At 51.1% G+C, this 70,176-nt stretch overlaps 2 protein-coding genes across 3 annotated transcripts in view; one reads left to right on the top strand and one right to left on the bottom strand.

Annotated features, from left to right (window-relative positions):
• VPS37C (VPS37C subunit of ESCRT-I) overlaps positions 1-21,048 on the top strand; it is a 28,500-nt gene extending 7,452 nt beyond the window's left edge. Inside the window, exons 2-6 of one of the 2 annotated variants that reach the window (XM_065937439.1) lie at positions 12,666-12,742; positions 13,371-13,468; positions 16,822-16,993; positions 17,695-17,777; positions 18,723-21,048. In XM_065937439.1, the coding sequence (XP_065793511.1) occupies positions 13,376-13,468; positions 16,822-16,993; positions 17,695-17,777; positions 18,723-19,430 (1,056 nt within the window). In that variant the 5' untranslated portion in view covers positions 12,666-12,742; positions 13,371-13,375 and the 3' untranslated portion in view covers positions 19,431-21,048. The remainder of the gene's footprint in view (positions 1-12,665; positions 12,743-13,370; positions 13,469-16,821; positions 16,994-17,694; positions 17,778-18,722) is intronic. The other variant, XM_065937438.1, reaches the window with a different exon arrangement.
• A 6,256-nt stretch (positions 21,049-27,304) lies between these two features.
• Positions 27,305-48,816, bottom strand: CD5 (CD5 molecule). Its single transcript, XM_065936688.1, has 11 exons — positions 48,688-48,816; positions 37,336-37,374; positions 35,558-35,869; positions 35,057-35,119; positions 34,472-34,804; positions 31,935-32,228; positions 31,142-31,267; positions 30,387-30,440; positions 29,205-29,324; positions 28,556-28,647; positions 27,305-27,683 (listed from the first exon to the last, which is right to left on the bottom strand). The coding sequence occupies exons 1-10, from the start codon at positions 48,737-48,739 to the stop codon at positions 28,559-28,561; spliced, it is 1,482 nt and encodes a 493-aa protein (XP_065792760.1). The 5' UTR covers positions 48,740-48,816; the 3' UTR covers positions 27,305-27,683; positions 28,556-28,558.
• Positions 48,817-70,176: the final 21,360 nt, after the last annotated feature.

Genomic DNA, 70,176 nt, shown 5'->3' with positions numbered 1-70,176 from the left:
TGATCCTTAGGATGGTTGAACCTGTTTGCTCAGCCTCATCTGCACATGAGAAAGTGTGGGGTGGGGTGGAGGACTGCCAGCTGCAGAGCAAGATCCTTTCTGAGTCATCTCAGCAGTTGGGATGGAATAAAAAGAAATGAAAGTTCAGTGTGAAGTAGCTTAGGATGTTTTTATTTTCACGTCAGAGCCACAGGGCAGACAAGCAGGAGGCTTCTCTTAAGTGGCTGGGCTGTTTTACTGTCGGGAAGTTTCCAGAATGGACTACTTGTTAGATGACCTATTTTTTTTTTTTTTTTTTGGCCATCGTATTGACTGAAGCTGAATGCTATTGATCTGAGTTCCATCCAGCCATCTGAGTTCTGTCATTCTGTTGACTGATGTCGTCTCTGGAGGAATCTGAGGTTTCCTTTCCTTAGTATCCATGTGAGAAGGGCTTGAGTTGCAAACATCAGAATGGGCTGAATGTGGGAACTCAGCCATGGTAAGAATCATGACCCTTTATTGAACCCGGCCTGAGAACAGGGCAATTAGTTTTCCCTGGGACCAACTCATTTGTCCTTGTAAAACTCCTGTGTTACAGATGAGACCGAGGTGTAGGGGGATGAAGTAAGCCTCCTCTGCCCCTCCTTACTGCTTCTCCCAAAGACCACTCCAGTTTTCCCATGTGCTCTGTGAGAACCATGTACCATTTACTGTGCAGAGCCCTCCCTCCCTCCCTCCCTCTGTGCCCTGCAGGTGAGGCATCCCCAGCTGGAGGATGGGGAATAAGGCAGGTGGTGGAGGGGATGGTGGGGATCAACAGGAGTGAGGGGTTAGGGGTATGCTTTTCCAACTGCCTACCTGGACGGTGCCTTGGGGACCCCCATGCTGTCAGTGGAAAGACCGAGCTGGAAGAGTGGGGCTCTTCCCCTTCCCCTTCGCACAGAGTGTGGCCTCTGTGATGTGTCCTGAGTACTGGGGGGTTGATAAAGTTTTGGAAAGCATCAGGAGTCGCTCAGGAGGCACATGGGGAAAGAGGATGGAGGCGCAGGTCCTGACAACATGTCAGGCTGTGTTTAGACTCTTCCCAGCCAAGGTGTTGGGGAGATAAACAGAAGAGGGAAGGAGAAACCAAATAGATGGTGAGCTTCAAGGAAGGTTGGATGGAGTTAGAAGCAGTGTTTAAAAAACATTAATCCTTAGGTGCCTGGCAATTTGGAGGTAGGAAGTCCCATTTTGGAGTTTGTGGAAGGGTAGCAATGGATGCACGTAAACATTTGAACAAGGACTAGATCAAACCTGGTGGTGACCTCAGAGATGAGGGAACTAGCCTGGAGGGGAGAAGTGAGGATGGAAGGCTGCTGGAAGTGGAGGTCAGGAGGGGAATCTAGTTTGGGGAGAATAAAGGTGATAAGGGTGCTTTCCTGCTCTTGGCGCAATAAATGGCTCATCATCCCCGGGTCTTCTCACTTGGAACCTATCTCTGGGGAAAGAGGCATCGATGGAGTTATTCAGGGACCTGAGGAGCATCTGGTCATGTAAATATTAATGTACTGATGATAATGTCCTCCAAAAGCCTTGTCCTGAGAGACCATACATCCCCCATAGATGTATGGGCCCCCTTATGTTTGTGGACCTTTGTTCAGATTGGTCTGGAGTCTGTTTCAGAAAGCCATATCCCTTGCTGCCTTCTGGAGCCTGTTCTTTCAGAGTTCTCCCACATGGGCCTAGCTGGGAACCTGGCAGGGTTGTCAGATAGCACTTTACAACAATAAGTTTTGAAAAAGTGTGAGAGTGCATGAGTTAATGCTACCTAGCGCTGGCTCGATGGTTTTCCTAGCACCTCCAGAAGTTTTCGTGTTTATTTCTTGCTAAACTCATAACCACCTCGTGAAGTTGGTAGAGTTACTCCTGTGTTACCAGTAAGAAACAGAATTAGGAGGCTGAATAATTTGCCCAAGGTCACATAACTAGTAAAAGGTCAAGTTGTTGTGTTAGTTGCTCAGTCATGTCTGAGTCTCTGCAGCCCCATGCACTATGTCCTGCCAGGCTCCTCTGCCAGTCCGTGGAATTCTCCAGACAAGAATACTGGAGAGGGGAGCCATTCCAGTCTTCTCCAGGGTATCTTCCCAACCCAGGGATCAAACCTGGGTCTCCTGCATTGCAGGCAGATTCTTTACTGTCTAAAGCACAGTAAAAGGTCAACCTGGGATTTAAATCCAGAATATTGGACTCTCAAGCCTTGAACTCTTTCCACTGCCTTTCACACTGTTTTAACTATTTAGCACGGGGAAGTATGGAGGGATCTCTGACCCCAATCCCAACTCCAGAAATTCCTTAGAAAGAAAGAAAACAAAAGAAGTCTCCCTTCTGGAAGACTTCCTGGTACATACCACCTTTTCAGATTGTCAAGGCAGGTCAGTTTGACGGTGTTTTGGGGCAAGTGAGAAGTGCATGATGGGTGGTTTGCTTTTGTCAAGTCCTGTGGGAAGTTAGGTGACTGAATGTCTGCTTACTTGATTTAACAGTTGAAATTGTCTTGGGAAAAGAAAACTTAATCAGGTCAGAACATATTTCCTCATTAAGCAGCAGGCTTAGAAAGGTTTCTAAGGCAGCCACAGGTGTTTTTGTCACAAGGGGAGAAATGGGGCCATTTCCAGATAACACGCGGAGATTGAACTATGCAGGTTGCCTTGGTAACAGCTTTTTGTGCTGCCCTAGGGAGATGTGAGAAAGTGACAAGAAAAGCCAAGGCTTTTACAAGTCTCCTTGCAGTGTGATTTCAGGTTTGAAGTAGTTGGCAAGGAAAGGTTGACTGGTAAGGGTGAGGAGGAGAGTAATCAGAGCCAGTGCTTTAGCTCCTGGTGGAGCCGGGAAAACAGAAGCACTGGATCAGTCAGAGTTATGGGTTATGGTTCAGAAATAGCAGTTATTTCCTTAACTCAGTATTGAGCCCTGGAGAGTCAGGAGTCACCTCGAATCATCGGATTGTGCCCCAGGAGGCAAAATAATTAATATTTATTCTGGACTCGGGAGATGACAAAGCACTCTCAGGGCTGCTTGCTCATCCCAGGCACACATGCAGCCCCCAAGGTGGGATTATCATCATGCTGCCCATTTTACAGATGAGGAAACTGAGGTTAAGGGACGGGTTCGAGGTCACACAGCTGAGGAGCCAAAGCGCAAACCTAGGACCTCAGTCCCCAGATTCTGTTTCTGTTCTGCACCCAGCAGGAAGAGACCTAGCTCTAATAGCTTATGCAGAAGCAAGGGGTGAGGGGCACCGCCAGCCATCTCTAGGGCTGCACACCGTACTCTGATCTGAACACCCTTCTGCTTAGAAAATGCTGAGTTTTGCTTTCGGTCTTTCCTTCCTGTCCCCTGCCCTCCCCTCCCCCCGGCGAGTTTATCCTTTCACAGGATCTAATATCAGTTGAAAGTATTTGTTGTTGAACTGAACAGTCCCAGGATAGGTCCTCATTGAGCGGGAGCCATCAATACCTTGCTGTTTTCCCGCTTGAGGTCAGATCTGGAGGGCTGCCCCGAGCTGAGGCCTGGCAGGCGTCCCACCAGGACATTCTGCAGCTGCTGTCTCGGGGAGTGGTGACCAAGGGCAGCGCTCTGGCCCTCATCCACCGGGAGTTGTGTAGTCACTTTGGGGCCTCATTATCTCCCACTCAATCGTGTTTCCCGTGTTCAAGGTATGTGAGCTCGATTTCATGAAGATAGTAGCGGAAAGAAGATGAGGGCAAGACTGCAAGCAGTAGAACCAGTGGCCAGAGAGTTCATGGCCCCTTCCCACGCTGTGAGGTTTAGCAAGGCCCAGGGGCGCACCTGGAGAGTGCCTCCTTATCTCTGGCTGGCGCTGCTCCGGCTCGGTCAGCCCCTACACCAGGGCAGAAGCTGGGCTCCAGGACGCCTGAGAAATGTCTGTCTCCCCACCCGTCTCACACGCGCCTTCCTTCTTCTGTGGATTCTGGCCTCCTTGCATGTGTCTCTCTTGGAGGGTACGGTGTTGATGTCAGGTGACAAACCACAGCACACCCCGTGGTCGTTTCAACTCTGAACTGGTTACTGAAATGTAAAAACGGGGAGATGCCACAGCGTTGTGGGTTTCTAGCCTCCCTTGGAGACCAGGCAGGTCTGCTCATGCTGGGCCCGCCCTCCTCAGGCGGTGCCTGAGCTGGGATGGAGCTTTCAGGGGAGACGGTCTCAGACACGCCTGCCTGGCTTGTGTAGGTATCTGGGTTTGTGAGCTCTGTGGGGATGAAAGCTCAGAGGAGAAAAAGGAAAGACAGGAAGGAAGGAAAGGAAAAGAAAAGAGAAAGTTTCGGGTAGTGAGCAGTCGGTGATGCATTGTGTCTTATCCGTGGAGGGAGCACAGGTCAGCACCTGTTCCTCTCCCGCCTCCGTCCCAGTCTGATCTCTGCCTCTGTCCCAATCTGATCTCCTTAGGGTGGGAGGTGGCACCCCCCAAAGCGCTGTCGTCTCGGTACCTGTGGATGCTGTGTGAGCGGCTCCCATGGCGGCCTTGCTGTTGTCTGCCCCCGACCCTCTGAGTCCTGTTCCAACACCAGCCTCCCCTACAGGGAGGCCCCCTGGGCTCCCAGCACCCGCACCCCTCAGAGCTGACCCTCTACCAGCTCCTCCCTCCACTCTCACCTGTGTTCACTCTGCTTCACGGTGAAGGGTTTCTTTTTAAAAAACCGAACCGAGTTCCTAGAGAGCATCAGTTTTAACCTAAGTCTGTGTCTGGTACTAATCAGAAGTCAGTAAACATTTATTCCCCTCCCTCTGCTCCCACTTACCCTTCCTGCTTTCATCTGGAGCCCTGTTCTGTCCTTGCCTCATAGTAGCTGTTCCTTAAATGTTCATTCAGAGAAGCAGGAATAAATGAATGAGGCTGAAAATAGAAAAAGCCCCATCCTCATAGCCCCGTGCCCCGTGTGACTTGCCCGCCAGCCAGCTCCCTGCCGCCGGCTGTTTTTCTTAGCATTCCCTGCACTGTGTCCTGCATCCTCTGCCGGGCCCCGGGGATACAGCGGCTGACGAGAACTCTCCTTGCCATCAAGGGGCTTGCCTCTCCTCACCTCACCTCTTCTCTCTCGGCCCCTCCCCTGGGCAGTCCGCAGGCACTGCCCAAGAAGTGCCCAGCCTCCTTCTGGGCACCGTGGTAAGTGGGAGGGGGTCCAGTCCAGGCCACAGTGCCAAGGGGTGAGGTCACTGGAGTTGTGAGGCCTCCAGAGGCAAAAGCAGATGGCCCATGTATCCCCAAAGGGCTTCTCCGTAACCCTTTCCCCCACCCCGTCCTCTACTTGATGGTTTCACTGGGGGTTGTGGCCACTTTGAGAAGCACTGGTCTGGATTCCTCTGCCACTTTGGATGATCCAGAGGCAGTACATTGACGGCAGCAGATGGGTACCCCCAGACTTTGGTGGTACCTGCTTTGTGGGCCTGGGCAGAATACGCCCCCATCCCCAACCCCTTCTACAGATTATGAGAAATACTTGTTGCTCTCAGCCTCCCTGGTGTCTTGGGATCAGGCAGTGTCTGTGGACTTCTGAAGCAAAGGCATCAGAAGTTAACTTGCAGGGGTGGGCGATGCCTCGGTAAATCTTGTAAGATGGAACTCGCCCACTCCTCAGGCCAGCGGGCATCTTTATGAGTCACCTCTACCCGGGAGGCAGGGACCGGGGAGGGCCAAGGTGATCAGCGGCTTGCCTAGGCTTGTAATCTCTGCAGCTTGATAGAGTTACAACTAAATGCTACCCTCATCTCTCCCCTGTGTCGTTTGTGAAGTCAGAATACCAGGATAGGACGGGCCTCTGGCCTGCGGTAACATTTTGTAGGAACTTGGGCAATACAGGACCTTGCACAGTACCCTGTTTGTCTCTGGCTTTCATCTCTGAAATAGGGGAATTATGCCCTGAGTTCACTTTACTTACTAGACAGTTTATATAAATTAATGGGAGAGTTTGCAAAGGGCTTTGATATCAGAAGAAGGGCGCCATGGAACCATTAGGGTCCCTTTGACAAGGAAGGAAAATTGAGTGGGACACATCTGGTCGTGGGATCCTGAGCAGACTTCTTCCAGAGGACATGGGATATGTGGCTCTTACACCGGCCAGCGGTGCCTTGGGCAGTGAGCAGAGGCGACTGGGAGGGCAGAGCCTGGTGTAAGGAGCAGCCAGCCAGGTCAGGACTTCTAGGTCTGGCATCCCCTCTCTTGTCTCCAAAGGGCTTCCCTGGTGGCTCAGGGAAATAATCCACCTGCAATACTGGAGACCTGGGTTTGATCCCTGGATCAGGAATATCCCCTGGAGGAGAAAATGGCTACCCACTCCAGTATTCTTGCCTGGAGAATTCCATGGACAGAGGAGCCTGGTGGACTATAGTGCATCAGGTCACAAAGTTACATGCCATTCTACCTCAGTTTCACCACCTGTGAAATGGGCATGATAGAATTGAGAGGGATGTTGAGTTAGAAACCAGAGAAGGTGGATTAGGAAGAAAAGCACTGTAGCCCACATCCCACTGTGGCCAAGTACATTTCACCTGAAAACTTGCTACATGAAAGAGATCTACTTCTGGTAGTATCGAGCACATCAGAATTGCAGGCTGACCTTGAGGGTTCATTTTCATAACCTGCATGAAATGGAGCTGTTTCATACCTGAAGTTCTTGAGGCATTCCAAACATGCATGCTTTGAAGTCTACAATGAAAGGGAATTGACACAAGAGAGGCTTTGTATGACCGTGGGACTGAGATGGTTCTTTCTCCTGTCTTTGAGAGTAGCCATCTTTCCCTATCCTGAATATTCTTTGGAAGGACTGTTGCTGAAACTCCACCTGATGTGAAGAACTGACTCATTGGAAAAGACCCTAATATGCTGGGAAGGATTGAAGGCAAAAGGAGAAGGGGATGGCAGAGGCTGAGATGGTTAGATAGCATCACTGACTCAGTGGATTTGAATTTGAGCAAACTCTGGGAGGTAGTGGAAGACAGGAGCCTGGCCTTCTGCAGTTCATGGGGTCGAAAAGAGTCGGACACGACTTAGCTACTGAACAATAGCAACAACGACAAATCCTTCCCAATCAGGGAATGGCAGAGAGTCATCACGGGGGGGTGGATGAATGCCAGGTTGAGCACATACCAGCATGTTCCCCACGCAGAATGGAATCCTCTTCCCCAGCCAGGGGACCTGATCCAGGGAGAGACGGTTTAATTAGGAGAGCTGTATGTTTCATTCCTTGCCCACTTTGGGGGTCAGTTCTCACTGCCTAAAAGACATGTGATTGTCCAGGTCACCAAGTAGATAGATGTGTCAGAGGTTTTTGCCACAGGAGTTTAAAGCCATCAAACAGAGCCAGGTGTGGGACTTCAGACGGCAGAGGAAGGTCCTCGTTTGGAGGGCGGTTGGAGGGGGAGGCGACTCTGGGGAGGCCGTGTGTAGTGGCAAAGGTGGATACACCCTGGAATCCCCTGGGATGCTCACTTGTTTTTTTTCTAGATTGGCCGCCATTCTTTTTTTTTTTTTTTCTTTTTAGTTTTATATGCTTTTATTTAAAAAAAATTTTTTTAATTGGAGGATAATTGCTTTACAATATTGTATTGGTTTCTGCCATACGTCAACTTGAATCAGCCATAGATATTCATACATCAAGATAAATAACCCCTCCCTCTTGAACCTCCCTCCCATTTTCCACCTTACCCCATCCCATCCCTCTGGGTCGTCACAGACCACCTGATTTGAGCTTCCTGCAGCATACAGCAAGTTTCCACTGGCTGTCTATTTTACATATGGTAATTTGTATGTTTTCATGCTACTCTCTCAGTTCATCCCACTCTCTCCTTCCCTCCACTGTATTCACAAGTCTGCTCTCTGTGTCTGCATCTCCACTGCTACCCTGCTAGTAGGGTTCATCTTTCTAGATTCCATCTATATGCATTAATATATGATACTGGTTTTTCTGACTTACTTCACTCTGTGTAACATGTGTAACATGTTACACTCTGTGTAACATGTGTAACATGCTTCATCCATCTCATTAGGGCTGACTCAAATGTGTTCTTTTGTATGACTGAGTAATATTCTATTATATATATATGTACCATAATTTCTTTATCCATCCGTCAGTGGATATCTAAGTCGTTGCATGTCCTAGCTATTGTAAATAGTGCTGCAACAAACACTGGGATGCATACGTCTCTTTCAGTTATGGTTTTCTCAGGGTATATGCCCAGTAGTGGAATTGTTGGGTCATATGGGCTTCCAGGTGGCGCTGGTGGTAAAGAACCACCACCCCTGGGTTGGGAAGCTCCCCTGGAGGAGGAAATGGCAACCCACTGCAGTATTCTTGTCTAGAGAATCCCATGGACAGAGGAGCCTGGCGGACTACAGTCCATAGGGTCACAAAGAGTCCAGTATCACTGAAGTGACTTAGCTCAGCACAGCATGGTAATTCTATTCCTAGGATTTTTTTTTTTTTCTTTATTTAACACAGGAAAGTCTTCTTTCTTGCTCAATATCTGCAGTGACTTATTACCAAACTTTGATGACAAGTTACATACTTGGCGCTGTCCCTCTTCCTAGTGGAAGCAGCAGCCTCATACAGGTTTTAGCAACATCAGGCCCCCTTTGTGTGACCTTGGACTTTCAAGCCCAGGGGGAAGACTTGGCCACTTTGCTGTCACAGACTCACCCACGAACACCCACATACACTGCAAATTCACAAAGGATGAATGTGCACACCTGATGCACAGAGGCGTCCATACTGCTCTTTGGGCAGCCCCAGTAGAAAAAGAGATGAGAATGTTGTAAAATAACTTGAAAGTTTTAGAAAGATTTTGTTTTAGTGACTTTCTTCTAATCAAAACATTTCCCTTTTGGAGAGGAGGGTGACGGAGGGAAAGTGGCTGGTGAAGGCCAGCCCATCAGGGAAGCCAGCCCTCGCGGGGGGCTGCAGGGGTGTCCAGCGTCAGCGCCTCTTGCTCGTGATGAGCCCCCAGGACCCCCCTCCTGACAGCCTGCCTGCTTGCAGGGTGACTCTCCTGGCCTGCTCAAAGCCTGGCGGCATGGCAGGTGTGCCCGTCACATGGGTCTCCCTGCGGCGGCCGCAGCACTGGGGCTGTCCTCTCCAGACCGTACACCCACATTCTGCTGGTTGGTCTGGACACTGCAGTGGCCTCACTCAGTGATGCTCGATGTCACGGGGCTGCACACCCAGAGTTAAATCCCGGAGGGAAAGACCCCTGTTCTCATGTGCCAGACCCCCTGCCATGCCTGCATGAGCCAGGCCGTCATCACCTGGAAGGCAGTGCTTGTGGAGGCTTGATAGACACTCAGCAGATACATCACAGGGAGATTGAGCCCCCTGAAAACGTCATTAAAATTAAATTAGCCATTTATGCTAAGTGAAGGAAGTCAAGACTGGAAAACCAAATGCTCTACGATTTCACTTGTATGTAGAATCTAAAAAATAAATGAACAAGCATAGCATAACAGAAAGAGTCATAGATATAGAGAACAGACAGAGGCAGGGGTGCAGTGGGGTGAGGGAAAACCAAGAGGTACAAACTTGCAGCTGCAAAATAAATGAGTCACGCGTATCAGATGTACAGTATGGGGAATACAGTCAATAACTAATATCTTTGTAGGGTGACTGAGCGTAACCAGATTTATCCTGGTGGTCATTTTGAAATGTATGGAAGCAAATCACTGTGTTGTATACTAGGAACTAACAAGGTTGTAAGTCAATCACACTTCAAAACAAACAAACAAATATACAAATAAACTCATAGTAAAAGAGATCAGGTTCATGGTTACTAGAGACGGGGGGTAGGGAAGGGAGCTTGAGGAGGACCATCAAAAGGTACAAACTTCCATTATAGTGTAGATAATCGATAGGGATGATAAAGATACCATAATAAACATAATTTATAACTTTATAAATTTTACTTTAAAAATGCAATTTATAGAGACAACGTAAATGTAATTAATACCATATGTTATATTTGAAAGGCGTTAAGAAGGAAAATCCTGAGAGTTCTCATCACACACACAAAGGTTTTTTCCTGTCTCTTTAATTTTGTTACCGGTAGAAAATGATGGATGTTCCCTAAAATTATTGTCATCATTTCATTATGTGAGTAAAATCATTATGTTCTATACCTTAAACTTACACAGTGCTATATGTCAGTTATATCTCAGTAAAACTGGAAAGAAGGGAAAGAAGGAAGAGAGAGAAAGGAAGGGAGGGAGGAAGAAAAACAAAGAATGAATGAATCGTGGAGATCCTGAAGTACTGGGTCTGTGGAACTTGGGACTCCGGCTTTCAGCAGGGACCCCTGGCGATGCTGCTGCAGATAGTGAGAAGAGTCCTGGACTGGTTCAGGCACTGCCCCCTCCGGGCCTGGTGACCCTGGACACCCCTCTGAGCCTCGTCTCTGAGGTTGGATAACAGTGAGACTCACTGTGTGATGAGGTTATGGGCATCATGGTGACAACAAAGACTTATGTAGTGCTTATGGCGTGCCAGGCACTGCTGTTTTACAGCTGGAGAAACTGAGGCACAGCGAGATTAAATACCACACCTAGTAAGTGGCAGAAATGAGCTTCAAACCTGGACAGTCTGGCTCCTGAGTCTGTGCCCCTAACATCTAAGGCTAGGGGTTCTCAAAGTGTGTTCGGGGGATCTCTGAGAACCCTGTCAGGCTGTCCATGAGGTCAGAGTGATTTTCGTAACCTAGGGCATTTTTTTCCTTTTTCCTTTCTTTCTCGAATGAGTACACAGGGAGGTTTTCAGAGGGTTCACGACACAACATCCTTCTGACGGCAAGTGTGTGTGTGCTTTCGTGTTCTTGTGTTTTAAGAATCCCTCACTTTTAATTTTGGTGTTTATCAATAGCTAAGATCCACGTAAATGAGAACTCTTTGAGGTCTCCAGTGTTAGGGGTGACAGGTGTCCTGAGACCAAAAGGTGTGCCATCAGCTCTTGAGGCTGTGCCGCCTTGAATGTGGTCTCACTGTGCGTGGTTGGGGCTGCCTCCCGTGGTAAGTGGTCAGGGGAGAGTGGGGGCCCATCCCGGGGCGGGTGCATGGTGAGAATGTCTGGACCTGCTGGGGCCCTCTTAGGTGGCACTGCGGAAACTGCACTTTTGTCTGCAGCCAGCCAGCTGCCCACACTGGAGCATCCATCCTCAGTCTAGGGGTGTCTCTGTACCCAGCCCTAACTTTGAAAAGGAGCAAACACCCTTGTGTGGCAGGTCCCTCCCCTGGTGGGTGGAGCCAGGCCAGCTGCCACTGAGGCCCAGCAAGTCTGGGCTGTGTTGGAGGCTTTAGTAACCAATAAGTAACTTCTGCAGCGTTGGAGCCTTCTGTCAGCATTTGTCTTAGGCCAGGCCTCACACTGAGCCAGCACTTTGCCTGTGTTGACCACTGCACTGAAGAGCCCAAGGCTCAGGGTGAGTTCACTGAGCCACTTATAGCAGTGACAAGTGGCAGGGCCTGGGACTCAGACATGATCAGTCTGACGGAGCCCAGGCCCCTGACATTCCAGGTCTTCAGAATGTTGCTCAGTTCCCCTTGCTCGTCTCGCTCATGGCGAGTGCCTGGGAAATCCCATGGACAGAAGAGAATGGCAGACTGCAGTGCGTGGGGTCATGAAAAAATCGGACACGACTTAGTGACTAAACAACAACAAGGGCGGGGGGCCTCCCCAGTTCTGCTCCTTCCCCAGACCCTCACCGTCAACCTTTAGACCAAGCTTGTCGGGAGTCTCAGAGGGACGTGTAGACAGAGTGCAGAATTCTGACTCTGCCCCTTGTAACCTTTCTGGTCCCCACCCACCAGTGGGACAATTGCCCCCACCTCGCAGGAGTAGGAGAGGCAGTGCGTTGTAAAACACACCACGGTGCTCAGTCCCTAGTGGCCTCCATTGCACACGACCAGCAGTGAGCTGTTGTCTTTCTCGGAATCCGGCCTCAGACCAGCTGCGTCCGCATCTCCGGGAGATGTCTGGGCCCCACCCTGGCCTACGATGCAGGGCTCTGAGGGTGCGGCTATGGCTCCCACATTCTCAGCAAGCGTCCCCCCAGGTTTCAGGTGCTCAACAAAGCTTGGCATCCGTGTCGTGGAGGTTGGGGGTGACATTCAGCCCTCAGTAGGTAACAGAAAGTGGGGGTGGCCCTGTAGAGGTCTATCGGTCAGGTGACCATAGAATTGGTTATCTAAACCAGGACACTTTGGAGCATGAAAAGGGGGGGGCACCTTAAATAAACACTGAAGCTTGAAGGCTGAACCCAGGACTTCCTGGCAGAGGCATCACGTGGCCTCCGTTGATGGGTTTCTCCTTCGTCTTTTTGCTGTCCTGGAGATGCCTTCCCCTCCTGGTCCAGATGAGGAAGCAAGCCTGGAGGTCACCTCTGGCCACACAGCCTTAACCCTGGGCCTGGACTCCGTGGCGCCCCCTCAGCCCAGGCATCATTCCCGCCGAGCCATGGCACAGAGGGGCTCTGGGGGACCCCGGGCTTCTGTAGCATCAGGATTCTTGGAAAACCCGCAGAGCCTTTGTAGTGAAAACTCCGGGCTGTAAAACCCGTGTCTGAGAATGGATGAGAACGGAGGATGCTGTCAGCAGGAGGGAAGTGAGCCCTGAGCGTGTTAGTGCTTCCTCTTCTCCCTGCAGCTCCGTCCTCCAGGGCAGAGTGACGGGGAGAGGGCCGCCGGAACCAGCTCTTCCGCCGAAGCAGGCGTCCTGTTCAGGTCGGTTGATTTCCTTTCCTTCTGGTACCCGCAGGGGCCAGTTTGGTGGCGATTTCTGGTTCTTTCCTGACGAGGAGACACATGTGACAGTTCGTTTTTGTGCACATGAGGGTTTTGTGGCACGTGGAGCTGCAGAGAATGCTTGTGGCAAACCCAAGGTGGTTGGCGTGCTAAACATGACAGGCAGGGAGGCACCCAAACCCAGCAAAGCCCCATGTGAAGAGTAGATGTATTTCAGGTTCAGACAGAAATAGACTCCTCCTAGGGTGTGTGCTGGCATCAGGGCTCGCAGGCGGCCTTGGGCCAAGTTTAGTCTCCATCCCAGGCTGTCCGCCTCCCTCCTCCTGCTTTTTCTGTCTGCTTCTTGGGGAGCTTCATCTAGCACCTCCAGGAATCGTGGTTTTGCCTCTGGCTGCCTCATGGTTTGGGTAAAGAAGCAGCTTCTTGGTCTCCCTGGGAACAGGAGATGGGCAGGGTGGCCGGACTGTTCCCTCCTTGGGCCTCCCTGTGGACTGGCAGCACCACTGGGAAACTCCAGTTGGTCTTTGACAGATTAATAATATGGACTCAGGGGTCTCTTCCACCTGAGCCGCTCCTTTCTCACTTGAGTGTCCTTCTGTGATCCCAGGAAAGATGGAAACGCTAAAAGACAAGACCCTGGAGGAGCTGGAGGAGATGCAGAACGACCCGGAGGCCATCGACCGGCTGGCCCAGGACTCCCCGGAGGTAGGGGAGGCTGTCATGGGGCCAGAGATGGCGGATGGGACTGGGGCCCTCTTCAGGGATGCTGGCTTGTTGGGAGTTTGGGCCAGGTCTCTTTCCCTTTTCTGTGGCCTGCACCCTGGTTTGGACCCAGCCAGAGGAGCCCCTGGGATCTCAGTCCAGTTCCTGGGCCCTCTAGGAGTTCTGGGGAGGGAGGAAGGACAGGGCCAGGGAGTCCAGGGCCCCCAGCCAACTCTGGCTCCTGGTGTCTTCAGGGACCTGCGTGCCCCCGGAGCCCCTACCCTGTTGCTCCAGCCTGGGTTTGGAGGCGTTTCTAAAAGCACTGGTTCCATCGTGTAACTGCCTTTCACCAACAGCCCTGAATCTCTAGGAGAGATTCTGAGACTGGGATTAGACTCATCTCCTGTTTAATCCCTTTCAATTATAACTGACACCTAATCACCTACAGCTCCTAGTCACCATCCTCACGGGAATAAGCCACCTTCTGAAAGGACAGAGCTTTGCATTTTATAAAGGGCGCTCCCTGCCCTTCCCATCACCTTGACCCTGTGACTACCCTGCAAGGTCAAAGAGGTCAGTTGACCAGATGTGGCTGCGGAGCTGGCCATGTCCCCGGCCATGCCTTGAGTGCCTGCAGCCTGTCCTCAGCTCTGCACGCCGCCGCCTCCTGCCCCTGATGGTCGGGAGACACGGACACAAATAATGGCGAGGTCACTGATTGGCCTTTGGCATGTGCGTCTGTCTTTGCTGATGAACAGTGCTGTTTGTCTCTTCTGTATATTCACAGTGTCTGACCCCAGAAAAGGGAAGCCTAGCCACCCAACTTCTACCTCTGCCTCTGCAGACCTCTTTCCTCTCTGTGAGGGGCTGTGCAGCCAGACCTGGTCCTGGCTCCTTCCTTGCCAGTGCTCCGGCTGCCCCCACCACCCCGCTCCCTGCAGGAGCAGCCTTCGCCAGGACTGGAGGGCACAGGGTGCGGGGCAGGGTGTGATGGGAGGCTCGGGGCCCAGATGTGGTGCGTCCTGCCACCCAGAACGAGGCTGGTCTTGGTTAAACTCCAGGGCTGCCTCCTAGAGTGAGTGAGGCTCTGAGCTCAGCCAGGGCCCGGCTCCAAGCTGACTCGATGCCAGCCTTCATCCCCTCGCCTTCACATGTTAAACACCAAGTGCTCCTCCAGTCTGCCGCGAGCAGTGTGATGGGAACACCAAGGCCTGTTCCCAAGGGCACAGAACTTTGTAGAAACACGCCAAATTACATAATTAGAATTCATTGACCTCCAAGCTCGGCAGGCCCATGGGAGGTGTGGCGAAGCACAGAATCATGGAAAATGTCAGCAGAAACAACCTCATGGGCAAAAGGCAAGTTGAGTTTTGTGACATGCAGCTGTGCCTGACTAATTGATTTGAATTCTCAGAAGGGAAGAACACTCACGGGATCGCGGGGAAGTGAAGAATGAGTTCTGTAGACTCATGAGACCCTGTGGACAGGGTTCCTCCCATGGGCTTTGAGACATGATCATCGCTGTGGGATTCGAGGAGGGATGGGAGCTCACTGAGTTTGGGGTGTGGGCGTTGCTCAGAGAAAAGAGGAGGGGACCACTCTCCCTGTGGAACTGTGTGCGCTCTGGGGTCTTCTGGGGCGAGTGCTTGAACTGTCTTATTGACCTCTTATAATGGGGGTCAAGGGCTTCATTGTGAATTCCTGATGGAGAAAGATTTGGGGGAGGCTCTGGGGAGAGGGGGCAGAAACAGGTAGGACCAGGTTTAGGGGAAAGTGTCCGGCATAGATTTACTGGCTAAAACCCAGGGAAAAGGCAGTGGAGATACAAAGAGGACACGTGCACTGGGGATCTGGGGCCCTTTAAGGGGCAGCTGAGCAGGGCACTTCAGGCGCCCCTCTGGGTCTGCCACATAAGAGAAGGAAAGCTTTCACGGCCGATGAAAATGAGATTGGGACCCCACAGTGCAGGCGCCCCCGAGTCAGAGCCCTTGCTGAGTGGCTCCAGAGGGTGTTTGTGACAGCCAGGTGTGGGGGCAGACCCGGGAGGCTGTGGCCAGACCCCACAATTTCTGGTAACAATTTCTGGTAACCATGCCAGTCCTGTTTCCAGTCTGGAGCCTGCAGGGCAGGCTCCCAGCCCAGCCCAGAGCACAGGGTTCCAGGCCCTCTGAAACCCCCTCCTCTAGGACGCCCATGGCTTCCTGCGTCTGCTCGGGGTCGAGCCAGTCCGGCGGGGCTCGCCATGTGCTCACCATGGTGAAGAAGCTGCTCAGTGGTTCCTGGCAGAAGTTGGTCTTGCGGAGCTGCACCCTGAGCCCAGCTGGGGGTGCTGGTGGCCCCTGGTGACATGCTGGCGTGTAGTCCCCGCTCCCGCAGGGGTGTGGGTCTGTTTCTCCGCCCTCCTCTCCCTGATAAATGGACGGGGCTTCAGGTCAGAGCAGGTCTGGCAAGGGTTTCTGAGGCTGTCACCTCACGGGCTGGCGACCACGAAGGACCTCGCCGAGGGGAAGAGCACCGCTCAGCCTGGGGACATGGTCTTAGCCAGGCTTGTGCAGGGGCTCACCTGAGGACTCCCCTCCAGTTCTCCAGGGGGCCCCCTGTTAGCTCATCTGCCTAGCTTCTCTGCAGGACACACACGTGGAGGAGGCAGGGCAGGTCCGTCTGGAATCGGTGTCTCAGGCTGGCCGTGGCTTTCCCACTCCTCAGGCTGACTTTATTTGGGGGCCCCCTGGTGTGTCCAGCCTGTGTTCTGGCCTTACGTCAGTGCACCTTAGAGGAGGTCTCTTGCCTCTGAACTCTGGGGATGAGCGGTTGGTTCTTTTGGTCCCTTCCTTCCTAGGAAGCCTCTGACCCTCCCCGCTCCCTCCCGGAGCGCCACACAGCCCACAGTGCGCTCTTCCCGCTCGTCACGTGTCCCTTTAGTGCCAGCTCCCCACCTGCCTCCACCAGAGGCTCTTGGGTTAAGGTTTCGTGAGGCATCTGGATCAGACTCTGGGCTTTCCAGGTGGCATTAGTTAGTGGTAAAGACTCTGCCTCCCAATGCAGGAGACTTAAGAGACACGGGTTCAATCCCTGGGTTGAGAAGATCACCTGGAGAAGGGCATGGCAACCCACTTTAGTATTCTGGCCTGGAGAATCCCATGGACAGAGGAGCCTGGCCAGCTACAGTCCAGGGTGTCACACAGAGTGGGACATGACTGAAGCGACTTAGCATGCACTTAACACGCCATCTGACTCTGATTGGGGACTGAGTGTTGCCTGGCTTCCCCTCGGTAAGCAACAGGTTCCAGGAGCCCCTGGCCCAGCCCACCAGGAGCTGAGTGGCGGGTCTCATGGTCAGGTGTCTTGCCCTGTAGGTCCAGGATCTGCAGCTGGAGCGGGAGATGGCGCTGGCCACCAACCGGAGCCTGGCCGAGCGGAACCTGGAGTTCCAGGGTCCGCTGGAGATCAGCCGCTCAAACCTCTCGGACAAGTACCAGGAGCTCCGGACGCTGGTGGAGCGGTGCCAGGAGCAGAAGGCGAAGCTGGGTAGGCGGCCAGCCTCAGGAATGTGCACGGGGGTGCCTCTCTTCACTCAGGGTTCCCCATGGGACTGGGGGAGCTGCTGGACTCTCCTGGAAGAACAGAGTCCCTCTCCTTCCCCAGGACAAGAAGGGACCAGCAGTTACTGCAGGTCACCACGTCCCCAGGCTGGCTAAGTGCTTTAGCAGCCATCTCAGTGTAGGTCCTACAGTAGTTCTCGTGTCGTAGATGAGAGGAGTGAGGCTCAGAGAGACACAGGAGCTTGGCCAGGCTCCTTGGCTACATAGGGGCAGAGTTGGGATTTGCATCTGGAGAGCCTGGTCTGGGCTTTCTGTGTCCCAGCCTGCTGTCTGAGGAGGTGAGGGGCATCTGGTCCTCAAGGTGGAGAACTTGACACTCAGACAGAGGAAGTAACCCCATGGGCAGCAGAACCAGATTAGGGTGGGTGGGCGGAACCTAAGGCCTCCTGCTTTCCCAGCCAGCATGGGGAGCCGGGGAGCCGGGGAGCCAGGGTCTGTTCACTGAGCTCCTGTCAGCTCAGGAAGCTGACCAGAGGGAACCGACCGAAGGGGGTTCTGCTGAGACCCCAGGGCGATGGCAGGGCCCCTGGCACATAGGACTCTCCAGGACCGTTGCAGAAACCTCAGCCTCTACCACAGCATCAAGAGGCACTTTTGAAATGTCAACCTTTCTACCCTCCCTTCCAGAGAAGTTCTCCTCAGCACTGCAGCTAGGGACCTTGTTGGACCTTCTGCAGATCGAAAGCATGAAGATTGAAGAAGAGTCCGAGGTGAGACAGCAGTTGACACCTGGTCTTCCTTGCAGAGTCAGCCCCTGGAGCAGATGAACACTGGCCAGGTGAACACTGGCTCCACGGTCACTAGCACGGCCCGGCCCAGGGGCTGTGGGGCCTGGCAGCGTCTTCCACCCAGAGCCGGTCTGCGCGCAGAGAGCGAAGAGAGGCCAGAGGGCAGCAGAAGAGACCAGGCAGCCCCAGGAGAGGGGAGAAGCCAGGGGTCCGGCTCATCGGGAACAGGGGCTCTTACCCTGAGTACCCGCGTCTGCCGGGCGCAGGACCCAGGCTCTGTTAGATGGCAGAGGTGAATGGTCGCTCCACCTGCAGTCCCCGTGGAGGCCCTTTTGGATGCAGAACAGAAACCCAGTCTAACTAGTTGAAGCGGAAATGAACGATGGATGGCACAGCTGTGGGGCAGCTGCAGGCCTTGGGGGGAGGGCTGAAGCCAGGCTGCCAACCCCTCCCTCTCCTGGCAGCTCTCTCCTGCTTCCCTCTGGGCCCATCTTTACTCTCCGTGGGCAGACTGGCTCTCTCCACACCTCACTGCTCTCTGCCAGGCCCCTCAGCCCCTGGGCTGGGCTGTGCTAGTGACCAGGGAGCCAGTGTTCATCTGGTCAGTCGACACCCAGTTCAACATCTGCCATGAGCCTGGCTTGATGCCGGGGTGGGGAACAGTGGTGGCCATGACAGGTGGTCCCCACCATCCGGAAGCTGACATCCTGGTGGGGGAGATAGGATAAATTAAACGCGTGCTTGTGTAATAATATATCACCAGTGAGAAGAGCCGTAGAGAGAAATTCCCAAAGCGGGGGACGAAGAAGGCAGCTCCTGCAGCCTGGCTGGGGTGGGGGTGGGGGCTGCAGCTGACCTCTGACCTGGCGGTATTCAGGTGGCCTCAATCCCGGCAGACCCAATGCCACTGGAGCTTGTGTCTTCCAGGCCATGGCTGAGAAGTTCCTGGAGGGCGAGGTGCCCCTGGACACGTTCCTAGAGAATTTCTCCTCCATGAGAACACTGTCCCATCTGCGCCGGGTTCGCGTGGAGAAGCTCCAGGATGTGATGAGAAAGCCCAGGGCCTCCCTGGAGCCGGCCGGGGACGCCCCACCTCCCCGCCCGCCCCCGCCACTGCGCCCCGACCCCCAGGCGACGCCCCCGCCAGCCGAAGACGCTCAGCCACAGCCGCCGCCGCAGCCTTCAGTGGTCCCTCCCTACCCTTTGCCCTATAGCCCCTCTCCAGGCATGCCCGTGGGCCCCACCGCCCAAGGAGCGCTCCAGCCGGCCCCCTTCCCCGTGGTGTCCCAGCCCTCCTTTTCCTACAGTGGGCCTTTGGGGCCCCCCTACCCCACAGCCCAGCCGGGAGTCAGGGCCCCTTCGGGCTACTCCTGGTCCCCACAAAGGAGCCTGCCGCCCCGGCCGGGCTATCCCGTGGCCCCCACTGGTGCCTCTGGGCCTGGGTACCCTGTGATGGGGGGCCGGGCCCCCAGTCCTGGTTATCCGCAGCAGCCCCCCTACCTCTCAACAGGAGGAAAACCTCCGTACCCCACACAGCCCCAGCCCTCAGGCCCCCTGCAGCCCCCCTACCCCCCCGGGCCCGCTCCTCCCTATGGGTTCCCCCCACCTCAGGGCCCCACCTGGCCTGGCTATTAGGTACAGTCCTGGCCCTCGGCCCTTGCCTGCTCCCACCTGTACAACCTTCAGCCCACCCCTTGCTGAGACTCGAGGCCAATGGGAAGTGGAGTTGGCTGCCCGCAGACTTGGGTCGCGCCCAGGAGCCTGAGGGGCCCGGCTGGGAGCGCACAGGCCTGGGGGGGCTGGCCGGCAGTGTGACTGGCTCGGCTGCACCGGTGGCCCCAGGGCCTGCGGGCCTCCCAGGGGAAGGAGCGCCCAGCTCCCGTGGCTGGCTCTCGCTTCCCTGGTGCGTGCCAAGCGGGGCGTTCAGTCCTCCCCGTGGGTGCCCGCGCCTGTGGACGTCTCCTCGTGACTGCACTCACTCACGGACTCACGGACACCGGAACCCAGTGAGGAGTTATCTCAGCGAGGGGCTGGCCGGCCCCTGCTCACCCCCTCCCTCTTCTCTGGGATTTAGCAAGTGCAACCACGGTGCCCACGCCGAGAGAGGCAGCTCCCTGTTTCTCTTGGTGCGTTCAAGGATGGCCCACCGCACGCTCCATGGCAGAGTTGGATCAGGGGGAGAGAACAGAGTTAGGCAAAACAATGAGTGATTTTTACGTCACATAAAGCCATAACAGGACTCTGACAGACTGATGTCAGGTCAGCTTGTCCTGTGTGCTGCCGTTTGAACAACAGCAGCAGTGCCTGTGCAGGGAGCAGGCCGAGGATTGCGGAGGCGGATCCCAGACCTTGCTGGCTCTGGTTGGAGAATCCAGGGGCTGTCTTGGACCCTCTGGCTGGAGGAGAGGAGGCAGTTCTGGTCCAGAAGACTGTGGTCACATCAGGGGCTCATTTAGGAGCGGAAGGCCAGGTTGCCTCCCCGGCCACCTCTTGTCTGGGGTCTCCCTGCTTCTGGTTGACTTCTTTGGCTCACCCCCATCCCGTCCACTCCTTTAGTGCCTTGAATCTCATCCACGGCAGCCCCCTCCCTCCTTTGACTCCCTCCTGTAACTCTTCACGAGCCCCTAAAACCCTCCTAAGAGACATCAAAATATGCCCTAACAGTTACTTCCCTGTGGTGCTTTGTAAAACACCATCACTATGTCGGAGTCATTTCTTTGCATCTCTCTTATCTTCAGAATGTAAAGGGCAGAGACTGTGACTCTGAGCCACACACAGCCCCCACCACGCTGGGGGCTTTTAGCACCCAGTTCAGTAATAAAAATGACAATAGCCCAAAGGGGGTTGTGATGAATGGAGCATTACCTTGGTTGGTACCAGGTGTGAACCAGGTCTCAAGGGCAGACTCTGGAGCTGCTATCTGTTAGGAAGTCATATGTGCCTTGAATTGTCCATTACCCAAGCACCCAGCACCTGGTGGGCCTGGGGTGCTGGGGGCCAAAGAGGAAACTCGACCTTCTGGTGCCTGCCCCGCCCGCCCTGCCCCGCTCCGCCCGGCCTGCGTGCCGTCAGCGGGTGTGCGATGAGATGCTCAGTCAGCCCTGTTGGTCTCTGACCAGCTGTGCTTGCTCCTCATAAGTTATTTATACAGAGAAATCACTAATGGACTCTACTGGTTCGAGTACTCCTGTACTGGGCGAGCGATCGCTGGTATGTTTGTGCAATTAATTGCCATAATAAACCTTGATGAGTTACGAGTAGCACTGCTAGTGTTAGTCGCTCAGTCGTGTCCGCCTCTTTGCAACCCCATGGACTGTAGCCCGCCAGGCTCTTCTGTCCATGAAGCTGCAGTGAATTTGAGAAGTGACTGCCTGTGGGGGACATCGATTTTGTCAACTGAAAGGAAAACGCACAGCGTAAGGCTTGTGGATTTCAGTTTTACTTGGAGACCTTATGGCAGATTATAGTCTGAGGAACAAACCCTCAGTACCTCTGAAAAGCTGCCCCAAAGAGGTAGGGCAGAAGCCAGTACGTGTACTTTGACTCGGGAATAGGTGCTAGCAAGCACCTCTAGGTGTCACCCTACGGCCGTTTTAGCTCCTTTATATGTCTCCGTCTCTCCCTCTAGCAGTCTAAAACCACTGTGGGCATGCAGATCCCTGGATGGCCAGTCTTCATGTGAGGGTCAATGGACTAGCTAGTTTTTAAAAGGAACAAGTGGATTTCCCTATGGGACTGCTGGATATTATGAGGATTCGCCTTCGCCAGTTCTGTTCATTTCTCAGTTGCCTTAGAAAGTCATGACTAGGTGGTGAGAGCTATGTCCCTTATCTTTGGAGCTGAAAGCCCTTGTATGGTATCTTCACTTTTGTCCTGACAAAACCCATTAAGCTGCCAATTTGATGAAAGATGGCAGGCCAACTGCCTGCCTAATCACCCCATCCAAGCCTCAGTGTCTCTCAACTGGACGATTTTCTCAGTGTTTTCAGCTGAGCCCTTTCTTTGTATCTTTCAACTGAGAAATCAGGTAACTTTTTATCTGCTACCAAATTGAACACAGGATTGTCAGCCAAGATGAGAACTCTGAGACTCAGGAGAGAGTCACCCAGTATTCTGGACTAGTGAGGCAGACAGGCTTAAAGGGCCCTTGGTGGTACCAGGGCTGCAGATCCTTGGAGAATATCGGGTGAAGGAGACAAGTCTGCTGTGGGTCCCTTTGTGGTCACCAAAACTGTCAACTGAAAGAAAAATGCACAGTGTAAGAACTGTGGGTTTGTTTTATTGAGGGACCTTACTATAGGACTGTTACTCAGGAAACAGCCTCTCAGTAGCTCAGAGAAGCCAGTATAGATATGGTTTTGGCTTGGGAATGTATGCAGCCAGACACATATCTTGGTTAAAAAGAAAAAATGTGAGTGTTAGTTGTGATGATCAGATAGCTCAGTTAATGATTTTAGTGTTTTTCTATACATAAAAAGTGAAAGTGAAAGTCACTCAGTCGTGTCCGACTCTGCAACCTCATGGACTGTACTGTCCATGGAATTCTCCAGGCCAGAATACTGGAGTGGGTGTAGCCTTTCCCTTCTCCAGGGGATCTTGCCCACCCAGGGATCAAACCCAGGTTTCCTGCATTGCAGGGGGATTCTTTTTTTTTTTTAATTTGTTTATTTTAATTGGAGGCTAATTACTTTACAATATTGTAGTGGTTTTGTCATTCATTGACATGAATCAGCTATGGGTGTACATGTTCCCCATCCTGAACCTCCCTCCCACCTCCCTCCCCATCCCATCCCTCAGGGTCATCCCAGTGCACCAGCCCTGAGCACCCTGTCTCATGCATCGAACCTGGACTGGCGATCTGTTTCACGTATGATAATATACATGTTTCAATGCTATTCTCTCAAATCATCCCACCCTTGCCTTCTCCCACAGAGTCCAAAAGACTGTTCTCTACATCTGTGTCTCTTTTGCTGTCTCACATATAGGGTTATCGTTACCATCTTTCTAAATTCCATATATATGCATTAGTATACTGTATTGGTGTTTTTCTTTCTGACTTAACTTCACTCTGTATAATAGGCTCCAGTTTCATCCACCTCATTAGAACTGAATCAAATGTATTCTTTTTAATGGCTGAGTAATATTCCATTGTGTATATGTACCACAGCTTTCTTATCCATTTGTCTGCTGATGGACATCTTGCAGGGGGATTCTTTACCAGCTGAGCCACCAGGGAAACCCAAGAATACTGGAGTGGGTATTTCCCTTCTCCAGCAGATCTTCCTGACCCAGGAATCGAACTGGGGTCTCCTGCATTGCAGGCAGATTCTTTACCAACTGAGCTAAGGTGCAAGAATCTGGGTTCATTAAAATTTTTTTCTGATGCCGGGGACACAGGTTAGAGCCTAGGTCCAGAAAATAAGATCCCACATGCCTCAGGGCAACTAAGCCCACTTACCACAACTACCGAGCCCTCACACCCTAGAGTCCAAGCTGCACAAGAGAGGCCACTGCAATGAGAAGCATGGATACTGCAACTAAAGAGGAGCCCCCACTCACCAAAAATAGAGAAAGCCTGCACCAGCAATGAAGAGTCTGTGTGCCGCAATGAAGACCCAGTACAGCCAAAAATGAATGGACAAACAAAGCTATGGTTTGAAAAGAAAAAACCTCAGCCTGATTTCCCAAAGTATGGAGTACCTTATCCTGTTTTTCATCCTGAATGCCTTTCAGGACGCACTGGCTAATGACTTAATCCTTGTAGAACTGGCCAGTGTTCTTTTGCCATTTCTTCCACAGCCTTCAGGGTCATGCTCTGCTGAAAGGCCTGTTTGATTCACGTTCACAGAGCCCCATCTTTCTGCATATCGCCTCTTGAGCCGCTGCCCTCCTCTATTCCTTCACTCCGGGGGGGGCCTGGCTCTTCCAGTGTTTCCCTTTCCGGCTTTTGCACTTTGGCTTTGTTTCCTTACATCCGAGGCATTTTCGCGCTGGAGCCTGCACGCTTGCGTTGTCCTGGGTGCAGAGCTTGGGCGGTGCAAGGCCACAGATGCCCACTAGGTGGTGCGAGAGCCTCATTGGTGCACAGGAGGGGCCTCATTACTGCCACCTGCTGGGCTGACCAGGACAGTCAGCCTGTCCGCCTGTCCAAGATCCCCAGCAGGGGTCCGAGTCTTCGCATCCCATTTCTAAACGGGGATCGAGGGGCAGCAGTCTGCTAAACTGGCTATGGAGTCAAGCTGTCTTCTGCCACCACCCAGCCTGCCTCCCTCTCCAGCTGACCCTGAGCTCAGCTCAGTCATCGTGAGCCCTGGGAAGGCATGTTCTGCCTTTCAGCCAGAAGAGCAGCTTTGGTGGAGTCAGGAGACCAGGCTTCTGATGGACCCTTGAATCATCCCTTATGTTTTTCCTTCCCTGCAAGGTGTTATCAGGACAGGCTGCCTGTGGGTGATGCCCAGAGATGCTGAGAGTCATCAGTCTTGAATACTCAACAGGGCCACACCTTGTATTAACCTTTGATGTGCAGTTATCTCATGGGCTCCTCTCAGCAGCCCTTTGGCCCCCAAGTTTAAACAAAGGGAGGAGACTGCAGGGTGGGTAGTTCAGTGACCAGGTCACTCACCTGGGGGCGTCAGGATGAGACTTGCACCCAGCTCTGATCTGGCTGCTGAGATACCTTTGTGGTTCCAGAAGTCATCAGGCCTCCTCGAGACACCACAGTCTTGAGAAAAGCTTGGGGAACCTAAGCTGCGAACCCACCTACACTCTGGTCAGAGGGTTACTGTCCCTTCGCCCCCTCTCAAATGCTGACCTTGCCTTGAAAGTGTGTTGGGGCCTGGGGATGTCAGAGCACCAGGGAGAGCTAGGAGACCCCTGGGCTGTGTAGGAAGAAGCTGAGAATCTCACAGGGTGGGGTGGGGGCACAATCAAGTCAGGGTCTTGGGTTGGTCCCAAAGTGATGGCCAGGGGCTGGAGAGAGGAAGCGCCGCTTTCTAAGTGGCTTGATGGAGAGTGAGGCTGGTCACTTGGGCGGGCTGCCCCCACTGCTCTTCACTCTGGCTCTCAGGCCCTCCCCCCACCCCCACCCCGCCCTGCATCCACCACATGAAATCACTGGGCGTCCTCTGCCAGACCGCAGTGGGCCTCTCACTGTGTGTGGGCTGCACAGGGCCAGACCGTAAGTGTCAAGTTCAGAGCCTCACAGAGATTCCTCGCTCGGTGAGAAGGACGCTTAGCTCTGTTAGCTGCCACAAGGCCATCTGAAATGTCCTTTTAGGGTAGTCCCACCCAGCACTCCAGACCCTAGAGGCATGACCGGTTTGGGCCTAGACCCGGTTCTTGCTTGTTGGAGTGAGCTGGTCTTTTAGGGTCCCCAGTGTCCTGGATGTAGCATGAGGAGAATGTGCTAGAATCTGGTTGCCCATGAGAGTCAGGTGGGTGATATGATTCAGGGGAGTGGGCCGGGGTCGGGGGGTTACACAGGTGGGTGCCACCCTCTCTGGCCGATGTAGAAGGGTGAGGGATGGGGGTGGGGGCTGCAATGTGGACCCAGGGTTGGGCCCGGGTCGCAGCGGGGCATCCTCCAAGTCTGAGGGAGACCCCGTGAGCTTCTCATCACAGGAGCAGCACTGACCAGCAGCCTGTGGGCTGTGTCTGCCCACCACAGCTGGACATGGACAGAAGCACCTCCAAGGCCCGGATAGCTCCCACTCAGTTGCTTAACCAAATGTTCCTTCTGGAGATGTATCACCCGACCCCCTTTCTGCTCAAAGGCAGCTTTTTGGGGGGAAGTGTGTTTTTAAAGTAGGCCGAGATAGCTATGAGGCCAGTGAATGGGGGCCACGCTAGAGATTCAAGAGCTTTTGCCCAGAAAGGGGCTGGTAAGAGACATTTGGTGCCCCAGGCCCTTTGCACCCCAGTTCCCTTTGGAGGATCCTCCCTTCTGAGGAGGGTCTCCAGGTCAGGAGTCTCTGCAGGTGACTTGTAGCCCCCAGGTGACTGGGTGTTCCTGTTTCCGAATTCCTGGCATGGGCAGAGGTAGGGCCATGCCCTGGGATCTCCCATGATGGAGTCCTCAGTAGGGGGTGGGCGGGAGGTCTGCTCGGAGGGTGTCGGTGGGGACAGGGGGCTGGCCTGGCTCTCTGGCATACTCATGCCAGAGCTCATGCCAGAGCTCCCTCATTCTGTGAGCACACCCCTCACCCCCGCCATGTCCTTCTAGAAACTTCCTTTTGCTCTTCCAGAGTTGGCTTTTGCGACTTGGACCATTGATATCTGTTGCTCCCAGTGGTCATGGGGCCAAATCATGTGGAGAAAGGCCCCAGGCCCAAAATGTCTTCTCAGGTCACTGTCTGATTCCCAGGGGGCAAAGAAACCTGAGCCAGCCTCTCCCTTCACTAGACCCTTAAGTTCCAGGTCAGATATTCTCCTCTGGCACATCATTAAGAAAACCTGGGCACTGCAGGGTTAAGTATGTCTAGGCTCTTTGGGCCCATATAGTCAAAGCTATGGTTTTTCTAGTAGTCATTTATGGATGTGAGAGTTGGATGATAAAGAAGGCTGAGCACTGAAGAATTGATGCTTTCGAATTGTGGTGCTAGAGAAGACTCCTGAGAGTCCCTTGGACAGCAAGAAGATCAAACCAGTCAAATCCTAAAGAAAATCAATCCTGAATATTCATTGGAAGGACTGATGCTGAAGCTGAAGCTCCAGTACTTTGGCCACCTGACGCAAAGAGCCGACTCATTGGAAAAGACCCTGATGCTGGGAAAGACTGAAGGCAGGAGGAGAAGGGACTGTAGGGGATAAGATGGTTGGAAAGCATCATCGACTCAATGGACATGAGTTTCAGCAAGCTCCGGGAGATAGTGAAGGACAGGGAAGCCTGGTGTGCTGCAGTCTGTGGGGTCACAAAGAGTTGGATACAACCAAGCAACTGAACAACAAAGGCTCTCTGCAGGGTGGAGGGGACCATTTAAGCTAAGGGAATGATTTAGCCCAAGGAAATGTTCAGTCCTGGTCTCTGACTCTCAGGTTAGGAGGTTACCTAATTGGCAGAAACCACTTTGCACTTTTAATAACTGTGTGAACCCAAACCCCACATTGGCTAGAATTTACTAGGTGCCCGCTCTGTGCAGGGCCCTGAGTGCCCTTCAGGCTGGACAGCCAGTGTCCCTGCTCTCTGTCACGCGAGGGCCCAGATGGAGGGCTGGTGATAGGCTCTGGGTCAGGCGGCCACAGGCAGCCAGGGTGCCAACACGCGTGCTGGCTGGCAGCTGCTGTGCCGTGCTAGGCGATCCTGTGTCAGGAATGAAGCCCTCCAACCACGAGGCTGCAGAGCCCCCTGCCCCCGGGAGGTGCCCCTTCCCACTGGCACCCCCAGGGGGATCCACAGGGGTAGATTGAGCAGGCTGGGCAGGCTTTTCCAGGAAGCAGAAAAAAGCATTATTTACAAAAAAACATATTAAAAATACATGAGAGAAATCAGCCCTCCCTCCCACCATCCCCCTCCAGGTGCAGGCTTCCCGTGGGTCCTCGTGGGGTCAGAGTCTGAAGAGGGAGCCGATGTCCACAGACGAGGGAGGGAGCTGCCCAGGCCTGGACCCTGTGTGTCTTTGCTTGGGAAGGCTGCTTGCTTCTAGACTCTGCCCTTTCACAGCTTCCACCCGTGGAAGGGCCAGCTGAGCCATGCTGGGGTCCTCCCGGGGGCTGGTGAAGATGTGAGGAGATGTCAGAGCGAACCTGCCTCTGCAGGGCAGTGAGATGTGTTGGGAAGTCCCATCCGTGGTCCTGCCGGGCATGAAGTGGGACGCGACATCCAAGTGGTGACTGCAGAGGATTCTCAGGATGAAAAGTCTGGCCCTTAATATTTGTTCCCGGGTCCCAGATCTGTGGGGTGAGAAGGAAGTGTGTTGGTGGAGGGCACCTCATACTCTGGGGATGGTTCAAGGAGTTGGGGGACAGGCCCAGAACCCTCAACCCAACATCAGGGACAGTGGTTTTGCCCTCCTTCTGGGGTAAGTCAAGCAGGACATCTTCAGAGGTGCTTTTTTAAAACCTCAGGTATATTGATTTACCACATTATATTTGCTTCAGGTGTACAACATCATGATTCAGAAAGTTTATAGATTTTAAGGAAATCAACCCTGAACAGTCATTGGAACAACTGACTGCTGAAGCTGAAGCTCCAATACTTTGGCCACCCGATGCAAAAAGTTGACTCATTGGAAAAGATCCTCATGCTGGGAAAGATTGAAGGCAGGAGGAGAAGGGGACAACAGAGGATGAGATGGTTGGATGGCATCACCAACTCGATGGACATGAGTTTGAGCAAGCTCCGTGAGTTGGTGATGGACAGGGAAGCCTGGCGTGCTATAGTCCATGGGGTCACAAAGAGTCGGACACAACTTAGCGACTGAACAGCAACATGATTGTTATAAAATATTGGCTCTCTTGCTGTGCTGTACAATACACCCTCGTAGCTTATTTCTTTTATGCATAGTAGCTTGTGCCTCTTAACATTCCTCTACCCTGAGGGGCTCTTTCATGTGGTCTTCCCAGGTAGAGTTTAAGGTTCATGACCCCGCTGGCTCAGAGGGTCAAATCGGCTCCCACCACCTGAATTGCTGGTGCTTATGTTTCCTTTACAATAGCCCCGGGGCTCAGCACTTGTCCCCCTACCCCGTTCCTGGATAGGCAGCGTGAGCAGACCCAGGGGGACTTGCGCTTATGCCCAGGGCTCTGCCGGGGGCCAGGCTCACCTCTTACAGCCTCTGGGCCCCGTGTAGATCATAGTCACTGTCGGAGGAGTTATCAGGCTGTGTGGAGATGCGGTGCAGGGCCCCTTCCAGAGCTGCGGAAAGAAAGCAGGCCGCGTGAGCAGGCTTATCTCTTCAGGACACACAAAGACAGCCCCTCAGAGCCGAGGGCCTTTCAGGGCTCGGAAGATCACAGAGGCTTCCTGAGCTGGTGGCTCAAGAGCCCGGCAGGTGTTGTGATCAAATCGGCTAGTGTCCCCAAACGATGCTGAGCGCCAGGCTCCCTGCGGCTTAATTGTCAGTACCAGCCGGGAAGCATTCAATACAGGGCCCTGTGGGCCACTGGTGGATGGCTCTGTTCTGCCGAGGGGGCTGGTGGATGGCTCTGTTCTGCCGAGGGGGCTCATTTATTGAGAAACAGGTCCTTTGGGTCACAGCGGAGCTGGGGTTTAATGACATCCTGGCACGTTCTTCTCTCCAGCTGAGGGGCCCGTTAAGGATGTATGCCTTCCGTTACCTGCCGTGACCAGCCGTCAAAGGGGCAGTTTGATCCTCCGCCCCGCCCCGCTCGGCCTCCCTTCTCCCTCTGGGCAACCACGTGGCCCTCTGTTCGGCCCTGGCGTCATTCCTAGGAGCGCCAGCTGGTGCTCACCTGGATAAGCTGAGATCTGGGAGTTCCTGGGAGGCTGACTGTATTCGTTCTCCACGTGGGAGGCCGTGGCGTTCTCAACCTGGGACCGGACAGTCACCGTGTGGTTGCGATGGAAAGACACTGAGTAGGTGCAGGAGACGGTGTGGTTAGATGTGTTGTTCTGTTCTCCTCCTCCCCGACTGGGGCCTAGAACTCCAGTTTCCTCTTCCCATTGTGTAACATGGGGACGGGGAGAGGGGGCAAGGACACCCAGAAATCCTTCGGTACATACTTCTTTTTCCTTTCTTCCTAGGGATGCTCATTCTAGCAGGGCTCAAACTTTCATTTCTATTATTTTTTTACAAAATTTTTGGCCACACCCCATGGCATGTGGGCCCCCGACCAGGGATGGAACATATGTCGGAAGGCGGAGGCTTAACCACTGGACCAACGGGGATGTCCCAGCGCTCAGACTTTCAGAGCAGCTTTGGGTCGGCCAGCAAGCTGATTGGTGGGCAGGCCTTCAGTCGGTCAGTCCTCAATCATTGATCAATCAGGGATTTGGGACATGAGTGATAGGGCAAATACGGTCCCTGCCCTCCTGGAGCTGAGCGTTTTTACCTTGTAAGAAAGACTTGACAACACAGTTGAAGGATTTGGCCTTCGACGTGTGAAAGGGGAGGATGTGGGGTGGAGACAGGAGGAAGGCTGTGGTTCTACCCACAAAAGTGCTCCGACTGTGGCCAGAAAGAAAGACGATGGGGACCAGGGGTGGGGGTTGTGTTGGCTGCATCCTAACGTCTTAAAACTGGCCTTGTAAAGTCTGCCCGTGATAAAGACACTCCATGAAAAATCTAGCTTGGACCACCCTTCTTCACATATGCCCGTTTTGGAAAGATGAACCACCCAAAAAGGCCTGTGAAGGTTCTCTGACAGTTCTGAAGTTAAGAATTATGTCTAGCTTTGCTTAATTCACTGATTCCCAAGTCTCTTTGATCATGGCTTCCTCTTTTCTGAGTACCACCTGCTAGCCCGCGGCCACAGGCACATCTTAGACGAACACAGTGGAGTTGGAGGCCACTGGCCTCCACTGGCTCCATCTGCGGTCAGCAGTGACCCATGGCCCTGTTCCACCCCCTCCTTCCGGAGCCCCGAGGACGCTGGCCCCGGCCCGGGAGGACCCTGCCTCCAGGGGATACTTACTGTTCTGGTTCATTCCCGTCGGGCCAATCCACTGGCGCTGCTTCTTCTGGCGGACTGGGTGACAGATGGCAAAAGGCACATCAGGATGCGGGTGGAGGAGTTGAGGGAAGGCGTAGGGGAGGGGGACAGGGAAGGAGGGAGGAGGCAGCAGGTGCATGCCAAGCGGCTGATTTTCCAGGAGAAACAGCACAAGGTGGGTAGAACTAGAATTCAGACCTGGGAGGGCCGCCAGGGACCCAGCCGACACTGCCCACCTCTGGGCTTTCTCCCACCCGCCTCTCTAATCTCACAGCCTCGTCTCCAAAAGATTGTCTTCCGAGCTCTGCAAGGCCAAGATGACACCTACTGCATTTACCGGGTCTGCCCTTGCCCATTCCTTGGATGGGAAAACATGCAGAGCTCCGGCAGGAAGTGGCTCCATCAGCTGCAAAGTGGTGGAGTCGACCTGGGACACCTGTCTTCTGAAGTCAGACCCTCTGGACCCATCACAGTCTAAAGAATACCCACACCCTCCCTTGGGCCTGGAGTGGGGTCCCTCTCTGGGCCTCAGGGATGGGCGAATCAGTGATTTTCCTGCTTGTTGCTTGGAGTAGAGAAGGGCCAGTGGGCAGGAGACGGAGGGGCAGGGCTGGGCGGTGAAGACGAGGGGCGCCCAGCCGGCTCTCCGGAGGCAGGGACCCTCCCCTGCGGGGCTGACGTGCACCCCTCCCCGGCAGGGGCTTCAGAGGGAGGCGGCTCAGGGCACCATCACCTACATTTCTTCACGACCTTCTTGTAGGCCAGGGGGCCACACACGACCAGAAGCACCGCCAGAAGCACGAGGGCCAGGATAATGCTCATCACGGTGCCGGCGCCCAGGCCCGCTCGGCTGGAGTTCTGGCCTGCAGGGGGCAGAGTGGGGTCAGTCCTGGCCCAGGGGCAGGCGGAGGGGGGTGCATCAAAGCTGTCCATTCGAGGGAAGCTCCTGGCTGGCTGACTGGCGTCCCCTAGGAATTGGCCAGCATGTGCAGGAGGCGGTTTTCTCTCTGGCTGGCTGTCTATCCATCTCTGAAATCCTCTGCTCCCTGTTCATTTAGCCACCATTTAGTATCTCACAACTGATCATCCAGCTCTCATTTACCACTTCTGCTATCAACTTTCCACCGTTTTCCAGTTACTTATGAGTGATCGCCTTGCCTTCATCTACTAATAGCCGTCCACCCATCCATTTCTCTCTTTTGTATATTAGTCCATTGCCATTAGTATATAGCAAAGGTGTACCCCATCCCTTGCTTTCCTAAGATCCACCTGAAAGAGCAGAAGACGGAATAAGAGCCCTATTATTCACTAGCCTCCTGACAATTACAGCCAGTCTTCCCCTGATGGTTCCTGCTCATTGCTGTCTGAGCACACGGTCCCCTCTCCCCCACTTGTCGTCTCTCCATCCTGTCCTAGGGCCCTCTCTCTTTAGTCCCTGGACCTGTTCTTCAGAAATAATGCTCATTGACTGAGTCTTAGATCAAAAATCCAGAACCGCCCTCTACCCACCACGGACCATGGCCAACTCACATGTGACAAACACCCTTTTGCAGTGTGACCTTTTCTCCATAAGCTGGTGGCAGCGGGACAGTATCCCCGGGGGACAGTAGAAGCCCCCCAGGGTCTTCTCACTGGGGTCCAGCCCCTGGTAGAAGCTGACGTTGCCGCACTGCTGCTCCCGGCACACCTCCTCCCACCGTGCGGTGCCCTTGGCCCAGGAACTGTCGCAGAGCGTGCCCCACTGCTGGCCCTGGCGCACTTCCACGGAGCCTTCGCACGTGTCACTGCCCCCCACCAGGCGGCTCTGCACCTTGGGCTGGAAATCTGGGGGGAAAGCAATGGGAGGTGAGGTGGTGGGCTCGGCCGGAGCTCCGTGGGCCCCAAGCCTGCATACCGGGCCACTGGGACCCCGTGACACTGGCCAAGTGTGGGCCCTAACAGGGCCCAGGTCTGGAGGGGGGGGGGGGGGCTTGGGAACCACGTGGGACTGCCTTCCTTTCTGCCTTTCCCTTCCTCTGGCATCCTCTTTGGAATTTTCTCCATCAAGTTCTGTCCCTGGCACCTCTGGGCAGCTCAACAGCTTGGGCACTTTCAGTGAAAAGGCCAGCAGGGGAAGCAGTGTCTGCTGGCAGTGCCCCCAGCTGCCATCATCCCCCACACAGGTGGCAGTAAGAGAAGTGAGAAGTGAGAAATATGCTCCATCTGGGTCTGCTTCCCTCTTTGAAACATCCTCTCATTCTCTTGCTGCTCCCTGGGAAGTGGGAGGGCTTTTCAGAGAGGGGAAACTGAGGCCTGGGGATGAGAAATACCATCTGCTTTGAGTCCCGGAGATTCAGAGCTGGGAACCGTACCCAGGAATCCTGCTGCCCAGGCCTCAAGCCTGAAGGGACTGGCTTTCATAAAAGGGCCTGGCGCAACAGAAAATCATTGATGTCTGCTTGTCCGTTTGGCCTGGAGGCCCATGTGTGCTCAGGTCTGAGCACTTTGTGATCTTACCAGCTGTGGCCAGTTGCTATAGCAACATCTATCTTCAAAGCTCCAGTAAATCTTCTACTCAGAAAAAAAAAAAAAAAAAAATCAAAGGCAAGCCCTCTGGGTATGGCTTTGCAGGTTGTAGCCTGCAAGAGGGCTCAGAGCAGAGTGGTGGGTGAGCCTGTGAGCCAGCCAGGTTTTTCCCCTCCTCTGGCCGAGAGATCCTTGGGGACTACTTCTGCCTGGAGGGGGCAGCATTTTACTAATTCACACCATGAATCCAGTGTTTTGGGGATATTCCTGCTTGCAGGATGGGCCCGTGTTCCAGAGCAATGCTTCCCAGGTTAGTGCACATGAACCCCTGAGACTTTGCTGAAATGCAAATCTTGATTAGTAGATGGAAGGTGGGGCCTGGGAGTCTGCATTTCTAACCAGTCAGATGAAGCTGCTAGTCCAGGACCACATTTGGAGTGTATGCATGTGTGTGCACACACATGTGCTCAGTCGCTCAGTTGTATCCGACTCTTTGAGACCCTATAGACAGTATTCTTCCAGGCTCTTCTGTCCTTGGGATCTCCCAGGCAAGAATACCGGAGTGGGTTGCCATTTCCTCCTTTGGGGGATCTTTCCAAACCAGGGATCAAACTCACATCTCCGGCATTGGCAGGCAGATTCTTTCCCACTGAGCTATCTGGGAAGCCCTCCACACTTGGAGTAACCGAGGTTTATACTACAGACTCTGGAGTGATGCTACTTGAATGGAAACCCCAGCTAGTGTTCTGTGATGCTGAATAAGAAATTTAATCTCTCAGAGCCTCAACTTTCCCATCTGTAAAGTGGGGATAACAATAGCATCCACCTCCTAAGCCTGTTGTGAAAAGGATGGAATGCCCTGAATGGTCCCCAGTGTGATATAAGTGGACTTTACTAAGTCTGGACTTTACTAGAACATTTGTGATAGGAGCTACTACCTGCTGAGGTCTGCTGTACTTACCCTTAATTTGACCTCTGGTCCTTTATCCTGTTTCTCTACTGATCCTGGTTTTGGGATCCCCCAGCCCGGCCTCTGGGCTCCTGCCTCAACCACAGCAGCATCGCTAGTTTCTTCAGGGTGGCAGCGTATGACTCAGCAGCCTCTGCAGGAAGCCCCTGGGGGCTCCACTCTGCCCTCTCTCTACCTCCTATGAGTTACTGTTGCTCCAGCCTCATCTGTCTCAGTCGCGTAAACTCCCCTCCTGCAAGGCTGGTCTCCTCCAAGTGCTCCATCCTTCTTGGGCCTTTGACACAAGCCATGATCCATCAAAACCACCAAAAGACCCTGCCTCCTCCTGAAAGTCCTGACCCTCCCCAAGTGGCAGCCGAGGCAGTGGCACATTCGGGCCTGTTCTGCTTTACTTTGTGGAGATTCCCAGGGCCTCGGGTGTGCTCTCCACCCCACGACCGCCCTACCTCTCAGAGGCCAACGATCAGCTCTCCGTTTCCCTGGGTTCTCCATAGCACTAGTGCCCTGCGCTGCATGCTGGGGTTTCAGGAACGTGTGTTAAGTGACGTGACCACGTGGGGACGCCCGTGGGTCTCAGTCGGCTACCACTCACCAGAACAGATGAGGCCAAGAGCTTGGCCATCCACCCGGGGCTGCACTTTTCGGAAGCACTGCTCCAGGGAGGCGCATCTCGGATTCTGGATCTCCCAGCGGATTGGCAAGGGCCTGTGGTCTCCTGGCTCTGGTGTCCAGGCTGCCTCAGTCACTGACAGGGGCTTCAGGAAGGAGCCACACTGGAGCTCTGCACAGATGAGTTGCCCCAGGTCCTTGATCTCATCCTGCGACTCGATGCCAATGGTGCCGCCCAGGCCACCGCTGTAGAACTCCACCAAGCCAGCACACCGCAGGCCCCCGGGCTCTGCCACCAGCTGAAACCTGGGAGGTGCTAGGGGAGAGAAGGGAGGGGTCAGGGACTGAGCGCTGATGACCAGCAGCCAGACCTTCCTTGCTCTGTGGTTCTAATACACAGAGGAACGAGTGACTGGCTGATGACTGTAGGAGGTGGTGAGGTCCCAAATATTGCATGGAACATACGCTACAATTTTTCATGCTTACTTGAAACTCAAGCATAAACATCCTGTGTTTTTATTTGCTAACATCCAGCACCCTACCCCCAGAGCCCTCAGAATCCTTTTACCTGTGGGCTCCGGAGTGGTTGTGGGTGGGGAGGTCGTGGGAGGAGCTGTTGTCCTCGGTGGCTCTGCAAAAAGATGCTCTGGTTAGGGAGAGGCTGGGGCCCCTGGAAGAGGAGAGGGTGTGGGGAGAGCTGGGGGCAACTGTCAGTGTTGAGAAAGAACTGGAAGTCATGATATAAGTACCACAGGCGCCATTAAACCCACTTGACCCATACGTTAGCCTCCGGCGAGTGCCAGCCCATTTTACAGCTGGGAAAATAGAGGTTAAGAGTAGACAATGAAGGTAGCCATTGGCAGAACCAGTTCCTCTACCTTTTCCATCCCCAGACAGGGGCCAGCACCCTCTCTGCTCTCCCCTTCCTGTTCCCCACAAGTGCATGTTTCTGAGGGGTTGGTTGTAAATCGGTGACCCCTTCCACCTGCTTGCTCAGGCTCCAGGTCACAGGCATGGGCAGGGAGGCTGCCCAGGCCTAGGGAACCCACTGGGCCGGCTAGTCACCCACCTAAGCAGATGAGGGCCAGAGAGTCCGCCCAGCTTTCCCTGCTGCGAGTGCAGTTGGAGAAGGACGCCAGCTGTCCATGGCAGATCACGAAGTTCCGTAATGGCTTCTCTGTGAAGTGACGCAGGGGAGAGAGGACGAAAGGGTCCCCGCACTGCAGCTCCTGGCACAGCTTCGAGAACGGCTTGGGATTCACCTGATGGGGTGGACGCTGGCCCCAGCTCTGGCTCTGCACCGCGCGCCACTCTCTCTCCTGGTAGACCTCCAGACGGCCCTGACACCGTGAGCCAGAGCTGCTTAGTCTCACAGGGGGCCCTAGGAGTCAGAGAGATGGCAAGTGGGAGGTCAGGCCGGACAGGGTCCTCCCCAGGGGCCCCTCCCTGTGCCCGCCCCACCTGGGTCCCCAAGTCAGCCAGGCTGCCTCTACCCACGGGATCCTCCCGCCAGCTTGGCTCCTCCCGTGAGTTTTGTCCTTGGGGTCCCTTCAGGGACTTTCCAGAAACTCTTGCTGGTGCTGCTCTGGTTCCACGTGGTCCCTTAAAAACCAGGTCCAGGAGGATGGGGCTCAAGACCCCAGGGGAACTTGGAGCAGTGAGCAAGGAGTTCTCAGCACCCACTGCCCAGCAGAATCGCTCCCTGCCCCCCACCTTGAAATTCTCTTTCAATAGACCCCAGATTGGGCCCGGCACCTGATTTTTTTCCCTCTATCCAACTTTTAAAATTAGTTTTATTGAGGCATGATCTATCTACAGGGGCAGGCACACATTTTAAAGGCACTGTTCAATGAAATTTGACAAATGTATACACGCTTGCAGCCCCACCGCGCTCCAGTCAAAGAATTTTCCCATCACCCAGAAGTTCCCTTGTGCCACTTCATAGCCGATTTCCCCGAATCCAGCCTCAGGCTGCCAGTGATCTGCTTTCTGTCACTAGAGATGAGTTCTGCCTGCTCTCAAATGTGATATAAGTGGAATCGTGTGGCAGGTCCCATCTGGCTAGCATTTGGAGTTAGCATGTCATCGCAGGCTTCCAGGTCCCAGGCCAGGGACTGCCAAGGACCCCACAGCGCCTTCTGACTACTTGGTAGCTTCAGGAGACCCTCTTGCTACATTTATCTCTAAATACATTCAGCCTGATATTATCTTACGACATGTGAAAAAGAGAGGTCTGTGGTGAAGGGAGCCTGGGGACTGCTGGATTTGAAAATGCTTAACAGAGTTCCTCGTTGCAGGACTTCTCAGAGCCTTTACCAGGCCACTGTCCCCTGTCAGGCTCTAAGGTGGGATGTAGTGTGGCCTATGCTTTGTCCAACGAGTTCCATGGAACCCTGTTTGGGAAACACTCACCTCTAGGATTAAAGTCCAAGACATTTAACACACATCACAATCTGGAGCAGCCTCTCTGCAGCCTCTGCTGCAAATGTCTCTGGCCAGGGAGCATCTGGCAGGACTGGGTAGGAAATAGGACTTTGCAAAATGCATTTATGGGCCAGTATACTTTCTGTACCCGATGAGTAGACTGTAATAATAGTTAGCATGAGAACTAGCATTTGCATGGTACTTTATGGCTGTCTAGGGCAGCTCTCTGCAAATGGGCCTCTTTAGGGTGTGTGAGTGTGTGTGTGTGTGCACACACGCGTCTGCATGCGTGTGTTTGGGGTGTACTCTTTCTCTCTCCCTGTAAGGTGGGATTCACTCTGATGAAAAGATGGTAGGTCCCCCTACAGCCTGGTGGAGTTGCAGCCCTTCTCCCTGACCCCTCTCCGCATGGCTCTTCCTTACCTTGGTCCTCCACCTTGAGCCCTCCGAGGCAGGAAGTGACTGCGGAAAGGAGAGAGGAGGGTCAGGAAGTGAGGTCTCTCCCCTGCTCCCGTCTCCCCACCTCACCTCTACCCGCAGCCTGATCAACGGCCTGTTCTGCCCCATGCCGCCGTCATGGGGTTTGGGGTCCGGGGTTTTCACATTGAAGGTTGTAACCCTTAGGTGGGTCATGAAATCAATGTTGTGCATCGCAAGCATCAATTTTCTTTCTTGCTTTAAAATTTGACTTTTTCAATGAACATGTGACATTGATTTTCTTTTAGTGCACAGTTCTAGGACTATAAACATACACATAGATCTGCATGATCACTGTCACCATCAAGGTGTACAGTTCTGCACACCCCTCAAAGATTTCCTCCTGCTATTCCTCTGTAGTAATATGCAGCATGGCAACCATCGACTTTTTAAAAATTGTGTAGCAATGCAATCATCAGCTTAAAAAATATTTTTCAAACTTTTGACAGCACCCCATCTTAGTTCCCTAACCAGGGATTGAACCCATGCCTCCTGCATTGGAAGGCAGAGTCTTAACCACTGGACCCACCAGAGAAGTCCCCTCAGTTTTTTTAAAAATGAAATGGACGAGAATAGAGAATGTCAGAATGCATCATGTTTTGTGAAGATAAGGCTCAGTTTTTGTGCGCTGGGTGTCAATATAAAAATATCCTGAGTGTCACTTTCAATCAAAAAAAAAATTGAACATCTTAGTTCTAGAGAGCTGAGAAACGAGCCAGCATGGGAACCTAGGACATTTTGCTACTTTCTAGAATTCCCAAGGCAGGATAGAAACGAAGCAATTTCTCTTCAACTGCTCCCAGTTTAGGAGGAGGAAATCGGAGCTCAAAGAAGCAGTGGGACTTGCCCAAGATCAAGCAGTCAGTTGGTGAAGGAGCCCAGTGGACATGTGTTTGGGGAGAACTGGTCTACCCTTTGGCCAGGCTCCTGCCTGGGCTCTTTCAATAGGAATGTGGGCCCCTAGGAAGTCCCACTTCCTCCCAGCCTCGTCTGGAAGGAGCAAGTGGTCAAAGCAGCTAATCGTCAGTCTCTTGGCAGAGAAGTTCATAGCTGACTCAAGGGTAGCTGGGAAAGGTTTGATATGGGTGGATACGAGTGGGATGGCACACTTGTGCAGCCTCCAAGCCCACCGTCCACATTTACTGCTGGGCATCATCAGTCGTGGAACAAGTGGTTTGGTTTCTGTCTGCCCCCGGGGGCTCGCTTCTCAACTGGGAACTGGGGGCGCTATTGGGCCAGGGTGGGTACTTCATATAGTAAAGGGCTGTGTTTAAGTTGCTTTTGAGAGATTGTTGCTGGCTGTAAAAAAAAGCCTAGTTTTGCCTGAGTGTTCTGAAGCTGATGGTAGAATTTTAAAGGAAGTCACGCCCCACCAGTCTGCCCTCTCTTCCAACCAAGATTCCTTGCAATGACTTGGCAGCCTGTGGTAAGTTTCATCCATCCTGGCAAGAGCCCATCATAGCTGTCCTGAGAGTCCTGGGCCTCGGAAAGGGAGGGTATTTCTAATGCAGAGACCGTGTCAGGCCCAGAGCTCTGCTCTCAGCTGGGAGAGGGTTGGCCAGCTATCAATCATCCAATCCACTACAATGGGCAGGATGGCCTCAGGAGGACATGGTGAAGACACTTGACTCACTTGGTGACGAGGAGGCAGGAGGCCCTTTGTTTTGCCCTAACCTTTCACCCCTGACCTCTTACTTCTCTCGGTGCCAATTCCCAGTGGGAATGGGGCTGTCTACTTTTAGGGAGTCATTTCTTTGGCTAAACCCTGAGAGTTGAGGCAGCTTGAAGTGGCATTCATGAGAAGAGGGGACCTAAAGATCCACCCTTTGGTGCTCAATGCTGCAGGAAACTTTCTCAGGCACTGAGGCCCTTCGCGGGGTCTGAGTAAGACCTCTGCCACATCCTTGGCCCCTCTGAGCCTCAGTTTCCTTGTCTGTGGCATGGGAGCAAGAAAGGGACCAGCTTTATAGCAATGTCATGAGGATGAGATGAAGCAATCTATGTGGAAGCCTTGGCCCAGGGCCTTCCTGGCCAGCATTCTCCATCCGGCATTCCATGCTCAGATCTGGTGTTGCTGGTTGTGGAGCTGGCTGGGCCTGTGGCCCAGGTGGGTGGACTGCAGACCTGCCTGGGGGTTTTCTCAGGGGGAGGGGTCCATGTCTGGATGCTTGGAGAGCTGGATCACAGGGCTCACTGCCCCCCTTTCCCACCTGGGAACTTCGTATTCCCAAAGTCACCACAGCCAACCTTTGTTAACAGCAGCTACCAACTACTGAACACCTACTGTATACTCAGCCCTCGGGAGGGTAGTTCCTTACAGATATGGTTGTTCATCTTTCACACGGCCCCATAATGTGAGCTGAATATGTGTTCAATATAGATGTCTGTTCAGGGTGACACCACTAGATCCTAGGTTCGGACCACAAGTCTGCCTTCCAAACCCACCTCTCTGCTTTCTGCCACCGATCTGGGCCTCCAAAGTGCCAAGTCCTCAGAACAGACAAACGAGCAGAAATGGACATGACCTAGACCCTGACCCTGCTGCTGGAGCCTCCAGACCCCGAAGCCCCTGAGGGCAGGGACTGGGCCTGACCATCCTTGCCGATCTCACATGGAACAGCCAGAGAACATCCTCAGGAAAGACTGCACAACCTGAGAACCAAGGACAAGTCTAAAAGAGAAAACGCCCGGTGGAGACAAGGCATCTATGTGATCCAGAGCTTCACCTTCCTTCTGTGAGCCTGACTGGCCTCAGGGGAGCAACATTGCTTGTCCCCATCACTGTCACCATCACTGTCACCATCATCACCATTGCCATCACCACTATCACCCTCACAACACAATCACCATCACCATTGCTGCCACCATCACCTTCAACATAATCGCCACCACTGTCGCCATCACCACCACTGTCGCCATCACCACCACCTCTACCATCACCGTAAACACTTCCATAGTTCGGTACTTTCTCCCAGACATTTTTATACGTGATCTCTCTCAAACCTTACCGCAGCTCTGTGAAGCTGGCACTATTATTTTGACCTTCTCATTTGATAGATGAGGGCACGGAGAGATTAAATAACCTGTTAAGCAACTGGTGAGCCCTGGGGCCAGGCCTCCAAGCCAGGCCACCTGGCACAGTGTCTGTGCTTTTGACGCTGAGCTGAGCTGCCTCCCTTCCCTTCAGTGGAAGCCTGTGCTGGCCTGCTCTGTGTCTCACTGATTCCTGCGTATTCCTGGCATGCAAACCTGATGAGAAGGAGTGAATTTTTAATCCCCTTCAGTCAGGGAAAGAGCCTATGGGAAGACTTTCCCTGCTGTGTGATCTTGGCAAATCACTCAACCTCCCTGGGTTTGGTTTCCTTGTTTGTAAAGTGATGACCTTAGATTCCACCCTCCCTCACCTTACTTTCAGTTCCAACTTCCAAGATCTATAATCTCTGGTTTCTGATGTATCTCAGGCACAGGCAGGCAGGCGTAGGCAGGTGAGATGCACGACTGACTGGGAGGCTTCCTGGGTGCTGCTTCTTCCTGTCTGTCCAGGGATCTGCCAGCTTTTGATTTGTCCACAACTTATTTTCATTCTTTCTTTCAGCTGCTTCTCACAGGGACTGGACCAGCATCCTCCTTCCCTGAACCCTGCAGACTGTGCTCAGACCCCCTCCCTGGCTACACCTTAGCCTGGCCCCTGCTTGCAACCAGAGGTGCAAGGCTTTGCTGCTGCAGCAGCAGAAGCCTGGGGACCCTGCAGACTATAAGGGACACTAGTCATGGAAGTATCGCGCCATTCCCCAATCCATCATCTATCACCACAATCCGAGCAGCCAGGGCCAGGCCCCTTCCTTCCCGTGCCAACCTCTCCTCGGAGCCCCCACTAATTCAGGCTTAGATTGGCCGAGCCAGGGGAAGCTTGGGGCTGAAAAAGCCAGAGAGGCAGTAGGAAGGTTTTTTTCATGCTCCCCGAGCTCCTCTCCTCATCTCTGCCTTTGCAGAGATTTAGCTGTTTAGACCCTGCTGCCCTAAGGAGGTTTTGGGTGGGAGTAAATGAATTTCTGAAAGCAACTCTGAGACTTTTATGCACTCATCCCCTCCCTTGCTTCTCCTCTTGCACCCGTCCCCTCCCCCGGCCCCCCATTCTGGATGGTTCTCCCTTTGGCTCCCTCTACTACAACACTTTGAGCTGCATCAGGCCACAGATGAGTTTTATTTTCTCAGCAAAGTGTTAAAAAAGTTGGGGAGGGGAGCCCGTTATTTTTAAAGGTTTCTTTTTGTTTTCTTTTTCCTCTTCTTATTTATTTTTCGGCCTCATACATAGCATGCAGGATCTTAGTTCCCTGACCAGGAACCAAACTTGTGTCCCCTGCAGTGGAAGCACAGTCTTAACCACTGGACCACCAGGGAAGTCCCTTGCTTTTCTTTTTTATAAAAAATCCCAAGATGGAGATATTTTTGAAAAACAAGTTTTCCGTGGCTCAGGCAGTAAAGAATCTGCCTGTAATGCAGGAGACCTGAGTTCAATCCCTGTATCAGGAAGATCCCCTGGAGAAGGGAAAAGCTACCCACTCCAGTATTCTTGCCTAGAGAATTCCATGGACAGAGGGCCTGACAGGCTACAGTTCATGGGGTCACAGAGTCAGACACGACTGATTGACTTAACTCTATTTCTGGTCATGCGGGGCTGGCTGCGTTGCCGTGAGCCCAAGGGCAGTCAGTTCTATCCAGGTTTGCTAGCGTCCTTGGGGCACCCTACTGTCCCCCAACATCTGCAGAGCCTCAGCTGCAAATATATGATGGTTTCTGCAGCAAAACATATGAATTTTCACACCAAGTGGGATGCGTGAAGATTATAAATAGTCTCCTATTCATTCAGGTCAGGATTTGCAGTGTATGCATTTGCTGGAAATTTACAAATACTTTTTGGAATTGCAGATGCAAGCTGGTGGGCCTGTATTATTGGTTCCACTTTACAGCAGAGCCTGAACTTGGCTCAGGGTGCTGGCTTCAGAGACTGTACCCTTGATGCCGGCCTCAGACCCACCCGTGGGCCCTCCTGGACCCTCGAGCACCTCTGCTCTCAGCCCCTATGTACTGAGAAATGGAGGCAAGAGTGAGGCCCGCCTTGGGGAGCCCTGCCTTGCGAGGGTCCAGTGGGCACGGGGATCCCAGGGAGGCGCTGGGACTTCACTGGTGATAAAAACAGGGACAGCCACCTCTTATCCCATGTAGACCCCCGGACCAGGGTTTTACACGGGAGACCCCATTTCTTCCCTACATCCTCAATCATGGGGTTTTGTCTTCACTCTGTTTTCCAGATAAGGAAACTGACAGACCAATTTAGTATGGTTAGGAAGTCAGATGTTCCCTTTTTTCCGTTAACAGTTTCCCCATTTAATTGGGGATTAAATTTAATGGTCCCTAACATTCTCATCAATTTACAGCAAACACAGTATGTCCACTGCCTTTGGGGCGCTTTCTGTATTTTCCTTCCCTCGGCCTCTGATGAGGGGCTGGGTCAGGCGGCCAGGAATCCTGATTTTCTGGCACGACACTTGTCACTGGAGCCCTGTTAGCCTGAATCTGTATCAGGGCTTCAGGGAAACAAAGATCACAAAGGGCCAAAATTCTGTTTCTCTGGTGCAGCACCAGATGAAGGGTTGGTTTTTGGTTAGAGGACTTTTTATGTGCAAAACGCTCAGAGAATCACACAGGACTCATGCCAGGAGAAGCCTGGGGGCTGGAGCCCACAGAAGGAGCAGCGGATTCGGGTCTCTCATCTCACCCACCCAGAGCCTGCGCCAATGAGCGACAGCGAGCAGCTCCTGGGCAGAACGGCCTTCGTATCTGAACTGCGATTCCACGCTCTCTCTGGTGCCCTTGTGTGTCTGATTGAATTTGCATGAGTTTCACACTTGCCGTATGTGGATGTGGTTCCACTGTCACACGGACCAGCCCTCCTTTCTTTTCAGAGCCTCACTTACTCCAAAGCCTGCACAAGGGCTCGTCCTTTCCATCCACAGCCCTGTGAAGAAGGGACGGAGTCCATCTCTACTTTCAGATCAAGAAACTGATGTTCAGAGAGGCTGAGCGACTAGCCTAAGGTCACCCAGCCCGCTGGTGGTAGGGTCAGGACAGAAACCCCCATCACCATCATTTGACAGACCCCTATGGGGCTCTACCACTGGGAGACCCCAGAGCCTGCTGGCCCCGAGGTACAGATGGGGAAACTGAGGCCACAGAGAAGGAGGGCTTCACTCCACAGGGGTGTTTGTGGGACCCTTTTTGCCTTTGCCGACCGTCACCGATTTCCCATTCTGTTCCCACCACACATCTCCCAGTTGTGCTCCCAGGGAGAAGGGAGTACCAGGGTTCCTGTGGGAATGTGAGGGTCAAGCTCCCCAGGGGTACACAGCAATGACAGGGCAGGAGTGGTGACAGCGGTAGTTAGAGGAAGTAACACTGGGCCACGGCCCCCACCCTGTCTGCAATTCAAAGCCGAAACGAAGTCTTTTCTGACACATTTGGTGGGAAGGTCTTTATGCTTTTAGTGCGCAAATGTAGTTTCACTGCAGAAATGGGAATGTGTTTGATTACAGCGTGTCGCCCAGACCTCCTTGTGTGTTGTGAGCACACAGCACATACACAACAGTACCTTCCACCGCCTGGAAAATTCTGAGTTTCCAAACGCATCCGGCCAGAGGTTCAAGATAACGGCTTGCGGACCTGGAGAGGTCCCGTTTCTATCCAGGGTGCTCAGCAACCTTTTTCCTTGGCTTAGCCCCAGGTGCCTCGAGTTTGTTGGAGAAAATGCCCCATCCTCAGGGAGGCCTTCATGGCTGCCCTGCCACCAGCCTACATGTGACTGCCACCTTCCTTCCTGGGCCCGTATGGTGCAGTGGAATCACTCACTTCCTACGTGTATTTTCTCAAATGTGATCTTCTTATGAGACCCACTGCACCCTCTCTTGGTACAGCACAGCCCCCAGAGGCCCTAACCCCCTACCCCAAATCACTCCTGACCTCCTAACACCAATATAATCCTTGACTTATCTTGTCTCTTGTCTATCTCCCCATCACACCTCCGACTACGATGTCAGCTCCAGCTGGACAGGAATTTTGAGTGTTCACTGCTGTATCCCTGGCACTGAGAATAACAGGTGCTCGATAAATACTTGCTGTCTGAATGAATGAATGAACCAGATTTAAGGATAACAATTATCCACTGAGATGGGCGCAGTGGTTATCCCCATTTTATAGGTGAGAAGGCTGAGTCTCAGAGGCATGCTCCTGTCATTTGTGAGTGATCTCAAAGACATCAAACCCGGTTCTGCATTGCTTCAAAGCCCCACTGGCCTTTGCACGTGTGCACGCACAACACAGGCACACATATAGTGCGCACGGACACACACACACACAAGCTCACAAGGTACCCACATGCAAGCACATAGAATAGGCAGTCAATCAATTTTGTAGGATGGCGAAGTCCCTCCGTGGTCCCCTGGTTGCTGCAGGGAAACCCCTCTGAGCTGTTGGCACAGGACTGAATGACCAGAGGGGTCAGTAGGGGCTCTGAGCTCCCAGGTCCCCTGCTCCCCGCTGGAGGTGGGGAGTTCGGGGCTTCTGGGGGCCTGATTCTTTGCACTCAGAGCCTCTTGAGGCCTTGCACAATGGCCTCAGCTCTGCAGCCTGAGACTTCAGACCAGGTGGCTGGCTGTCAGTGGGCACCCCCTCTCCCCACCTCCACTGTGGACATCCAGCCCCTCTAGACCTGTCTTGCTTGTTGCCTTCACCCTCCACGTGCCCTCTGCCTGGATCACTCCTCCCACTTTTCCCTGCCTGACTGGATGCTTCCATCATTCGGGTCTCAGATGAGACATTATCTCATCAGAGAGCAGCCCCTCAGACTGGGGGCCCCGTCAAACGTGAACCTGGTCCCAGAGGCTCAGCGGTTACTGTTTCCTTCATCACACTAATGACAAAATTCAGAAATTTGTAAAATTTTGGGTGCTCCCTCCATAATGGAGGCTCTTGTCCGGTTCACTGCTGTACCCCCAGAGCTTTACACAGAACTGGACACATAGTAGATGCTCAATAAACATATGGAGATGAAGAAATGAACGAATCATTAGCCAGAACAGGAGGATTGGAGGACAGAAAGACTGATCGCTAGGCTCAAGTCTTCCCCACTGGGTCCTGCCTCACCTGGTTTCTTGTTGACTCTGATAATAATGATAATAATAAATTCACATAATAAACAATAAATAATCTTTATGATAAAGTATATAATAAATTTATATATTTATTATGTATTATGTATACATAGGCTTCCCTGGTGGTTCAGATGGTAAAGAATCTGCCTGCAATGCAGGAGACCTGAGTTCAATCCCTGGGCTGGGAAGATCCCCAGGAGAAGGAAGTAGCAACCCGCTTCAGTATTCTTGCCTGGAGAATTTATTATGTATAAATGATACATAAGTTATATAATTATGTTACTATATAAATTAATTAGTTATTATTATTAATGCTTACTGAGCACTTACTATACAAGCTAATGTTCCTACTGAAATCTACATTCATTGATTCATTTAATCCTTACAAATCGCTATAAGACAGGTGCGATTATCATTTGAATTTTGCATAGGAGGACACTGAAACTTACAGGACGGGTCCATAGCCACCTAACTGGCAAGGGAGGAGACCAGAATTCAGACTGCTGAGTCCATGACTTTACCGCGCCTTAGTGTCAGTTTCTGGAACCCTGGTGGCTAGACCCGAGTGGCTGGGTAGTGATCAGAGCTGCCTCCATGCCCCACCTGCAGCAGGTGAGCTCCCGGCAGGTTGAAGCTAAGAGCAGCTGTGGAGGAAAGCAGGCCGTGGTATCTCCATGTACCAAAGGTCCCCAAGCCACGGGCACAACTTTGGTGGCCAGACAGGAGGCCGAAGCGTCCCCAGGGCCCTGGCATTGGGTCATCTCTGCTTAGAACAGCTTGAAGGGCCCCTGTGCTGCTTGCCTCCAGCCCAGCCCAACCCAGGCCTAGGTGTCCCCAGTCCTTGGTGGCTGCCTGTCTGCTGGTGGCGGTCGTGTCCTGCGGCCATTTTCCTAGTCGTGGGAGTGGCTTTGGTGTGTCTTTGCTCTTGGCCGGGGCCACAGAGGGGCTCCGTGGGAGCCGGAGCGCTGGGCTGGGGGGGGCTCTGAAGCTCACCAGCTGCTCCTCCTGGACTTCAGTTTTCCACACTGTAAAATGGGGGCAATGGGCCCTGCTTACTAGGCTGTTTACTAGGCTACCTGCTTACTAGGCTGTTGTGACGCTTTCAGAAGCAAATGGCTTTCAAAGTATTTCTTAAGCTGTGACCCACTGAACAGTGGAAATGTTTATTATCCATCAATTACACCCACACACATACACACTGGGAGCCCTGTGCTCCTGGACTTCCAGATGGTTCTTATACTCTGGTGAGGGCCCTGCCTTTTGGACTCTGGGCTCCGCTGGGCCTGATCCTGCCAACAGCCTTGCCCCTGATGGGATTCAGGGGGAGGCCTGCAGAGAAGGATCCCATCCCCACCTTCAGCTGGGAATTTGGCCAGACCCTTGACCCAGTGGGGTCAGAGTCCACAGGAAAAGCTTGGAGGGTGGGGGTGGGGATTGTGTACTTAGTCGCTCAGTTGTGTCTGACTCTTTGCCACCCCATGGACTGTAGCCCGCCAGGCTCCTCTGTCCCTGGGGATTCTCCAGGCAAGAATACTGAAGTGGGTTGCCATGCCCTCCTCCAGGGGATCTCCCCAACTCAGGGATCGAACCCAGGTCTCCTGCATTGCAGGCAGATTCTTTACCGCCTTTATCTCTCCCTTCCCTGAGCCACCAGGGAAGGGGGAGGCTTAGAACCCTGGTTTTTGGAATCTCCAGGGTCAAGGAGGCCACAGCAACTGCTCAGGAGGCTATTGGAAAGTAACCAGGGCCCATCCCTCAGCCTCCACCCTGGGGACAGAAGGCATTTTGCATCACCTGCAGATCCACGGAAGAACAGTCATGAGAATATGTGTGCACATGAGCCATCACCACTGCCCGGGGGGAAGGCAAGTTACATGCAGAAGTCATGTTTTGCTATGAAAACACACACATGTACTCACACACATATTCACACATACACACCCTTTTCTAGGAGGGGCTGAGGAGCCCCACTAAGCAGGCTATGTCCCCTGAGCCCTTTCCTCCTAAACTGGGAAGCTTCAAGCTGCCATCTGTTCTCACCTGTTCCTGTCCTGAGTCAATCACCTCTCTCAAATGCCACACCTTCCAAACCCTTGAGAAGTGGTCAGATCTCACCTAATTCACCCCCTGCATTTTATAAATAAGGAGGTAGAAGCCTGGAGAGGCTCGAGTCCTATTTGGGCCGTACAGGGCCAAACTTCAACCCCAGAGTTCAGACCACAAAGTACACAGCTCTCCCCCGTCTCCCGCTTGCTCAGGATCCTCCCCATTGGCCCTTGTCGGTGATGCTCCAGCAGCAGGGCTCCAGTCCCGAGCTAGTGTCCCAAGACCTCAGGGGTGGAGGGCTGCCTCTTCCACCATCTCCCCTCCGGCAGACAGGAGGCCCCAGGCTCACCCACCCCAAATCTTCTCCCCAGCCAGCTTTTCCAGAGGCCCCAGGTCATTTCCACAGTCACCCTTGGGTAAGAGTTAGAAAGTCCCTCATCCAGGTCTGGAGTGACAGCAGACCCAGTGTGAGCTCACCTCTGGCTGGGAGGCCTGGCTGAGGCCCCTGGGATGAAAACAGAGCGACTAGGAACTAAGACTTATGTTTTTGACATTTGCTCAACTGAGATCCGGTCCCCACCCGGCCTCGGCCCGCCCTGTCCAAAGCATCACTAGAACTGCCCAGGAGACGGTGAGTTTTCCTGTCCCTGGAGGCCCCCAAGTAAAGCTGGACACTCATAAGGCAGGGGTGAGGGTGGGTAGCTGCAGAGGGAAGCCGGCATTGAATGAGAGCTGGACAACTTGAATTCTAGGCTCAGAGCCTGATCTGAGGATGGATTCCACCTGGAAGGGGACAGTAAGGTCCCCAACCCTCCAAAAGTGCAAGAGAGAAGGAGAGGTAGGGCCCTTGTGGTGGGACAAGCAGGGCCCAGGACCAAGCTGGGGCTGGGGGATAAGACAGGGATCCTGTGGCCCCAACCCTCCATGATACTCCAGAGAGGCGACATGCGGGCCTGAGTCAGACCGAGGGATCTGATGCTGACATCTGCTTCCTTGTACCCCGAGCCCAGGTACCCCCAGCAGACGCCCCAGAAGGGGTACTCACCCAGCAACTCCAGCAGGTACAGGGCGGCCAGTGGCGGATGCTGAGACCCCATGGGCGCGGCCTCCTCCTGCCTCAGCCTCCGCAAGCTCAGCGCCCAAGTTGAGGTTGTCTGGCCCTGTGTCTCCCTCTCTGGGAGGAGGGGGCGGGGCGGACAGGGCTCAGGCAGGGGTGGGACAGGGGAGCAGGCAGTGCGGGGCCTGCGTCACCCCTGTTTGAAGTTGAAACTGTCAACTTCCTCCTCGGTAAAAAACCATCTGCCCCAGTTCGATTAGCGGTCCTGGTCTCTGCCAGCTTCCTGCCCAGGGTACCTGGGCCTGGGGCAGTGCCTATGGCCTGGGGATGGGGTAGGGGGGATGGGGCAGTCCTACACCAGGCTGAAGGGAGGGAGGCCTGGGGGGATTGAGGGGGAAAGGGGACATAGCTCGCCAAGTGAGCTCTTAGCTGTGCTGGAGTGACGAAAAGAAGGTGGTGGACACTGCCCCAGTCCTTGCAGCAGACTCAGTGATGAAAAACCCCACCCAACCCTCCATCTCTGTTGTGGGGATGAGGTGGGAATTGGAGGTGAATCCCCACAGGTAGCATTTTATGAGAAAGCACAGGAGAGGGGTCCTCCATGGACGCGACTTGCATCAAGCTGTGTGTGGATGGTTCAATCTCTGCGTCAGTGTTGCTAAAATAACCCTCTGGCTGTTGAGGAAAAGGCAGGCTGGCTGGCATTCTGCAAAACAGATGCAGGGAAGGGCTCAGCCTCTCCAAGGCCTAGGCTCAGATCCCTCACTCCAGGATGGGTAGATGGAGCCCAAACCTGGGCTCCTTGGGGCTTCTCACAATCTGGGCCATGCCAGGCAGGGGCAAAGCGGTTCGGGGACGTGACAGTAGCCGAGTGTGAAGAGTTGGAGGGTAAGAGTTGGAGACGGGCCTCCCAGCACCCGCCCCCTCTGGCCCCCACCCAGCACCCGGCTGCTGTGGGGTAGGGCCTCTCCCTCCCTGGGTTCTGAAGTTTTCTCAGTTCCCAGCATCCAACACTCCCCTCGTTCTCTGCTAACATGGGACCGGGAGGGTGTTGGGAAACTTTAATCCATTCCCCACAGGGAAGGATAGAGGTCTGGGATCGAGTCCTGTTATAAGTGAGATTGGGGGGCACACTCACCTTCTCACGTAGGATTTGGAGGTGCCTCCACACCTCCCCAGAGGTGTCACGGAGGCATCAGCCAGCCCTTATCCGGCGCTGCAACCGTTTCCTCCCTATTGCACCCCCTCCTCCCCAGCCTTGCCATCCATCCTTCCTGTCCTGTAACTGGAAATCCCAGACTTTTCATCCTTCCTTCAGTTGGGTTTGTTTATCCAACAAATCATTTCCCCAGGCTAAGCACTGGAAGGGCTTCCTAGGTAGTTCAGATGGTAAAGAATCTGCCCGCAATGCAGGAGACCTGGGTTTGATCCCTGGGTTGGGAAGATCCCCTGGAGAAGGGAATGGCTACCCACTCTAGTATTCTTTCCTAGAGAAGCACCAGAGACACAGACCTCACTCTGCTTACATTCCAAGGACCCACCCTCTGGATAATTTTTATCTTGAAAACGATGTTGGGAATTCCCTGGCAGTCCAGCTGTTAGTACTCCACGCTCTCCCTTAGAAGGACTCCAGTTCGATCCCTGGTGAGGGAAGTAAGATTCCCAATGTGGCTTAAAAATAACCAAAATCACTCCATGTTTAAGAAGCTTTTATTGGTCACACTAGTGGTGTGTATTAAGTGGCCCTTCATGGTCCCTATTACCACACTCAGTTGACACAACTGCAGCCCAAAAGGGAGAAAGAGGGTTTTTTTTGAGCACCTCCCCATGTCAAGGCGTGACCTCTTTTAATCTTCCCAATCACTGTGGGGAGTGGGTGGAGCTTTCCATTTCACAGAGGAGGTAACTGAGGCTCAGAAGGTAAGCCACTTGGCCTCAGGAGGTTAAAACTAAGATTTAGCCCTCGTGCATTTCACTCCACAACCTTTGCCACTACCCTCCACCCCCATATACCCAAAGAAAGCAAACAAAAAATTGGGCTTTTTACTTGATCTCAGAGTCTTCAATAAAGACAAAGCTGTGGTTTTTACTCTTTTCTGTTAGTCTTTGGAAAATTGAAAGCAGCGCAGTGCCTGACCCTGTCCCGGTGGAAGCGATCCTCACACCCCTAAAGCGTCCATCCCCTCCCCAGCTGCCCGCGTACAGACGCCCCCTCTGTCTCCTCCAGCCCCTCCCTCCGGCCGCCCACCCCCTCGCTCAGCCCCCCTTCCACCCTTCCCAGGCCCCCAGACCCGCTGTCCCGGCTCAGACCCCAGGTCCCTGGCGGGAGTTTCCTGTCCCCAGCGCCCGTACTTTCCATGACACAAGAGGAAGTCGGCTGAGCCGGGGCTGGGTTTTCCAGGCCGCCCGGCCCTGGGTGGAGGCCGAAGGTGGGGGTGAGAAGGGGGTTATCACCCCCCACCCCCCACCCCAGGGCCGTGTCAGTACCTCGTCGGCCTCCGCGGGAGAAGCGCCTGCCTGCGCTGCCCGGGCCCACACCAGGTAACCTCTGGGGCTGCGGGTGGCTGCCCCTCAGTCACCCAGCGCCGCCTCAAGCCCCTCCGAGCTCCCGAGCTCCCCAGCGCCCCCCCAGGATTTGCCCCTCCTCGCCAGGGCAAAGGGGCCAAGGGGACTTGGAGGAGAAGGGGGAGGAGCGGAGGGCTGGGAGGGGGAGGGGCAGCGGGAGGAGACGAAGGATTAGTGAAATGTGACTGGTGCACAGTAGGACTTCAGCGCTTGTGGAATGAATGGATGAATCTATGGGGTGGTACCCAAGGACCCGGAGATGGCCCGGTGGCCAGAGGAGGCGCCTCTGCTCTGCGCGGTGGGCGGGAAGAACCCCCGCACGTATTTGTTTGTTGAATGACTCAGTGACCTAAATCCTTGAAAACCTGTTCTTGGCAGCCTGGAGGGGAGTTGGGGCCCGAGAGTGGAAGTGGAGGCGGAAGGGTGGGAGTGGAGACAGTCTTAACAGCAGCTCTCCTTCCCCACCACCTCAGAATGTGCACTACCCACCCCCCCCCACCCCCCCACCCCCCCGCCCCGCCACCACCCCACTCCGCATCTTTGTTGCAATTCAATCAGATCTTTATTAGGGGAGGAGGCGGGGGAAGAAGGAGGGGCACAAGGTCTGATTCTGAAACTGGGTGGGTAACTGAGGTGGTGGAGAGGTCCCACCTCTGCTTCACAGGGTCACTTAGCGTCTCTGTTGGCTTCTCTGCAAACCAGGGATTTGAATGATGCCAAGGCCCCAATCTCCGGTTCTGGGACCCCTGCCCCCTTGGCTGCACCGCCATGGGAACTGGAGGTGGGGGATTTGTCTGATCTGGGACCTGGACGGCTTGACTCTTTCTCTCTAGTGGGAAGGTGTCGTCGGGTGCCGGGGCTTTACAGGAGGAGCAGAGTGCAGAGAACCCAAGTTTGCCATGGTCAGGGGTGTGCTGGCCCCATAAGGCGGCTCAGTGTGTGTACTTTCCTGGAGTCCTGGGTGGCCATGCCACCTGCAGGGACAGGTCAGGGCACTCTCCCTCCCACCTTTCCCAGCCACATCTGGGACCTGGGTTTTGCCATCTGATCACACTGGTCTCACATCCCTGTGGTGAAACCTTGAGTCAAGGACTAAAGTCAGTTGCCTAAACTCTTCATCTGTAAAATGGGATGGTTTGAAGATGAAGCATGTAATGTATATAAAGAGCATAGCACAGTCCTGGCTCCTGGTAAGGGTTCCAGAAACCAGAGTTGTTATGATGGTCATTTCTGGGTGGAGAGTCTAGGGTTTAGGGGGCTCTGATGCCAACTTTCCATTTTGACTTGATGTGTGACCTTGGGCAAGTCATTTCCCCTTTCTGAGACTGATCATCTTGTCTAAGATGGGAGTAGGGATAAGCCCTGCATTACAGGCTTTCTGGAAGTTTTCATCATTTAATGACATGTGTGTGGATACATGCTAAGTCGCTTCATTCGTGTCTGACTCTTTGTGACCCCACGAACCGTAACTCACTGGGTTCTTCTGTCCATGGGATTCTCCAGGCAAGAATAGTTGAAGAGCTTATAAATCCTAGCGCACTTGCTCCTCTAGGTGTGTGTGAGGCTGGTTAGCTCAGGCCCGGTCCACCCCAGCCTCTTGGGACCTATTCATGTTTCTTCATGGGGGCTATGTGCCTGGAGGCTCAGCTGATGCCCTTGGATGAACTGACCTGCCTTTTTCACTCCCATCCCACTAGATCTGCTGCAGGCCTCCCCATGGTGGATGTGCAAGAAATGTCCCATAGCCCATGGCTCGTTTGCAAATCACACATCTGGAGGACTCAGCATTCACGGTTTCTCTTTTGTTGCTCCTGTAAGATTAGACTTGTTCAACTAGAAGGCCTCGGTTTAGATTGAGAAAATAAGGCCACCTATTAGATAGAGTAGGACAAGTGTTAACTGAGCTCGTTTTTCAGCTGAAGCAACTGAGGATCAGAGTGGTTAGGTGAATTTCCCAAGGCACACAGCTAACAACAGTGAGATCTGGACTGAGCCCCCAGGTCCTCATCAGCACAGCGCTCTCTCTTTTCTCAGGCAGCTGCTTCCTCTGCCCTTTGAGGACCTCTGCTGTGTTATAATAGACGGGGAGCCTAGGAGGTGGAGAGACCCTGCTCTGTGTCCTTGGCTGTGTCCTTGGCTGTCCTTGGCTCTCCTGGAACCTCAGATCCCATCTGGAAAATGGGCAGAGCAGAACCTCTCTGAATGGATGTTGTGAGGTTGGCTGAGTGCCCTGTGGGAAAGGTGCAAAGTGGGTCGTCAGCACAGTCGGCTTCACGGCACCGTGTCCAGCTTGATAGGGCAACATTCAGCATTTCTTAAGTCCTGGTACTTGTTGGAAGCCTTTCTGTTTCTTTCTTTTGTTCTCCAGCCCATCCTTTCTCTCCCAGCACTGGCACACAGCTCTTTACTGAATGAATGAATGACAGGGAGGCTTTGCTCATGGGCACAGGAAAGAGACTGACCAGTACACCATTTCCTATCTCCAAGCACTGAGTTTCCAATCTAGTGGGGAGACCATCCAACAGGCAGCTGAGACTATGCATGAGCCTAACCTCTGGAAAAGTCAAGGAAGGCTTCCTGGAGGGAGTGACACCCAAGCTGACACCTGAAGAATGAGCAGGAGTTTGCTGCTTTGGTGGTGAGATTGGTTTTCCACACTGAGGGCAAAGGCTTCCGGGTCCTTTTAGCACAATAACCATGTTACTACAGGTGAGAAGGGTCTAGAAGTTGGGGGAGTTGGGTGTCAGTCCTGACTCAGCCTTTCATAGGCTCTGTGTCTGGGGATGTCTCCCCCTACCCCAAGATGGTCCCTTAGATTCCTCAATCTGGATTGGGATCTTATTTAGATAATACCATCGAAAACAACCTGAAAAATCAATATAGCCTTTTTGGAAGGATAAAATGGCAAAAGTCACATTTTTTAAAAAATGCTCTTATACAGTGTTATTTTTAGAGAGCTCTCATGTGTTCCCCAGCGTGCAAATCAATATATGCAAGGGTGTTAGGCCACCAAGGGATAATGAAAAATAGGACAAAAGGCAAATAGGTTTCACTCCAACTCTATTCTGGAATATGATATAGTCAAGAGAGAGGACACAGATCACAATGTACCAACTTGGAGAGACAGCTTTTCTGCTTAGTGACATTTCAGAACAATTTGTGTATTGCCATCTTATTTTCATAACATAAAAATATGAGTGAATTGAATAGCCAGATATGTTTCTACATTCACAGAAAAAGGTTTTGCTGAATATTCATCAAAATAATAATGACGGAGATGAATTATGGGGGACAAGACTTGGTAGAAATGGAAAAGTGAGGTTGAGTTGAGTTTTTGTTTTTATTACACACCTCTGTATTATTTAGTTTTATTTTTCAAAGAATGTGTATTATGATTTTATGATAAATTTAATAATAACATAAAAGGGATCTGCAGAAAACCTTTTTTAAAAATTCCATGTATTTGTTTCTATAATTATATATGACATATAACTTTTTTATTAAATGATTTTCCTTAATAATAAAAATAATGCATGTTTATTGAGAACAACCAAGTATAGTATAAAAAAAATAAAGCCACCCACAATCTTATCATATAATATGACCACTGTTAACATATTAAGGAATATATTTTTATTTATAATTATAAATAAATTATAAAGAAAATATTTATAATTATAATTTATAAAAATTATAAATCAGTATCAGTATCATGTATGATATATATTTTATATATATAAAAGACATGTGTATGTATTTATATAACATATAGAAAGATACATACACACAAATGTATGTATATATACACATATTTGTAAGCTGCTTTTTCTCTTAACATATATCTTGAGTGTCTACCTATGTCATAGACTTATATAACATGGTTTTTGAATGGCTGTGCAATAGCTAATATATAAAAGTCCTGATGTTTGTTTAATTCCTATTACTGGACATTTGTATTATTTACTTTCTCATTTTTGTTATTAAAAATAAATCTGTGATATGTATTTTTGCAGAAATACTTTTTTCATACCTTTATTTCCTTTAAGTAAAATTATTTGAATCAATAGTTATGGTCATTCTAAATACCAAAAGCCTTTTTAGAAAATAGAATAACCCCCACCCCAATCTAGTTCCAATAAATCTGATTTTTGACTAGCTGAATTTACTTAAAAAGGGCACCCGAATGGTTTATTACTACTTTCAGGTTCAGAGTTATTTTTGTTGTTGACCGCGCCGTTTGGCCTGCAGGACCTTAGTTCCCTGATCTGGGGAAAAAACCCATACCACTGCCCTGGGAGTGCCGCGTCTTAACCACTGGACCACCAGGAAAGTCCCAGGATCAGGGTTTTTTTATTCTGGAATGGACACTCCAGGTCAGTGAGGGAGGGGCCCAGGCAATCTCAGGACAAATTTGAGATAATACTGCAACACACTTTTCTTGATTTACTGAGTGTCCAGAGATCTCCTAGGATGACTTGTTTGTCTAGTGATCTGGACCCGTTGGTGGGAGGTTCTGAAGTGCTGCGGCCACTGGCCCTGTTTTAGCGATGAGGAACCTGAAGTTGTGTGAAATGTGGGGATGGGCCAAGGAGTGGTTAGCCTCGGCCTGGCAGAAGAGGCAGGTTAACAGAGGCAACAGGACAGGGATCAGCTCTGGCTTGGGGTGGAGGGTGGGTGTAGCCCGGAGCCCCCAACCCAGTCCAGACCCGTGTGGAGCCTTCACCTAGGTGTGCATTCTAGCAGATCCCCAAGTTTCAGAATGGGTTCCACATCCTTAATTCTTTAAGCTCTGCTGAGGGCAGGGCATGTTGGTTTGACCCTCTGAGATGAACTGGAAGTATTTACTGGACCTGTATGTGGTGGTGATGGTGATAGTGATGGTGATGGTGTTAAAGGTTTCTACTTACCCAGGGTCTGCACAGCACCAGGTGTTCTAAGTACTCATTACCATTTTTTTTTTAATTTGAGTATGCCATTATCACTGATATGGAAGATGATTTGAGGTGACTTACAGATGAACATCTTTATCTCAATAACTATGTGTTTGTTTTAATTTATATTAATTTAATACTCTAGAAAACAGATAATTAGCACACCAAACTCATAATTTGTGAGAATTTTATAAAATATTATTTTTAAATTTTTTAAACTGTTGAGTTGATTTAAAGGAAAAATATTAATACTTGACACTTGCACCAAGTAAATATCAGGAAGGTGGAATTTAATGTGCTTATCATTATTATTATTATTACCAGCTGCATTGCACAGCATGTGGGATCTTAGTTCCCGACCGGGGATCAAAACCATGTCCCCTGAGGTGGAAGTGTAGTATGTTAATCACTGGACCACTAGGGAAGCCCCAGGAAGATGGAATTTAAACAGTTGACATTTGGGACCGTTAGAGACAGGTACCATTATTATTCCTATCTTTCAGTGGAGAGAGGAGAGAGGAGAAAGTGGAAGCCAAGAGTTTCATTAACAGCAGAGTTCAGACTTGAACTCAGACGCTTAATTTACAAATTGTTCTATTTAAATATAGGACACACCCAGAAAAGTGCAGATACACACGCACAGTTTCACAAACTGAACACACCCATGTCACCAGCACCCAGATCAAGAAACACAACCTGACCGGTACCCAGAGGCCCCTCTCTTGTGCTTCATTGTCACCCACCCCTCCCCACCCAGGTATCCACCATCCTGACTTCCATCATCATAGTTTGGTTTTGTCTGTTCTTGGACTTTGTCTCAACGGTATCACACAGTCTGGACTTTTTTGTGTCTGGCTTTTTTCACTCGTCATTATGCTCGGGAGATCCATCGGTGTTACTATGTTATGGCGGAAGTTTGTTCTTTGTTGCTGTTTGAGGAGGGTTCCATTGTGTGATGGGAACACAGTCTATTCATCCATTCTGCAGTGATGGGCATTTGGGTCATCCTACAAAGTCCACTTTATTTTTACTCTTGAAGCTCTGCTGCCACCCACAGATACCTGCACATAAAAGAGTAGACAGGACTTTCTCTAAAGAGCTAGAGACCAAGGCAGGGTGTGAAACACACAAACCCACAATTACAGAGGCAGGTGCTTTCCTAATTGCAGAGCAGCCTTGAGGTGGCCTGGGTGGTCAGTGGTTTGGACAACTGTAGTGCTTCTCTTGCGGCATGGCACTTTATAAAGCACTTTTCCCAGCAGCATCTCACAGCCCCTTCAGATGTGGAGGTTGGGGGTAGGAGGGGCTGCCCCCATGCTTTAAACCAGGAAACCAAGGCTAAGGGAAGTGACTTCAACACCCCAGGGGGAAAAAGCAACAACCAGGATCTGAACTCATATCTCCAGATACTAAGTCCTTGGCTATTTGTACCTCCTTCTGGCTGCCTGGTGAATCCAGGGGGCCTAGCCTGGCCATGGAGACCCTCAAGAGCCTGGGGCTTCCAGCTGCCTTCTGAGAAAGAGTTCAAGCCAAAACCAGTTCCTGACATTTTGGAGTGAAAGTTGCTGTCCTTTGAGTCTCAATATTTTTCATTTGCAAAACGGGGAGGGTTCCTACTCCACCCCCTGCCCCCCCGCATCCAGGGGAGGGTTGTGGTGGCTATGCATGATCAATAACAACTTCTGACTGTTAATCCCCCCAGAGCTGAACTTTCACATTCATTGCTGTAGCTGATCTCTAACCACCATGGGGAGGAAGGCAGCACAGATAACATTGGCCCCATTTTTAGTGACACGCCCCTAGTCGCTTGGCAGGTTAAAGAACTGATGCAGATCCAGGGTTCCTGACTATCAGCCCAACAGGATACCCCTACACTTGCTACACTGGGCCTGTCCGCTGGAGGAGGCCTGCTTATGGATGAACCGACACACTGCCCCCTCCCCAATATTCCAGAAGGGAAAGTGTTTGTGAGACTCTGGATCCCCCTGTCAGAACCAGCATGCAAACTGTGATGTTCCCTTGATTATGTGCCAGGATCGCTCTGCTAGGTTGTCAGAAGCTGGAAAGTGAAACGTGTCCCCGTGGCCTGTAAGCCATAACCTGCTGGCACTCGCTCAGGGGAAGTGGGGTGCAGGGAAGCTGCTGACCTGGGCTGTTTGTCTGTGGAGGCGGGGACCTGCCTGGGAGGGGGGCAAGCTCAGGGCCTTGGTGTCCCTCTGAGGTTGGTCTGCTCAGCGGGCAGGGCTGGCCCTGGTCCTTGATAAGACAGGCAGGGTGGGGAGGAAGGTGCTAGCATGACGCTGGGCCGGTGCACCCAGGGTGAGGGCTGGGCGGGGCGTGGGAAGGAGTTGGGGGGGTGGCAGAAGGAAGTTGGAGCTGGTCCTGCCCCCGCTCTCACCCTCAGCCAGGCCCTGGCCCAAGGCTTCCTCCCCCAGGAAGCCCTCCTTGGTTTCCACTCTGCAGTGAGGTATGGGCTGCCCCATCTCCCTCCATGTTCTTTTCTCTTCTGAGCTCCCTTCCGACTTCCCTTCTCTGATGAGGAGCTAGGGCAGAAAAGCTAAAAGTCTAAAATTCAGTAATCCTGAGACTCTGCTAAAGGTAGAGCCACCGTGGCCACAGGTTGAACTGTGAGGTTCCAGGTCAAGTCCCGCTAGTAGATTGGTGGAGGGAGGAGGAGATTGAAAACATGCTTGAGGATTTCTCAAGAGGGCTCCCCCGGTCAACTGGGTGTCATTTCAGTACCTGGGTCCCTCAAGAGTGTGGCTGCATGTTGGGGCTGGAGACTGACGCTGGGGCTTGGGGTGTCAGGGAGCTGAGGGACATGGGACTGTCATCTCTGAAGGTGGGATCTTTCAGTCCAAGGACCCTCCCCAGCACTCAAAGAGCTGCTTTCTGGGAACCCTGTTATCCACTGACCCCAGATCATGAGTGAATCTAAAAGGGGCACTTTTAGGGCCTGAGGACCTTTGTTTGTTCTGCCCATGGTTAAGGGGGCCCTGGGAGAGGAGATGAGCCACCTCAGAGGCAGCCAGAACGACACCAGTCAGGATGGGTGGTCAGGCTGCAGAACTGAGGATGGAGGCCCTGCCTAGTAACTCACCGAGGCTGCTAGGCCTCCAGTCGGGTTTCTGCTTCCTCTGTGGCTGCCCATGGTGGGGGCCACTGTCTAGGTTCACCCTGAGCCCCAGGTGGTGCCTGGCCCGACTCCGGGGTCCAGTTTGTGCTTCAGGGTTCCATGAGCTACCTGATGTCATGTGTGTTCACTTGTGCATTTGTTTGGGGAGAAGGCACATACCTCCAGTCTGAGTCTCCGTGCCTCACTGGCACCTCAGAAGGCCCTAGAACCTCAGAGACTGGACGAGGCCATGCATCGTGGAAGTGTGGTCTCTTGTTTGGGTGGTTTGCTGGGCCTTGCTGCAGAGAATGCACCTTCTCCCCCTCGGAGGAAACCGCTGCATGGGGACCCGGGCTTTGTGCTATTTGTCTGGGTTCTGCAAGTGATCAACTGTTCTGCCTGAGGCTACAACAGCTTCGCCTGCACTTCCCTTGGCTCCCGAGTCCTGCCATGAGGAGCCTCTGGCCTGGTGCTGGCTGCTGGGGCTGGAGGTGATGTGAACCCCTTTGTATAGAGAAGGAGACTGAGGCCCCCAAGTCAAGTGACCCGCACAGACCACAAGGCCAGTGCGGAAAGACATCTGGGACTTCCACTCTGGGTCCCAGGCCTTTTCATCCCCTTGTTTTCCAAGCTCTTGGGCCTTCTCTGTTGCCATGGCAACAGCAGAACAAAGGCTGGTGGGAGTTCCTATTTACTAGCACTTTCGTTGCATCATCAGCCATTTCATTGACTGCTCTGAAACCCTACAAGCCCAGCATCTTTTTTTTTTAATTGAAGTACAGTTAATTTACAATGTTGTGTTAATTTCTGCTGTACTGCAAAGTGATTCAGTTACACACACACATATATTATTTTTCATATTCTTTTCCATTATAGTTTATTAAAAGATACTGAATAGAGTTCTCTGTGCTATACAGTAGGTCCCTGTTATTTTAAATACAGTACTATGTATCTGTTGTTAATCCCAAACTCCCTAAACTGATCCTCACTTTCCTCTTTGCTAACCATAACTTTGTTTTCTATGTCTGAGTCTGTTTCTGTTTTGTAGATAAGCTCACATATCATATTTTAGATCCCACGTACAAGTGATGTCATGTAATATCTGTCTGTATCTGTCTGACCTTACTTCACTTGGTATGATCACGTTGAGGTCCTTCCATGCTGCTACAAACAGCAAGCTGAGGATCTTGCCCCCCCTCTAGGGCCGCTGCCTGTGGACGGATAAGCTGGCTCAGGTCCTGTGGTCGGACCCCCGAGCCCTTGCATTTTCTCCGCCTCTCTGTGCATCACCAGTGGCTTCTCACACGCCAGTCGACAGCCCACTCATTTCAAGCAACAGTCTAAATTCAGCGCCTCAGAAGTGTGCTGGGCCGAGCAGATCTGACTCTGAGCCCCAGCGGTCTCTTCCTTTTGGTTGAAAAAGAGACTTCTCAGGCTTTGTCTGAGGCCCTGGGGAGTTGGAGCAACTTGGAAATCAGAAGAGGGAATCAGACAGAGCAGAGAGAGGGGTGGCCCCGCCCCAGCTGGGAGAAGGTGTTTGTTCCCTGTTACATCCTGAACTTTTTGAAGTTAAATGTTTCTCTTTTGTTCCCCAGGGGTGTGGCCTGGGGCCTGGGCCTTTAGGAGGGCTTGCAATGAGGAGGCCCGGCTTTGGGGGTGGGGATGGCCATTCCCCAGTCCTCAGAGGAAATAAATCTCTTTGTGACAGAAATGAGATGGATTTGTTGTCAGCGATGTGAACGGTGAAGCTCAAGTTCCTCTCCTATCTCCTCTGATAGTGAAAAACTTCTCCGATGTTTAATGGGAAGCTTAGAAAACAAAAAGGGACGGCTTTCCAGTCCAGGTAACCTGCCAGCATTACCCCAGAGCGTTCGCAGCGGTCCTGTGGGGCGAGGGGAAAGGAGGCAGTGAGGGCTGCTTCCTCCAAACCCCCACTTGCAGGCCCAGCAAACTGAGCACCTCTCAGGGTCTCCGTGGTTGCTGTACTGCCCTCCCCCTAACCCTCAGCCCCTACCCCTTAGTACTTGTCTCTGTCTGACCCACTTTCCCTCCCCAACCCAGGATCAGAGAGCTTAGTTTTCTTTTCTGAACTACCCTTTTTCTGATTAGAAAAGAATAATTAATACTCGCTCATAACCCCCTGTGTGAAAATCAGAAGATACCTAAAATATATTTTTTAAAAAATGTAAATCACCCCAGAATCTCATCACCCAGAGATCCTCATGGACCCCTCGGGCTCTAGCCATCCTGGAAATGCTTCACTTACATGTCCCTGGCCACCTGGCTTAAACCTGAATCTCTATAGCACAGTCAGTTAAGCTTATTTCAGCTTTGCTTTTTGTTTTTAAAGCATATATATTATTCTAAAGATTGCTTGCTCACTTGAAAAACTTTGGAAAGCACAGAAGGGTATTTTCCTGCTTCTTTCAACAGAGAAAGGAAACACATAATTGCATCTCCCCAAAGTTTAGTTTGGAATAGCTTCTTCTTGTCTTTTTGGAGTTTTGAAAACAGCATATGTTTAAAGTCTATCTTTCCACAGTTGAGAGCATTTTCGATAGAGGATTCTAGGTCTTGGTCTGACCTGCAATAGTGTGAATAAACAATGCCTGTGTTGATAAAAAGCAGTAGCTCCTGCGTATGGTCTGCGTGTGCTCAGACTTCGGCTAGCTCTTTGCAAGGCGACATCTCGCTTAATTTTCTCACCACCTTACGAGGCAGGGCTGGTGTTAGTTTCACAGGTGAGGACACTGAGGTGACCTTGCCTGAAGTCGAAGAGCTAGCCCTGCTTTGACTCTGAGGTCCGTGCTCTTAATCACTAGGTTCGGTCTCTTCCTCTGAATTTTCAGTAACTTTTCTAGTTCTGTGTGAAAGCCACAAACGACCATTGTTAGCGCTTCAGAAGTTGCCGAACAGCATAAAGAATATTAAGAATCTCATCACCCCATATTTATTTCCAATATATGACAACATTTTATGCATATATAGGTCCTGGTTTTTTTATTAACTTATTTATTTTTTATTGCACTGGGCCTTCATTGCTGCACTAGGGTTTTCTCTAGTTGTGACGAGCAGGGGCAACTCTGCATTGTGGTACATGGGCTTTGGTCGTTGCAGCCTGCGGGTTCAGCAGTTGCGGCACACAGGTTTAGTTGCTCCTTGGCATCTTCCCAGACCAAGGACAGAACCCATGTCCCCTGCTTTGGCAGGCGGATTCTTATTCGCTGTGCCACCTGGGAAGTCCTAGACCCTCTATTTTTATAGTTATGTCATCCTCACAGCTTAGTTTTGAAAAAAAAATTTTAAACAACCTAATTTTATCTCATAGGTAGTTCCCAAGTAGACCTTTTTGTAAAAAAAAATAATAATAATTTTTATTAATGATTTATGAGTTAGAGTGAATGTAATCACTTTCCGGAGACTGGGTTCTCTTTCTGAATGTAAAATCACTCAGGGATATGTAAGCTTCTGCGTAAAACTGTTTCTGTATTTCAGTTTTTTCTCTTTTATTTAAAAATTCTTTCGGCTGCACCTTGATGCATGTAGTATCTTAATTCCCTGACCCGTGCCCCCTACAGTGGAAGCACAGAGTCCTAACCACTGGACTGCCAGGGAAATCCTTGCTTCTGTGTTTATGATGATTTCTTTAGAATATGTCCCCAGAAATTGAATTACTGAGCCAAGAGTTTTTACAGCCGTAAATTCCTGTTGCCAAATTATTTTACAGATGGCCAGTCATTCTGCATTCTTCAATTAGCAGCATCTGATTTACTTCTAATTAGATGAGCATAAAATGCTACCTTGGTTTAATTTGCATTCTTTTTTAAAGAATGAAGTTTTTAAAATGTGTTTGTTAGTCATTTGCATGTCTTCTTTTGTGGAAAGTATGAGCACTTTTCAATCAGAATTTTTGTGATGATCTAAATGCTCTGTATCTACACTGTTTAATAGGTTTCCAACCAGCCAAATGTGGCTCTTGAGTCTTTGAAATGTGACTAGTTTGAGTGAGAAACAATTTTTAACTTGGCTTAAATTTAGATTTAATTAATTTACTTAACTCTTTAATTTATTGTTATTGTTTGTTGTTCAGTAGCTAAGTTAGGTCCAGCTCTTTGCAACCCCATGGACTGCAGCATGCCAGGCTTTTCTGTCCTTCACTATCTCCCAGAGTTTGCTCCAATTCTCGTCCATTGAGTCGGTGATGCCATCCAGCCAACTCATCCTCTGTGGCCCTCTTCTCCTCCCACCCTCAATCTTTCCCAGCATCGGGGTCTTTAATTTACATTAAATTCATTCAATTCTAAAATTCAATAGCCACATGTAGTTGACTACCATATTGGATAACCCGGGCCTAAGTCTTTCCCTGGTTATGTTTTGGGTGTGTTATATTGATTTACATGAGCTCTTTATATATTATGGCTATTGATCTTTTGTCATATTTGTTGCAGATATTTTCCCCAGGTTGCAATTTGACCTTTACTTTTTTGTTCTCACTGTTTATAGGGTATCAAGACATTCAGTTGCCTGATCTCGTGATCTTTTCTTTTGTGGTTTCTCCCATAGCTTTAGGCTTAGAAAGTCCTCCCCCTCACCAAGGTTTGATAAATATGCTCATCAACTTTATTCAAGTCTTTCTGTGATTTTTTTTTCTTTAGCTCTTTAATCCACCCAGAATTAATTTTGCTGTGTGGTATGAGGTGCGGCATGTCTTAGTCATCTCTATGCCCACCGTAGAATATGTACTCAATACATTTTATCTCAGATGAGACACTTTAGTGCCTGCAGGTTAGGTGGGTGGGTGGGGAGGAGTGGGTAAGCAGGATGAAATGAAATAGAGGATAAAATACCACTACTTTAAACAATGATATGTTTTTAAGTTGTGATATTTATTAAGATTTTAATAATGGAAGAAGAGGACTCTGATACAATGTTATTTTCAAGGAAAGATAGAAAATCATATGGACAATATAATACCAACTATGTTTTTCAAATGCAGTGAAAATATTGGAAGAAGCATGTCAAAATATTAGTAATAATTGTCTCTGGGTGGTTGGCAATTTTTTTCCTGCTTCTTAACCTATCTGTACTTCCCCCATTGCCTAGAATATTTTGTTGATCAGAAACGTTAAGTACAGCACTTGAAGAAATAATGCCTGATCCCTTGATACTTCTAACTTCCCAAGCCATCATCAACCAAGCCAGCAATTCACATGACCAAGCTCTGGGTTGAGGGCTGGTGGGCCATGGTAGGGAAGGGTCCCACCTGGCTTTCAGTTCAGGCAAGCTGTGGCTAGACTTCTGTCTCAGCTCACAGCATCTGAGTGTCTCAAGTGATATAAACTGGGGCGGTTTCCTCATCTCTAAAATAGAAAATAATAATGTCTTTGTGTGGGGTCCTGTGTGGTTATATTGTTTTGCTATTAATTACACAGACAAACACAGTATACATATGTAATATTATATGTAACATAAAAACATATTCAAAGATGCTAGCATAAACATTTTAAAAAGGAACATTTCTTCATCTCCACCATTCTCCACTAAGCCTACCCTACAGATATTACCATGACTTAAAGTTTGGTTCGAATCTTTTTTTTTTTTTTTAAGAGAAGCTGACATTTATTGAGTGCTTGCGGTGTGCCTGGTACATAAATTTTAAACCTTTATAGACATTAACTCACTTACTAATGCTTGTATCAGTCATATGAAGTTTAGATACTATGAGTGCCTGCATTTTACAGATCAGGAAGTGCAAAACACAGAGAGATTAATGACTTGACTACGGTCTCATGGCTGTTGGGTTGCAGAGCCAGGATGTATACCTGGATGTTGAGACCAGTACCTCCTGTAATCTGGGCCGTTCTGGAACTGCTCCAATAGAAGACATCCCAGAACTTACGATGGGTCACCCACTGGATGTCCCTCTCCAGAACTGGTCTGAATCTATATTTACTTATTTACAAAATGGGATATTATACTTATATACATTTATACTGTATAATTTCTTCCCCTTTTCACCTCCCAATAAATTGTGAGTGATTTTCTATGATGGTATGCATGGATTATGTCATTCTCTTTAATGTTTGCCCAATCATCTAAAATATAAGTGTGCCAGGATTTATTTTATCATTTTCTTCATCAGCATTTAATCTGCTCACCCTGTTACAAGGGGAAAACAGCAAACATAGGCATGTATGTTTAATGTCTTTTAGAGTGGCTTTCCCAGGTGGTGTTGCTTTGTGTGTACGAACATTTAAAAATTTGAAAGATAATGCTGATACTGAAGTAATTTTTTAAAGAAATTTGAACCAGTGGACATGATTAGCATCATGGTAGGAATTCTTTGAATGTCCCCCACGTCCCCAAAGCTGGATGTTACCGACAGTCTTAACTTTTACCAATATAAAAGGTGTAAAATATCTCATTGTGCTTTATATTTTTATTTCTTTAATGTCAGGGAAGCTGACATTTTTTTTTGTTTTTCGTATGTTTGGTGGATATTTGTCTTTCTTTACTGGTTAATTATCTCTTCGTATTTTTTTGCCTGTTTTTCTTTTGGGTTGTCTATCTTTCCTGGTTGACTTATAGACACTCTTTATATATCATGGATATTAATTCTTTGTTATGTATGTTGCAAATGTTTTCGCCTCCACTTGCCATTTTATTTTTATTATTCACTATTCGTAAATTTAAAATTTTTATGTGGTCAACATTATTTTTCTTTCTCCTTATGAATGCTAGCTTTTTTTTTTTTTTTGTAGATCTTTCTGATGTGGACCATTTCTAAAGTCTTCATTAAATTTGTTGCAATACTGCTTCTGTTTTATGTTTTGATTTTTTGGCCACTAGGCATGTGAGATCTTCGCTCCCCAACCAGGGATCAAACCCAAGCCCTCCGCACTGAAAAGTGAAGTCTTAACCACTGGACCACCAGAGAAGTCCCTATTTTGGATGCTGGTTTTATGTCATACTTAGAAATTTTCCACATTGAGGTCACAGACATCTTGCCCTGTATTTTCTTCTAGAATTTTTCTTGTTTTATTTTATAACATACATCTTTAATTCAAGTCTGGTGTGAGATGTGACTTGTTTCAGTTATTTAAAATCGTCTTTTAAGTTTTTATTTTTTAACTTTTTTCTCGAAAAGAAGAGAACTTGTTTTGAAACCACTATCTGAAAACTCCTCATTCCCCTGACTGATTAGAAACAGGACATTATTGAATTTGTTAAAAATCTGGGTCTTCTTCTGGATTTTCTCTTCTTTTCCCTTAGCTAGTCTAGTCCCAAAATGGTATAACCAGTTTTAATTTCTATAAATCTGTAGGCTTAACTATGTTCTCAATATGTAGAAGGACATTATTTTTCTTTCTCAAACATTTCTTAGTTATTCTCCTTCATTTTCAAGTAATCTTGTCAAATCTTCCACCCCTGAAAAATCCCATTCAATTTAAATTTCAGTGACTTATGTGGATTGATTTGAAGTAAAATGAACAAGATTACAAATTTGTGCTGGACTAAGTAAAATTTATGCTTTGCCCCTCAGTTTCCCAGTTGTAAAGAGAGGAGGTTGGATTCGATGTGAAGTTCCCATGAGGTTCTCTGATTAAAAATTACAGGAACTTCCTTGGTGGTCCAGTGGCTAAGACTCCACACTCCAAATACAGGGGGCCCAGGCTTGATCCCTGGTCAGGGAGCTAGATCCCACATACCACAACTAATATAGAAGAAAAAAGTCCCCATCAGCCAGGAGCTTCTCATCTGAGGGGAGTTTCAACATGCTTAAGACATTGTGGCCAAAATGCCAACTAATGTTCCAGATTCATTGGCAAAAATAGATAAAAGTTTAAAAAAGAGTAAAAAATAAAGGGAGCCTCCCTGGTGACCTAGTGGTTAGGATTCCAGGTTTTCACTGCCCTGGCCTGGGTTTAATCTCTGGTCGAGTAATGGAGATTCTATAAAGATAAATAAAAAATTTTAAATAAAAAAATTAATTAAAAATTAATTAATTTGTGATCCCATGGACTGTAACCTGCCAGACTCTTCTGTCCAAGGGAATTCCTCAAGCAAGATTACTAGAGTGGGTTTCCATGCCCTCCTCCAGGGATCTTCTCAACCCAGGGACCAAACCCAGGTCTCCCGCATGGCAGGTGGATTCTTTACCATCTGAGTCACCAGGAAGCCCAAATAAAATTTTTTAAATAAAAAAAAATAATAAACAGATGGAGGCAGCTGCAGCTGTCAACCAGCCAACATCATCTTTGGGCATGCTTTGCAGGTGGCACAACTGTTCACTTTCTTTCATGAAATTTCAGGTGAAAAAAAAAAAATGACCATTGGTACCTGGATCTAAATTCTTAGACAACAGGCCACCTTTTGGGGAGTACCTACTGTTTTTAGTAACCAGCTAGATTTTGATGGGCTGAATCCCTTGGACACCGTAAGATTAAGTCCAGGCTTGGATAGTCACAGCCTCTTAGGGTCGGATGGAATCTCAGAGATCAAACTCTTTCTCATGTAGAACAGAAAAATAAGCCCCAGAGAGACAAAGAGACTCGCCTAAAGTCACACAGCAAATTGGAGCCAGGAGAACTCCAGATGGCTCTGTGGGTGCCTTTTGATTTATCCTATTTCCCTTGGGTTTCTGGAGAGAAAACTCTTCAGTGGGGGGCAGTTGTGACCCTGCTCACCCCAACTCCAGGCTGGGTAGTCAGAGGGTCTATAGAGCAGTGGGGAGTGGGGATTGCCCCCTGTGGGGCAAGCAAATACCACATCCTGCTGATTCAAGCCTCTTGGGAAGCCCTGATTTTATCTAGAAAATTCCCCATGGTGCAGTACACAGGGCGTCTGAGGCCCTGGCTTCTGATCCCAGATTGGATCCTGACTTGAGCTGGGCCTCCATCCTCTTGGCTTGCGGAAATGGTAAGCCAAGCAGATGGTTTCTAAGTCCCCCAATGGGACTGGAGCCGTCAGGGCTGGCTTCTCTGTGTTCTTAGCATCTCAGCATAGTTTGGATCCACGGATCTGTGTGTTCATCCCGCCAACCTGAGTGTGACCACAGTCAGGGTGTGTGTGCTGGGGGGTGACAGTGGGCCGTGGCCACATGAGGTCCCAGTATAGTGGCCAAAGATTAGGATGGGGAAGCTGGAAACAGCCTCACGCTCACTGGAAAGCCGCTTAGATTCACTGAGTGACCCGTCTCCTGGCCAGCACCACACCCTGGAATCTGCCTCTTCGATTTCCCAGTGCTGGGTGAAACCAGCTATGGTCAATCCATGCCCGCTTCCACCCCAGGCAAAGGCTCCAGCTTGAAACACCCCCCCCAACCCCTGTCAGGTCACTTAGTCTAGGCAGAGGAGCCCCCCATGCATGCATTCTCCTTAGAGAATGAGACTTGGGCCTCATTATCCCGAACCCGTGTGGCCTGACGCTTAGCCTCTAAAGGCAGGAAACTGAGGCCGGGCCCCATCACTGTCACCTCCCCCCTCTGGGACTGCCCCAGGTGAGGCCCCACGTCTTCCCAGAAGCCGACTCCCCCTCCCCCGGCCCGGCGGGTGGGTGGGGTTCTCTCACCCATTCCTGTAACCTGTCGGCCCCTGCTCTCCAGGTCTGGGTGCTTCCTTCTCTCTCTTTAAAAGCAACTTCCATACCCACTCCAGTATTCTTGGGCTTTCCTTGTGGCTCAGCTGGTAAAGAATCCGCCTGCAATGCAGGAGACCTGGATTTGATCCCTGGGTTGGGAAGATCCCCTGGAGAAGGGAAAGGCTACCCACTCCAGTGTTCTGGCCTGGAGAATTCCATGGATTATGCAGTCCATGGGGTCACAAAGAGTCGGACACGACTGAGAGACTTTCACTTCCATGTGAATGGACCCAGAGGCTGTCATACAGAGTGAAGTAAGTCAGAAAGAGAAAAATACATATCATGTATTAATGCATACATGTGGAATCTGAAAAAAAATGGTGGGGCGATCTTATTTACAAAGCAGAAATAGAGACATAGACGCAGACAACAAATGTAAGGATACCAAGCGGGTAAAGTGCATGGGATGAACTGGGAGATTGGAATTGACATATAAACAGGCTCATATGTCAATTTTTTACCGATGGCTCAGCGGTAAAGAATCTGCCTGCAATCAGGAGATAGGTGTGATCCCTAGGTCGGGAAGATCTCCTGGAAAATGGAATGGCTACCCACTCCAGTATTCTTGCCTAGAGAATTCCATGGACAGAGGAGCCTGGTGTGCCCCATTCCATGGGGCCGCAGAGTCTGACACAACTTAGCAACTAAACAACAACACTATTGATGCTATGTATAAAATATTAATAGATAACTAATGAGAACCTACTGGGTAGTACAGGAAACTCTACTCAGTGCTCTGTGGTGGCCTAAATGGGAAGGAAATCCAAAATGCGGGGATATGTTAGTCGCTCAGTCATGTCTGACTCTTTGTGACCCCATGGACTGGAGCCTGACAGGCTCCTCTGTCCATGGGATTTTCCAGGCAAGAATACTGGAGTGTGTTTCCATTTCCTTCTCCAAAATGGAAAGGAAATCCAAAATGAGGGGATATGTGTGTAAGTATATCTGATTCACTTTACTGTACAGGAGAAATTAATACAACATTGTAAAGCAAATATATGCCAATAAAAATTTTACAAAGAATAAAAAATAAAAATAGCATCTGTCTTCATGTCATAGATGCCCTTCCAACTCCTTAGATGTTCCTAACTGAGATATTTATTTTCAAAGCAGTGATGTGGGTCATCTTTGTGGATGGCCTGTTCATTCATTCTTTCATACTTTCCTGGATTAAGAATACACGAAGCACCTGGCCTACACTGGGCACCCGGCATACAAAGATGGATA

The sequence above is a fragment of the Muntiacus reevesi genome, chromosome 5 (genome assembly GCF_963930625.1).
Source record: "Muntiacus reevesi chromosome 5, mMunRee1.1, whole genome shotgun sequence".
Classification (NCBI taxonomy): Eukaryota; Metazoa; Chordata; class Mammalia; order Artiodactyla; family Cervidae; genus Muntiacus; species Muntiacus reevesi.
This window is presented reverse-complemented; position numbering and strand designations above follow the sequence as displayed.

Bases quoted from the DNA above. Each gene is read 5' to 3' on its own strand.
- CD5 (XM_065936688.1), bottom strand. From the start codon at position 48,739: ATGGGGTCTCAGCATCCGCCACTGGCCGCCCTGTACCTGCTGGAGTTG. The intron at 34,805-35,056 runs GTAAAAGGATTC...TCTCTCCCCTAG, and splicing joins AACCACTCCGGAGCCCACAG to CACCTCCCAGGTTTCAGCTG. The intron at 32,229-34,471 runs GTGAGTGGTAGC...CTTTCCCCCCAG, and splicing joins TCTTGGCCTCATCTGTTCTG to ATTTCCAGCCCAAGGTGCAG.